This window comes from Artemia sp. Qi Xiang Cuo, chromosome 15 (genome assembly GCF_049724085.1).
Source record: "Artemia sp. Qi Xiang Cuo chromosome 15, ASM4972408v1, whole genome shotgun sequence".
Classification (NCBI taxonomy): domain Eukaryota; kingdom Metazoa; phylum Arthropoda; class Branchiopoda; order Anostraca; family Artemiidae; genus Artemia; species Artemia sp. Qi Xiang Cuo.
In genome coordinates, this window is record NC_142808.1 from 28,400,486 (window position 1) to 28,472,574 (window position 72,089).

General features: G+C 36.1%; 2 protein-coding genes across 4 annotated transcripts in view; both read left to right on the forward strand.

Annotated features, from left to right (window-relative positions):
• The first annotated feature begins 5,133 nt into the window (after nt 1-5,133).
• On the forward strand, nt 5,134-46,277 carry LOC148943517 (uncharacterized). Of its 3 annotated transcripts, none has more exons than XM_089101497.1 (8): nt 5,134-5,187; nt 8,742-8,876; nt 9,367-9,625; nt 23,478-24,173; nt 25,546-25,677; nt 29,014-29,214; nt 34,381-34,548; nt 45,858-45,995. In XM_089101497.1, exons 1-7 carry the CDS (start codon nt 5,141-5,143, stop codon nt 34,546-34,548), a joined length of 1,638 nt encoding a protein of 545 aa, XP_088957623.1. In that variant the 5' UTR covers nt 5,134-5,140; the 3' UTR covers nt 45,858-45,995. The 3 variants fall into 3 exon arrangements, with proteins under 3 accessions (XP_088957623.1, XP_088957624.1, XP_088957622.1); XM_089101498.1 differs by lacking the exon at nt 34,381-34,548 and adding an exon at nt 39,804-39,944 and having other exon boundaries at nt 45,858-45,993; XM_089101496.1 differs by lacking the exon at nt 34,381-34,548 and having other exon boundaries at nt 45,858-46,277.
• An 8,360-nt stretch (nt 46,278-54,637) lies between these two features.
• LOC148943518 (chorion peroxidase-like) overlaps nt 54,638-72,089 on the forward strand; it is a 353,933-nt gene continuing 336,481 nt past the window's right edge. Inside the window, exon 1 of the mRNA XM_089101768.1 lies at nt 54,638-54,666. Coding sequence (XP_088957894.1) covers nt 54,644-54,666 — 23 coding nt within the window. The 5' untranslated portion in view covers nt 54,638-54,643. The remainder of the gene's footprint in view (nt 54,667-72,089) is intronic.

A 72,089-nucleotide genomic window follows, 5' to 3' on the forward strand; every position in this document is an offset into this window, starting at 1 on the left:
TTTTTTCACAAACATCTTTTACTTTTAATATGACTAGGCGATTTATGAAACTTACTAAGAGGGTCTGGAGGTGGAATATATTTGAGGGGTTCTTATGAACCTCCAGTTAAGGGTTTTGGACCATAATTATTGCAATGGTACAGTTTTATGCTTCTAAACTCTTCCACTTATGAAGTGGTTCCAAAAGTGCCGTTTTTAGTGCTATATGGCAATTTTGGATGGTAAAATTGATAAAAAGCACTTAGATATGAGTAATTGGTTTAAAATGTGCCTTCCCGGTATATGCCTTAAAAAACTGAGTGCATCACGCTCACAAAAATAGTGGATTATCTGAAAAGTAATCATAAGAAGGGACAAACCATGATGGAAAAAAAAAATCCAAGCTGGAATCGAACGCATGACAATCTAATTTGAAGTCCAGCGCTGTACTGACAGAACCACGCCTCTAATAATGTAATTTGATATATTGGTGTTTATAGGACTTTAATTGTGTAACTTACTAAGGGGGACTGGATGAGGAAGTTGCAGGAGGTTTTTCTTGCGAACCTCTAGTCAAGGGTTTCGGACCAAAAATATTACAATAATACTGTTTTATACTTCCAAGATTTTCCACTGAAGACGTGGCACCAAAATTTCATGTTCAGTGCTATATATCACTTACGAATGGTATAATTGATACAAAAAACACGTAGATATGAGCAAAAGTTTTCAAATGAGCCATAAAACATCACTCTATAAAGTTCTAGCAGCCCACTCGCCCTTGAGACATGGCACCAAAAGTGCCCTTTTTCGTGCCGTATGGTGCTTACACAGGGTGAAATTTATATAAACCTCTTACATATAAGACATAGGTTTTGAATGAGCTCTTAAGTATCTCTCTATGATTTTCTTGTAACCCGCTCGGTGTGGAATAAAGAAGGAAAAACGACCGTTTTAAAAAAATTTTAACTTTTAGTTACTATGCGCTGTGGTTCGCTCTTTACTAGGTTGCAGCTAATGCTTCAACCATGACAAAGAGTTCATTGCAAATTCTCCACAGAAACTAGTTAACATTAAAATCAATGAAATATAATAAATGGTAGAATTTTAAAAAACCTAGTAATTACTAGCAGCGACTTATAATCGAGCCATTAAGCATCTATATATGATGGTGGAGTAACCTGATAGTGTTTCAGTAGCTTACTGATGAGCAGACAATTTATGAAACCTACTAAGGGGGCTGGGAGGAGAGTGTACAGGAGGGACTCTTGTGAACCTCCAGTTAAGGGTTCTGGAACATAACTATTACAATGATACCTGCTTTGTACTTCACATCTTTTCCACTTATAATGTGGCAGCATAAGTTTTGTTTTCAGTGCATTTTCGCACTTACGAATGTAAAATTGAAAAAAAAAACGTATATAATATCAATAGTTTTCAAATGAGCCATTAAACATCCCTTTTGTAAGTTCTGCTAGCCCAATTACCCCAGCTTTTCCACTTGAGACAAGACACCAAAATGCCTTTTTTAGTGCCATTTGGAACTTGATGATGGTGGAATTTCTGTGAAAGACGTAGATATGTGCTATACCTTTTATATTAGCTATACAAGATCTTTCAACGGTGCTTTTGTAGCCTGCTAGTACCACGTACCACCCCTTGAGAAATAGCACAAAAAGTGCCAATTTACTGCCATATGGCACTTGCAGATGGCGGAATGTATAAAAAGCACGTAGATATGAGAAATAGGTTTTGAATACGCCATTGAGAATCTCTCTATGATGTTCTGGTAGCCCTCTAAGCCTGTTGAAAAAAAAGAAAGAAAAAAAAAACAAGCAAAAAAACGGGAGACAGATCAGTGCTATCGACGCAAACAAGTGATTTTCCTTGTTTTTCAAGGAGGGGGGCTGTAACTTCACTGTTCAAGGTTTTCAACCATGTTGATTCCAATGGTACACTTTGCAATTTGTTCTGACGCCATTTTTGAGGGGTTTGAGGCTTTTTTTCGAAATCACCCTAATTTTTTTTTTTGCAATATACTTTTACTTTTAAGACGAACCGAAATAATAGTTAACATTCCTGAGTCAGTGTCAGATGGGATTTTTTTTTCGCCAGGCAGTTTTTTTTTCGAAGCGCGTTATATTAACTTTTGGTTACTATAGTAAGTAAGTAAGTATGACGGCACTAGACCCTTAAGGTCCAAACCGGTGGTGCTGATCTCCGTTTCGTGGCCCTTCAGCCAGGAAGTGCATTGGGGGGCTGGGGACTAGTCCTCCTGTGCTTTCGCACACCCTTCCTGCTTACCTCCCCAGATTTCTCCAGGTACCCATTTAGAGCTGGGTCGACTCTGGTTAAGCTTACAGAGTCACACCGCTGACCCGCGTCCCAAACCAAATAACTGGCCACGCCAGGGATTGAACCCGTGCCCCTTGGACTAAGAATTCCCCACCCAGCGCACGTCCACTTAGCCAGGACGGCTATTTGGTTACTATAGGCTCTGGTTCGCTCTTTTTCTAGGTTGCAACCATAATACCTTGCCGGGACATGCTTTAAAAAATAAGCCTAGAAAATGACTAAAAAAAACAATAATGGACATAGATACCGCTATTCCCAATACGATACATGCGATACCAATACACCCGATACCGATAAATGCGATATCGATACACCCAATAACAAATACAGCCCTTCCCCAGGAACTATAAAGGGCAATATCATCATCAAAACCAGATATTGGACCTTTGAACTATGTGAAACAAAATGGCTATCTCGAAATTTTGATTGGATGACTTTGGGAGGAGAGAGTCTGTAGGAAGGGGGCTAGTGGCCCCCCAATCTTTTTGGTCACTTAAAAAGGGCACTTACAAGTTTAGTTTCTTTCAAATGAGCCATTAAACATCTCTCTATGATGTTCTGACAATTCGCTAGCTTTGGTGAAAAAAAAGAAAAAAAAGGGAGACAGATCAGTGCTACCGAATCAAAAAAGCGATTTTCTTTGTTCTTGCAGGAGGGGGACTGTAATTTCCCTGTAAAAGGTTTTCGACCATGCTGATTCCAATGGTGTACTTTCCATTTCGATCTGACGCCATTTTAGAGGGGTTTCAGGCTTTTTTTCGAAATCACCATAAATTTCTTTTCGCAATAAACTTTTATTTTTAAGACGAACCGAAATAATAGTTATCATTCCTGAGTCAGTATCAGATGGAAATTTGTTTTCACTTGGCAGTTTTTTTTCAAAACGTGTTTCTTAACTTTTGGTTACTATAAGCTGCGGTTCGCTCTTTACTTGGTTGCAGCTGCCGCTGCAACCATGATACTAGGTTATCTGTAGAGATTAATATTCCACTGGTTGTTTCGGCCAAATCAATGTTTTCTTTGCCTCATAGGGGGATCAGAAGTTGGAACCGTCATGATCAAAATATAAAAAATATAGGTGATATTTCTTTGTTTAAGATAGTAATTAAAGGGATGTTTTTTAGTAATTGTGAATTTTTGTGTTTTTTTTGTGTTTTTTTTTAAAGATATTGGTAAATATTTATGGCTCCTGGGGTTGATGATTATGTTTATGAATATGATAGTAAATCTAATGGAAATGGTGCCGTTTGGGGACTGTGATATAGATAGGTTGTTTTTTTTCTGTTTTTTTTATTGTTTTGTTTTGTTAGTGTATTCTTGCCACCCTCTTCGACCCATTTTTACTTCTTGGGGTGGCCGCTAAACTGATGTTAATTTTTTCGTTTAAAATCTCTCTCTCTCTCTCTCTCTCTCTCTCTCTCTCTCTCTCTCTCTCTCTCTCTCTCTCTCTCTCTCGCTCTCAATGCACTCAAATTTACTGATTTTATGGCCGTTGAAAGACTATTGAGAAACTTACAAATTAGTCTTTTATTTGCTTCAGGGTGCTTAAAAACTTCTCTGCTCCTAATCGTGATTTGATGCACCGATTTTGTGCTTTCAGTAAAGCGCTATTTTTTATATTTCTAAAAATGTAGGGTAATATCACGAGTCAGTTTGTTTGAACCAATATTTTATGCATGTTGCATAAAATATGTTGCTTGTAATTTCTAATTAATTTATACAAGAGTCAGAGTTAATCTGATAGAAATAGAGGTTACAAAGTTGGTAATTAATTGGTCCTGTGCTTTCTTTCTTACTCGGGGTTATTTTAAATCCAGACCCTTCAAATGTGTAGAAAAATTAACTGGCTGTACAAAAATTCAAATTTAAGTAATTTGCTGAGTTCTCGGTAAAGAGAAAAAAAAAATCTTTAGCCTTTAGGGTGGTTATAGGAAGGGAGATTGAAACCTCACGTTCCAATTCCTATTCGTTTTACTTTGAATCCATTTTTTATTGTAATTTCTCGTCGTTTTAGGTTTCATTTCTTTATTCATGGTAATTTATGTTTGTTGTAAGCTTGACTTTTTATACAAGTTATTTTTTGCTCGTTAAATGAACGCATTAAACGAAATCTTCATTTTCAGTAGAAAAACTTTTTGATTAATTAACTCTAAATTAAATCATGAAAAGTACCCAATAAAAATTCCAAAGCACTGACAAAAATACAAAAAAAATCCCTAGTAGGTCTACGCATTGCTGGTTTTGTTTTCATTACACCGGCTGATCAATAAACAAAAGTATGGCAAGCACGTGCTTGTTCTTTTAGGGGGAGGGGTTCAAGTAATTTGAAAGCAGAAAGTGAAATTATATGAAAATATTAGAGCTATGACATTATGGGAGGACTGTTGCCCAATCAGCCCCAGTATAGGGGCCCAAAAATTAGAACCTTCATGTAATCTAGAACATAAATTGGAGAATTGACCCATCAAGCACACCTGTCCTTTATATATCCATACCCGTAGGCTTATTCCCATGTTTTTATATGTAATGTCATTTGGTGGGCTTTATGAACTATTTACCTATATCTTTTGTAATATTTGTCGGTTTTTGGGGCTTTGAAATGCTTCACGGACTGCTCCCCTCCTTTTACATTTCTTGCTTGTGTGCTTTTACGCATTTATGTTTCTTTGGTCATAATCCTGTCTAGGTTTGCAATGGATTGTAAACAAAGGTAATTCCACGAACTGGCTAGGAAACAAACTCAACCTACCAACGTAAGCAATTTTTGTCTTGACATAACCAGTCTCTTTATGACAAGGAACTGAAAATGAGCGAAGCAATCACAAAGCCTAGAGATACAAAAACCACACTGTCGTAAGATTTTCATTTGAATAAACATGTTTTATGTAAAATAATAAAATTTACAGTTATTAAGATGTAAGACATTTTGGTTTTTAGATCCAAAAACCGATGCTTTTATTTCAAATTTTTATGTATTTGTGACCTGTTCTTATATGGTCGCATTCGCCAGTAAAAAAAAATCCAAGGTGGGCCAAGCCAACTGATTTTTTCTTATGAGAGGACAAGCATGCAAAGTAATTTTTCAAATCTACAGACAAGGTTTGAGAAAAGTGCCAGATATTCACAAAAATTGTAGCGATCCCAAAAGTACCACAATTGAAAATTAGAAGCAAAACTTCCTATAGTTTGAAAACAGATTTTCATTGGATATTGACGAGAATCTAGCATTATTCGGTTTCATATTTATTAAATTTCAGCTCTTCACTTCTCTTTTCGCAAGATCCTATCTAGTAATCAGAAAATTGCGAAAAATTCGATTTCACAGATGCAAAAATCTCAAGTTGCTTCCCTGCCGTATGCGTTTAGGGTGCCATTAGACGATGCGCAAAACCATGTCAAGGTGATAACGCGTTTTTACCCTAGTACTAAATAATAAGCCTGTTTTTTTTTTGCTCATCAAAGTGCCAGCATCTTACATCTGGGATCTTAATTCAAAGTCAAATTGTATTGTATTGAGTGGACAGTTGAAGAGGGGCTTCCTCATATATGGAATAATTTTTGTCCATTTTGAGTTTTAATATTGCTCCTTACTTTCAGTTGAAAAAATATGGGTAAAATTCCACTTTAGCTACTTTTCGCTATCGTAGAAAGGGGTTTGGTTAGGAAAATGAAAGTTTCAGGGATGGGTCTACAGGCCAAAGTATGTCCTGGGACATGGGATGGTATTTTGAAATACCGTACCTCCACTAGAGGGTCCTTCTCCCTCTAGAGGGTCCTGACCTTTAAAAATCTGTGTGTTATAAAAGTGAAACCTTGCAAAATAGATTTTCTGCTTAAATGAAGTACAACAAAATTTTTCCCAGCTTCACAACTTGGTTCAGTCCCAATTTATAAGGTTTCAAAGATATGCAAATACATTTCTTAAATGTTGAAAAAAACATTGATAGGCTTAAATTCTACTCAAAGACCAGGAATTGTATTTTCAGCACTAAAACCAGAGACAAAGAAACTGATAACTGAAAATTAAGGTAAAATGTTGTTTTGTCAGAATTTCAATGGGTATGTTGACCTGTCATGTAGGCAAAGGCCAGGACCCTCTAGAAGAAGGAGTGGAGATAGGTACTTCAAAATACCTTCCCATGACATACTTTAGCCTGTAGACCCATTCCTGAAAGTTTCATTTTCCTAACCTAACCCCTTTCCAGCATAGCCAAAAGTAGCTAAAGTAGAATTTTACCGAAAAACTTTAATTTCTAATCCTTTTCCCGATCACTCCGGAAATCCCCCTTCCCTGGAAATTTTTCTCGGAGACCCAAATTCACTGAAAATTTTCCCTGAGAAATTCCCCCGAAACACCTCCACATGCAAAGTTGAGTTGGCAAATAGAAATTATGACAAATATGATGAATTTGGTATAGGAATTTTGTCAAATCCCGCCAGTGTAGAATTTTCCCTTTAAAGATCACCTCCGGAAATTTGCCTCCTCACCCATGGAAACCCAAACCCACGCACAAAATCCCACCCCTTGAAAAATATCTGTATACTTCCCAATAACATACTATACGCAAGCCATGGGCAAATTTCATAACTTACAGCCCTTTCTCCATGGACTGTGGGGGGGGGGAGAATTGTCCCTAAAGGCGTAATTATTGGGGTTTTTAACTATGCTGAACAAAATTGGCTATCTCAAAATTTTGATCGATGACTTTGGGGAAAAGGGGGACTTGGAAAGGGAATTAGTTACCATCTAATCTTTTTCATCACTTAAAGAGGGCACTAGAATTTTATAATTTCAGTTCGAATGCACCCTTTCCCGATGTTTTAGGACCATTAGTTCGATACAATCAACCCTAAAAAAAAAAAAACACATCAGGATCTTTCTTCTGGCAAAAAATGCAAAATTTCACATTTTTTTATATAGTACATTGAAACTTTTACAGTAGGGTTCTGTGACACGTTGAATGTGATGGTATTTGTGATGCCTGATGCGTTGTGATGCGTTGAGTGTGATGCCTGATTTTGACCGATTTAAGATTTCTTGAATTTAGGGGGTATTTCCCCTTTTTTCAAAAATCAGGCAACTTTTCTTAGGCTCGTAACTTTGGACAGGTAAGACTAAACTTGATGAGTCCTATATATTTGAAATCACCATAATCAATTCTTTTGATGTATCTATTGATATCAAAATTTTGTTTTTTAAAGTTTCGGTTTCTATTGAGCCTAGTTGCTCCGCACTTTCAGTTCGTAACCACGAACTGCTTGACACAGCTCTAAACTGTTGCTTGGTCTACCCATGTCAATAAAATATTGCAATATTTTGAAGAGCCCTCAGTAATGAGCTCGTAGGCACTGTCAGCTCAACATGTCAAATTGCACAAGAAAAAAAAGGAAAGGCGGCGGAAAAAAATGAACACATTTTAAAAATACTTCCCTAAATAGGAATGGAAATATTTCGTAGCTCATTTTTTAAAAATGAGAAGTAATTACAAATAGAAGCAACTATTAACACACTAAAAATTATTTTACTCCTTATTAGTCTAATTCATTAACCATTAAATTTTGCTTAAGCCCATCCGAATTTTTAATACAGTATTTTTTGGAAATATTTCGTAGCTCATTTATAAAATAAGAAGTAATAACAAACAGAAGCAAATATAAACACACTAAAAATTACTTTACTCCTTACTTGCCTCACACATTAACTTACTTTACTCCTTACTTGCCTCACACATTAACCATTAAATTTTGCTTAAGCCCATCCGAATTTTTAATACAGTTTTTTTTTTCTTCAGACTAAACTATTAACATGCTTTTGCTTCAGACGTCTTGCTTGTTTTTGACTCCCAAATTCTTGTCCTTAACTTAAATTTATTCTTTCTATAGGGAGCAAGCCAAGGAAGGAGAAACAAATCCTGGTATATTCACTCGTGCTCTTCATGGTATTACGAACAAACTTGGATTGTATACTCCTTATTAGTCCTTATTGGACTATTAGTCCTTAGTTATTACTCAGTCCTTATTGGATTGTATACTCCTTGGATTGTAATACTCCTTATTAGTCTAATTCATTAACCATTAAATTTTGCTTAAGCCCATCCGAATTTTTAATACAGTATTTTTTGGAAATATTTCGTAGCTCATTTATAAAATAAGAAGTAATAACAAACAGAAGCAAATATAAACACACTAAAAATTACTTTACTCCTTACTTGCCTCACACATTAAATTACTTTACTCCTTACTTGCCTCACACATTAACCATTAAATTTTGCTTAAGCCCATCCGAATTTTTAATATAGTTTTTTTTTTTCTTCAGACTAAACTATTAACATGCTTTTGCTTCAGACGTCTTGCTTGTTTTTGACTCCCAAATTCTTGTCCTTAACTTAAATTTATTCTTTCTATAGGGAGCAAGCCAAGGAAGGAGAAACAAATCCTGGTATATTCACTCGTGCTCTTCATGGTATTACGAACAAACTTGGATTAACTCATGAAGAAACTGCTACACCAGCCGCAGCCACCGAAGGGCTTTCATCCGGACCGTAAGTATTTTTCCACCTTCTTTAAAAAAAAAAGAAAATTGTGAAGGTAAAATCACGGATGGTAAGTGAAACTAAAATTAAGAAATAGGGGAAAAATTATCTCTGTAGTATTAACTTTAATCGGTGGTTTTGGTAAAATAAATGCCAATGTATTGGAAAAAGAAACTAAAAATGAACATTATGGGTGTAAAAATGGTAAATTTTTATTTTTTTCTTCCCGCTTTTGTTTGTTCGTACAAAATATTTTTTTTTACATTTGTTTTCATCTTGGTCACCATTTTTATTTTTCTTACCTTTTAATTTTTACAATCACCAATCTTGTGAGTATGCACCATTATAATTTCTGAAGGGAGAGAACCTGAGCCGAAAATGTTTCTATAAGTTGAGACTATGACTAGAAAAAAAGAATTCTCATTACATACCGTTTAATGCTTTTTTTTTTGTTTCTACCTATTTACTGTGTTTTATAGATTGTTGTTATTTTCTTTAGCGACATTGAACACGAGCAAGCCTTAATCTCCCGAAGACTGCGAGAACAAGAATTTAGAGATGTTGAACCAACCAGTGCTGAAGGAAAAATGGTAATGGCTGGAACTGCTGAAACAGAGCCTGATGTGCGGTTGGAAGGAAAACAGAGAGAACCAAGCACCGGTAAAGTGGAAATGTATGCACCTGGTCCCCTTAATAAAGTCAAGGGAGTTGCTCAAGACATAAAAGGACATTTATCGGAACACGTAGACTTTGTGAAGGTATTTAAAACAAATTATTCCAGGGTTTGACCGTAGCCAAGGTTTTGGCCTCACTTCTAGACGTACTTAAGATTTGCGTAAAGTTTGTCCTATTCCTATTTAACTGCTAAATAGAAAATGCTTCATCATACTTCCATGTCCCACCGTTTTTTGAGGCTTATGATTACGTCCAGATTGTATGGTAATTACTAATTTGAATGCAAATAGATTGATTTGATATTTCAATTTTAATATGAAAAATTACTCACTTGAGAGACGCGTTTGCATGTATTTACAATAAGCAAAAATGGCAAGTACATTGTGTTACTATTATTACTGCTACTGCTAACAACTCAGTGCAACAATAAAGCCACCAGAGTTCAACACTGCTGTACACAATCCTTCTCTATCCCAATCTATTCACACCTTCACTTTTTATCTCCTCCCATGAAGCTCTGGTTCCCTTTAACTAATTTCTTATCTCCTCATTCTATTAACTAATTCCTTGTCTTCCCGCCTCATTCTGGGCAGTTTTCGTTTGGCCACAGAAGGATGGCCAAAAAGCACAAACAATGGGAGTACGTCATCCTTCATTATTAAAACATGTCCTGACCATCTTAGTCTTTCGTACAGCTTGTTTTTTTTTATATGCGGTAAGTTTACCAGTTACCTAAAACTGCGTAGACAAATTCATCTGGAAAACATTGAACAAATCTTATCTGTATTTTGAATAGCCCAAGTTTCTCGACCCTACTTGACCACGGTCATTACTGTAGCTTCTAACATTATAGTCCCGATTCGCACTCATCTTCCTACTCTTCCAACTTTTTTTCAGCTCTGAAAAAAAACATCCTTGACCTTGGCTACTTTGATTTTTACATCTTCACTGCATCCACCATCTTTAATAATAACACTTACCAGCTACGTGAAGCTACCTACTTGATCATCCTTCCTGTTACCAAACATCACCTTTTAACCCTCAGTTATTACAAGTCTAAGCGACTGTTTTCTTAATATTAAATTCCAAACCTGTGCTTACACTCTGCACTCTTAAATCTCCAAAAATTTATTCATTTTGCTTTCATCTTCAGACAGGGCATTCAAACCATTTGCCTAATCTAAGTCTAGGGGAATTTTTCCTTCTTTTTTGATTCTATGCTCTCCCATATCCCTTCCCGTGTTCCTTAGGACGAAGCTCCCAAAAAACCAAAATTGGTCTATTACATAGCGCTAATCACTTAATACGCTTATGTGGTATACCATGCAAGGATAGGACCTTTACTAAAGCTTATCTATCGACTGAATCAAATGCCTGTTCATAATCTGTAAAAGTAAGGATTAAAGGGGTCTCATGACTCAGAAACTACAGATTATTTTTCCAAAATAAAAATGTGGTGGACGCATTCTCTTGTCTTCCAAAAACCCAACAGTTGTTCTTTTAAAATTTATCACCAGCAACTATTTGCCTAATAGGTAGGCCTATCATCATTCTAAGTAATTTGCTTCCTACATAAATCGAACATGTCTATATTTACTGAACTAATTATCTCGTTTCTTAGAAAGGGTTTAAATAACGTCTTCGTAAAATCATTAGGGGCTTCTCCGTTTCCAAAAACCAGATTCATTATCCTCAGCAATTTATCACTAGCTTCACAGCCATCTTATTTCAAGAAATCTGTTAGTACGCTACCAGCACTTTAAGATGTTATTATATTTTTAATCTTTAGCTGGGACAAGTTCAGACTGACTACTTTCCTTAAATTTCTTATAATGCTGATAAAATATCTTACTATTCTTCCGCTGGGCTGCATCTTCCACGTTCTCGTCAGTTTTATCCGTGGCCTCCATTTCCCACCTCCTAAAATCTACTCTTAATACTTTGTTTTCTTCCCTTAATTTCCTCTCATTCTATATGACGTATCAGTCAATAACTTCTTGAACGGACACCTCTTGTCTCCCAAGCTTAAAGCGTTTTAGCTAATATTCCTCGCTATTAATTTTCGCTATTAATTTAGAAAACAGATTTCTAAGCACGTGGGCGTGCAATTACCGGTGCTTTTTGATTTTAGAATGTATATTTTGTTTTCAATATGGCTTAACTAACAATCTCCCATTTCTGGTTGTTTGAGGGGGCGTAGCGACAACACTTACATGTGATCTGTTTGTCTTCTGTTTGACTTCACAATTATATGTGATTTCTGTTTACCTAAGGTTGTGTGTGTGTGTGTGTGTGTTTTTGTTTTTTTTTTATTCGGTGTTTTTTTTTTTTTTTTAATTTCTGCTCGTTTTGTTTTAAAATTGCTTAAAGCTTTTAATGGAAGAATTTTTTATAGAACAGTTTTATTTAACCTAATTTGTCTAGATCAATTGCGTGTTTCCCCCACTTCTTAAAGTGCAATTGAACTAAAATATCGTAAACTTACTGATTTCCAATGACAATACAGGAATCAGCTAAAATCAATCAAAATAAGTTGATTAGTTCCTTGATTTTAATTAATGCTATTTTACTCAACTAAATATCAATACTAACGCTTTAGTTGTAGAATACTTGTTGTAGAATGCTGTAATTATGGAAATGCCGAAGGAACAGAAAATCTTAGCGAAATAAATAAATTTTAAGAGGCTTAGAGGGCTCAGGGAACCCTTGGCAATGAATGAAAAAAAACTTTGTCGCATAAATTAGGACTTAGGATGATAAAGTGATGTAGGCCTAAGCCAACGGGAAGATCGACTGAATGGATACACGAACTTACATAGGTAGCATTTTTATTAATAAGGCTTGCACATGCAGTGGATATGCAAAGCAGGATAGTAAAAGCAAAATGTTTTTTCACAGTTGACAATAATTTGGAAGAATCTGAAGATAAATCTTGCAACTAAGATTACTACTACTAACATGTCACCGCATCACCAATCCGCCTGAGGCCAACACACCTACGCACGCTCCTCGTCCTTCCCAATCTATTCAAAGCCTCCCTTTTTACACCCGCCCACGAATTTCCCATTTCCTTTAAATCTTTCTTTATGACGTCCTCCCACTTGGCCGAAAAGAACAATCTTCGGCAATCTGTCATCCTTCATCTGCACAACGTGCCCTAGCCACCTCAACCTTTCCTTCAATAAATAAAAAAAACAAGTTTTTTAAACTGAAAGTAAGGAGCGACATTAAAACTTAAAACAGAAATTATTCCGTATATGAATGGGGCTGCCCCCTCCTCAACGCCTCGCTCTTTACGCTAATTTTTTTTATTGTTTTAAAAAATAAACTTGTGAGAAAGAGTCAAACTTTAGCGTAAAGAGCGAGGCGTTGTGGAGGGGACAGCCCCTCTCATATACGGAATAATTTCTGTTCGTTCTAAGCTTTAATGTCGCTCCTTACTTTCATTTTAAAAAACTTATTGTTTTTATTTAATTTATGAACGTTCTTCAGTTGATACAGCTTTTATTTTGTCTCACCGTGATTGAATAAGCAAAGAAAATTTGCATGAAAATTTTACTTTTGTTTTGCTAAATGACTGTCTCTAAATTTGGCTCTGACGTGATTTACAAATTAACTTACGTAACGAACTTCTATATTCGTATATTTTTCTTCTGGCAAAAAATACAAAGTTGCAGATTTTTACAGATATGAGCTTGAAACCTATGTAATAGGGTTTACTGATTCGCTGAATCTAACGGTGTGATTTTCATTAAAATTCTTTCACTTGTAGGGGATGTTTCCTCTCTCTTTAAAAAATCGGGTAAGTTTTCTGAGGTTCGTAGCCTTTGATAAATAATACTAAACTGAACAAAATTCATATACTTAGAATCAGCATTAGAAGTCTATTCTTTTGAGTCATTTATTGACATAAAAATTTTGTTTTTAAAGATTTCGATTACTATTGAGCCATATCGCTTGTTTTTTTTTATTGTTTTTTTATTTATTACGTACATGTTATTACATATATGAGGGGGTTCTTCCCTTAGTCAATACCACGCTCTTTAGGTTAAAATTAAAAAAAAAATTAATTCACAAACCCCTGAATCACAAAGGCCGTTTAATTAGAATAAATAGCTCTTTTGAAAGCACTAAAAAAACTGTAGCGTAAAGAGCGAGGTATTGACTTGGGGAAGAATCCCCTCATATACGTAATAATTTCTGTTCGTTTTAAGTTCTAATGTTACTTCTTACTTTCAGTTGAAATAACTTGTTTTTTTTTTTATTTAATTTCTGATCGTTTTTTAAATAATGCTTGGAAATCCGGCGTCCCCTTCATAGAAATTTCCCTTACCCCAAAGAAACATCCCCCACGTAATGATTCTCCCGAGTAACCCCCTCCTCCAGCCCCTCCCCCCACCAGAAAAAATTCTTCCTGAAAATGTCTGTATACTTCCCAATAACCAATACAATATGTAAGCAATGGGCAAAGTTCATAACTTGCAGCCCTTCCCCTGGGAACTGTGGGGGATTAAGTCATCTTAAAAGACATATTCAGTTAGATTTTCGACTATGTTGAACAAAATGGCTATCTCAATTTTAATTGGGTGACTTTGAGAAAAAAATGAGCGTGGGAGGGCCTAGTTACCTTCCATTTTTTTTGTCCCATAAAAAGGGCACTAGAACTTTTAATTTCCGTTCCAATGAGCCCTCCTACGATATTCTAGGACCACTGGGATCAATACGATTACCCCTGAGAAAAAAAAAACAAAAAAAAAAACAAACAAATAAACACGCATTCGTGATCTTTCTTCTGGCAGAAAATGGAAAATTCCACATTTTTGTAGATAGGAGCTTGAAACCTCTACAGTAGGGTTCTCTGATACGCTGAATATGATGGTGCGATTTTCATTAAGGTTCTATAATTTTTAGGGGGTCTTTTTTCGAAAATCAGCCAAATTTTCTCAGGCGCTTAACTTTTGATGGGTAAGAATAAACTTGATGAAACTTATATATTTGAAATCAGCAAATAAATTAAAATCTGATTCTTTTAAGGTATCTATTGGTATCAAAATTCCGTTTTTTAGAGTTTTAGTTACCATTGAGCCGCTTTACTCCTTAATTACAATTAAATAAAAAAAAACGAGTTTTTTTTAACTGAAAGTAAGGAGCGACATTAAAACTTAGAACGAACAGAAATTATTCCGTATATGAAAGGGGCTGTCCCCTCCTCAACGCCTCGCTCTTTACGCTAAAGTTTGACTCTGTCTCACAACTTTATTTTTTAAAACAATAAAAACTTTAACATAAAGAGCGAGGCGTTGAAGAGGGGACAGTCTCCTTCATATATAGAGTAATTTCTGTTCGTTTTAATTTTTAATGTCGCTCCTTACTTTCAGTTAAAAAAACTTGTTTTTTTATTTAATTTTTGAACGTTTTTGAATTAATGCAGGTTTTGATATTCGCTCACCGCACATGAATAATTCAAACAAAATTTTCACATCAATTTATTTTTATTTGGTTAAATGCCTTTCTCGAAACCTGTTACGTTTTGTTTAAAAAAGCTTTTACTAAAAATAATTAAGTGCAAGATACAAATTAGCTTGCGTAACAAAATTATAAATTAATATATTTTTAATGTGAATTTTAGGGCGACAGTCCCTTAATTGATACCTTGCTCCTTAATGGAGGGGTCAAATTTCTTTTCAAATCTTAAAAAAGGGTCGCCTAATCACAACAGCCTGTAATTAGAATGCATAGCTCTTATGAAAGTATTAAAAAATCTCTGGCTTAAAGAGTGAGGTATTGACTAGGGGGTGAACCCAATCATATATGTAATATTTTCTGTTCGTTTAAAGTTTTGATGTTGCTGCTGTTGCAGTTGAAAAACTTGTTTTTTTATATTTAATTTCTGATCTTTTTTTAAATAATGCTGGGAAGTCCGGCGTCCCCTTCATATCAATGTCCCTTCCTCCAAGAAAACTTCCTTCGTGGAAAGATCCTCCTACATAACCCCCGACCCCCTGCACGTACGCAGGAATTTGTTTCGGGGGGGGGGCAATTTGTTTCGAGGGGGGGGGCAAATCCTTCAAACCCATTATTCTGTGAGAAAATAAGAAAATTATGGGAAAATGAACAAAATCGTGAGATTTCGGGGGGGGGGGGTGGGCCCAGAGGCACCCCCTCCATGCATACCTCCCTGCCTGACCCCCCCCCCCCCTCTCTCACTACCAGGAAAAATCTCCCCTGAAAACGTCTGTACTGTATACTTCCCATAACCAATACTATATGTTAACATTGGGTAAAGTTCATAACTTTCAGCCCTCCTCCCAGGAACTTCGGGGGATTAAGTCATCCTAAAAGACATACTTATAATATTTTCGAACCTGCTGAACAAAATGGCTATCTACAAATTTTGATCAGGTGACTTTGGGAAAACAATGAGCGTGGGAGGGGGCCTAGTTGCCCTCCATTTTTTGGTTACTTAAAAAGGGCACTAGAACTTTTAATTTCCATTCCAATGAGCCCTCCCACGATATTCTAAGACCACTGGGTCGATACGATCACCCCTGGGGAAAAAAAATAAAAATAAACACGCACCCGTGATCTTTCTTCTGGCAAAAAATGCAAAATTCTACATTTTTGTAGATAGGAGCTTGAAACCTCTACAGTAGAGTTCTCTGATACGCGGAATGTAATGGTGTGATTTTCATTAAGGTTCTATAGTTTTTAGGGGGTATTTCTCTCTTTTTTCGAAAATTAGCCAAATTTTCTCAGGCGCTTAGTTTGTAATCTATAGGATTAAACTTATATATTTGAAATCAGCAATAACATCCGATTCCTTTGATGCATTTATTTGTATCATAGTACCGTTTTCTAGAGTTTCGGTTACCATTGAGCCGGGTCCCTATAACCAATACTATATGTTAACATTGGGTAAAGTTCATAACTTTCAGCCCTCCTCCTGGGGGCTTCGAGGGATTAAGTCATCCTAAAAGACATAATTATAATATTTACGACCATGCTGAACAACATGGCTATCTCAAAATTTTGATCGGGTGACTTTGGGAAAAAAATGAGCGTGGGAGGGGGCCTAGTTGCCCTCCATTTTTTTTGTTGTCTGAAAAAGGGCACTAGAACTTTTAATTTCCGTTCCAATGAGCCCTCCCACGATATTATAGGACCACTGGGTCGATAAAATCACCCCTGGAAAAAAAAACAGCAAATAAACACGCATCCGTGATCTTTCTTCTGGCAAAAAATGGAAAATTCCACATTTTTGTAGATAAGAGCTTGAAACCTCTACAGTAGGGTTCTCTGATACGCTGAATATGATGGTGTGATTTTCATTAAGGTTCTATAACTTCTAGGGGATGTTTCCCCCTTTTTTCGAAAATCAGCCAAATTTTCTCAGGCGCGTAACTTTTGATAGGTAAGATTAAACTTGATGAAACTTATATATTTGAAATCAGACTTAAAATCTTATTCTTTTGATGTATCTATTGGTATAAAAATTCCGTTTTTTAGAGTTTCGGTTACCATTGAGCCGGGTCGCTCCTTACTTACAGTTCGTTACCACGAACTGTTTGATTCGTTACCACGAACTATTTGATTATAGCCCTAGAGAGATTACAACTACAACTAAGATTGGGATGTTTGAAACCATGATAACGATAATAGTCGAGCATGACCAAAATGTGTGCTCTTTAAAAGGTTAAGGAAGACATGCTAGATGTTTTCTACGGAATTCCTTAAGGTCAGTCTCAGGAACTTATTATAACAATCATATACAGATCAAACATTAAGATCGGCGAAAAAAGTGGTTCAGCCCCTCTTTCTAAAATTATAACGAAAGAAAGATTATAATGGTTAGGTCGTTTACGAATGAATTACTTTAGGCTATTAAAAATGTGGTCGTTTTTGCCATTCAAAAAGGGGGGGCGAGAAAAAACAGGTTGTTTTCGAATGGGGTGCGAAGAGGAAGAAATAATTGAAAGAAATCAGTAATGAGCTTTGGAAAGAAATTTTGCACTGACCTTTGTATCTTTGTTTATACATTTTCTAATCATTAGGCTCATAATTGGTTACTTGTTTATTTGAGAAACACAGGCAAAGCAAAATTGTTTTACAACCATGTAATAACACAATATTCTAAGAATTATTTGGTGCAGCGTGCATTTGAAGGCATTTATTGTTTGATTTCTCAGTTTTATGCATTGCGTCAAGTTTTATATTTGCACAGATTCTCATGAGGCTGTTGCTAAACTTTTTAATAGTTTTTACTCGATCTCGGTCAGTTTGGCCTTTCTGGAAATACCTCGTGTATCCTCATTTAATAAAAAAAAAAATCTATTTTTCTCATCAACATAATCTCTCACCTCCTTTCTACTTTATATCATAATCATCCAACTTCGAATTAAGAATGTATTTTGAAAAAAAAAAAATGAATAGCTACGCAACCTATCCTAAACATATTTCAAGTGCAATAATTAGCAAGAGATTGTTCACGTAAGAAAAGTAAAGCGAAATAATTTGGCAAGTATTCAAAGAGCTACAAAAGAAAGTTTAAAGGGATTGTTGAGAAAGTGAAGAACGATTCTAAGAAGCCCAAGACAAACGGGAAGAAATTTGGCGGATTATCCGATATGTAACTAAGTCTTGCCAAGAGAAAGTTTAACCGGGTAATAGAGATTTAAATTATATCCGATGACCTTGCTAAAAAAAAAAAAAAAAAAATGTAAGCACTTTAATGAATTTGGCAAAAATCTACCTATTTCCTCCAAAAATCGAGTAATGCATTAATTTATTTCGAGTCAACAAATACTGGGGCAAAAATAAAATAATCTACCAAGCGTGAAACTACCGCAAATCAGCATCGATAAATAAATGAAACCCAAAACGAACAGAAATTACAATAAATAACTGAGTCAAACCGAGAAAGAGTAGAAATTATAAGAATTTGGACTCAAAACCCCTCTGCCTTTCCAAGGTTAGAAAAAAATTTGCACTTTACTGAAAAAAATATAAATGTTTTCACTTTTATAACTTAAATAAATCAAATAATATTAACATTTTGATTACTAAATATCAGTATATGTTTATCAAACTGACAATGCACATTCATTTGTATTTTTTCAGTACAGTGCAAATTTTGTTCTGGCCTTGGGAAGGCATAGGGGTTTTGCGCCCAACTTATGTTAATTTCTGCTCGTTTTGAGTTTGACTCGGTTATTTATTGTAATTGAATAAAAAAAAAAGTTTTTTTAACTGAAAGTAAGGAGCGACATTAAAACTTAAAACGAACAGAAATTATTCTGTATATGAAAGGTGCTGTCCCCTCCGCAACGCCTCGCGCTTTACGCTAAAGTTTTTTATTGTTAAAAAAAAAAAATAGAGCTGTGAGAAAGTCAAACTTTAGCATAAAGAGCGAGGCGCTGAGGAGGGGACAGCCCCTTTCACATACAGAATAATTTCTGTTCGTTTTAAGTTTTAATGTCGCTCCTTACTTTCAGTTAAAAAAACTTGTTTTTTTTATTTAATTTTTGATCGTTTTTGAATAAATGCAGGTTTTGATCTTGGCTCACCGTACATGAATAATTAAAACAAAATTTTCATATTAATTTACTTTTATTTAGTTAAATGACTTTCTCGAAACTTGTTTAATTTTATTTACGAACGATTTTATTAGTAATAAATATACGTAACTTACGAATTAACTTAAGTAACGAACTTCTATATTCATATATTTTTAATACGTTTATTAGGGGGTTCGCCCCCTAGTCAATACCTTGCTCTTTAAGCGAAAGTTCAAATTTTGTTCCAATTCTTTAAAAATGACCGCTTAATCACAAAGGCCGTTAATTAGAATGAATAGCTCTTATGAAAGTACTAAGACATCTTTAGCTTAAAGAGTGAGGTATTGACTAGGGGGTGAACCCAATCATAAATGTAATATTTTCTGTTCGTTCCAAGTTTTGTTGTTGTTGCTGTTGCAGTTGAAAAACTTGTTTTTTTTATATTTAATTTCTGATCTTTTTTTTAAATAATGCTGGAAAGTCCGGCATCCCCTTCATAGCAATGTCCCTTCCCCCATGAAAACTTCCTTCATGGAAAGGTCCTCCCACATAACCCCGACCCTCCCCCCCCACTACCAGAAAGAATCCCCTGAAAACGTCTGTATACTTCCCAATAACCAATACTATATGTTAACATTGGGTAAAGTTCATAAGTTTTAGCCCTCCTCCCGGGAACTTCGGGGGATTAAGTCATCTTCAAAGACATACTTATAATATTTTCGAACATGCTGGACACAATGGCCATCTCAAAATTTTGATCAGGTGACTTTGGGGAAAAATGAGCGTGGGAGGGGGCCTAGTTGCCCTCCTTTTTTTTGGTCAATTAAAAAGGGCACTAGAATTTTTAATTTCCATTCCAATAACCCCTTCCAGGATATTCTAGGACCACTGGGTCGATACGATAACCCCTGGAAAAAAAAAAAAAAAAAAAAAATAAACACGCACCCGCGATCTTTCTTCTGGCAAAATAATGCAAAATTCCACATTTTTGTAGATAGGAGCTTGAAACCTCTACATTAGGGTTCTCTGATACGCGGAATATGATGGTATGATTTTCATTAAGGTTCTATAGCTTTTAGGGGTCTTTCCCCCTTTTTTCGAAAATCAGCCAAATTTTCTCAGGCGCTTAACTTTTGATGGGTAGGATTAAACTTGATGAAACTTATATATTTGAAATCAGCATTAAAATCTGATTCTTTTGATGTATCTATTTGTATCAAAATACCGTTTTCTAGAGTTTCGGTTACCATTGAGCCGGGTCGCCCCTTACTGACAGTTCGTTACCACGAACTGTTTGATTTCTGTTCGTTTTGGGTTTCATTTATTTATCGATGCCGATTTGTGATAGTTTTTCACGCTTGGTAGATTATTTGATTTTATTTTTGCTCATTTTTTTTAATGGAGTTCTTTACTTTTCTTTGAAAAACTTATTTTGTGGAAAAAGTTTTATAATTAATTTCCGTTCGTTTTATATTTACATAGTCTTTTCAGGGAAAAAGAAAAATAATACTTTAAATCTTTTCGTTTTTTAAGACTTTATAGCTTGGCCTGCTATTTGTATGCTGGAGAAAGATTTTCAGCAATTTTTAACAACATACACCCTTTTAAAAATCTGGACACAAATAGTACTGTTTAATTTAGTTTCATACCTCCTCTAGTTGACCTGAAATATAAAACTTGATACCATTCGCAAAAAAATCTGTTTACTTTCTTTGATAGCTTGGATACACTTACGCTATTTTGATTTGGTTAAATTGTAAGAGGAGAGGTAGCCCCGAAAGTTTGAACATAATACCCTCAGTCGTTCTTGGGATACGGCTGAGATGCCTTATTGGGAATTAGCATCAACACAGTGCATTTTGATTTAATGTTAACGCAACATTTAGTTTTTAAACATAATGGGCAAATGGGAGGGTAGGCGTGGGAGGGGGGGAGTGGAAGGGGGATTAGTTGCCCTCCAATCACTTTTGACTATTAAAAAGGACATCAGCCCTTTCCATTTTTAATCGAATGAGCCCTTTTCGAAGTTCCCACAACAACCTCTTCGATACGAAGTGCCCTGCTCTAAACAACAACAACAACAAAAAGTATCACTAATCACTCGTCCATTAAAAAGTGTACTAGCCCTTTGAATTTCAAATCGAATGAGCCTTTTTTCAAGTTTCTACGACACAGATTTCAATAAAAAACCTTATATGCTCCCAGGGCATAACTTATAACCCTTGCCCTGAAGACTGTGGGGGGAGTGTCCTGCTCAAAGGTATAATCTCCTGAACTTTGAACTGCGTGGAACAAATGGCTATCTCAAAATCTTTATTGGATGTGTTTGCGAAAATGGTGGGCGTGAGAGGAGCGTTAGTCGCTCTCCAATCACTTACAGCTATTAGAAAAGGCACTAGCCCTTTCAATTTCCAATTGAATGAGCCCTTTTGAAGTTTCTACGACAACGCTTTCAATAAAAACTGTATATGCTCCCAGGGCATAAATTACAACCCTTGCACTGAGGGCTCTGAGGGGGGTTATAATCCTAAAAGAGAAAATTTCGAGACCTCTCAAGTACGCTTAATCAAATTGATATCTCAAAATTTTCACTCGATGTCTTTGGTAAATTGGTGGGCATGAGAGGGGCGTTGGTCGCTATCCAGTCACTTTCAACTATAAAAAAAGGCACTAGCCCTTTCAGTTTCCAATTGAATGAGCCCTTTTGAAGTTTTTACGACAACGCTTTCAATAAAAACCTTATATGCCCCCAGGGCATAACTTACAACCTTTGCCCTGAGGGCTATAGGGGGAGGGGTTTTCATCCTTAAAGAGCTAATTTTCAAAACTTTCAACTACGTTGAATAAAATGGCTATCTAAATTTTTGATTGGATGGATTTGGGGGAATGATGGGCGTGGGAGGAGGGGGGGGGTTAGTTGCCCTCCAATCATTTTTGACTATTAAAAAGGGCACTAGCCCTTTGAAATTCCAATCGAATGAGCCCCTTTTTAAGTTTTTACGACAACGCCTTCTATAAAAACTATATGCCCCCCGGGTATAACTTAAAACCCTTGCCCTGAGGGTTGTGGGGGAGTGTCCTCCTCGAAAATATATTTTCCATCTGGAAGTCAACTACGGTGAACAAAATGGCTATCTCAAAATTTTTATTGGATGTTTTTGGGGGGATGATGGGCGTGGGGGGGGGGCTAGTTGCCCTACAATCACTTTCGACTATTAAAAATGGCACTAGCCCTTTGAATTTTCAATCGAATGAGCCTGTTTTTAAGTTTCTGCGGCAACGCCTTCTTTAAAAAACCTTATATGTTCCCAGGGCATAACTTAAAACCCTTGCCCTGAGGGCTGTGGTGGAGTGTCCTGCTCGAAAACTTAATTTATATCTGGAAATCAACAACGCTGAACAAAATGTCTATCTAAAAATTTTGATTGGCTGCGTTGGGGGGAATGTTCGGCGTGGGGGGGGAGGCTCGGGTACCTTCAATCACTTACTTCAGTGAAAAAGGTCACTAGCCACTCCGATTTTCTATCGAATGAGCCCTTTTCAAAATTCTTACGAGGGTTCTTTTAACACGACGTGTCCGGTTATGGAGAAAGAAGAAAAAAAACACATTGTGCCCACATCGTTAGGCCACTTCTTTGGAGGAATAAATATGGAATGAAGACAATTTTGCCTAGTTTTGCAGACACACTGTTAAACTACAGCTACATCAATATAAAATAAATAAGCTTTCCTACTGTGGGCGTCTACCTTCCTTTACGAATATGGTTATTACACGTGCTTTTGAGAATAAAAGGAATAGGTTTAATAAGTTGTAGGGAAACGGGTGAAAATATTACTGAAAATTGTATTTGTTTAAATATTTTGCCGTTTCAAGAAATCTTAAGAGTTTAGAGCTTACTTATGTTTAGTTTTAAAATGGGCATCCTGTCCGAGCGTTTCTCGCTTTTGTCTTGGTAATAGTTTTCAATGGCAAGAGACAAAAAAACAAAACAAAAAAAAAACTGCAGGATGTAAAGGCAATAGGCAATTTTAGGTAACTAAGAATGAAGCTAAGAAGATTTTAGCATGAGTGACTTCGAATTGTGGATTGATGAGAAGGGTGGCTATCAAGTACTTTTAACCTCAAGTCCTTATGTATTTCAGACTTGGCCACAGTTTATTTTATGTGTTTGGTAATGCAAAAAGAGGAAAAACAAAATATATATTGTGATTTAGAAGGAAAATATATATAATGTTGTTATAAGGTTTTTTTCTTTCTTTTTTTAGCTCCCTAATAAGCTTTTGCTACGAGAGGTATTGATAAGTTAGTTATATTGTTTTATTTTGTTTTGTCTGCCTTTTTATTAATTTAAAAGAAGTCCAAATCTATATTTGTTTCTAGGAAGCAACAAAAGAAAATTATAGAGAACTGAGGGATGAAAGAGAAAGAAAGGCTGCTGGGGAATCAGATGCAAGTGTAATTGCTAAAGAACATTTGGTTGACATGCCAAAAGCAGCTGCTAAAGGCATTGGGGAAACTGTGAAGGCAGATGCAGATGTTGTAGCAGGTATAGCTAGTACAGGATATCAAAAACTGAAGAGTGCTTTTGGAATTGCATCTAATAAAACTAAAGATACAGCCGAAAATGTTGCTGAGTCAGCAAGAGCCACTAAAGATTATACAGCAGATTCAGCTAAGTCTGCCTATGACAAGACTGTTGACTCTACAAAGTCTGCCTATGATAAGACTAGTGATTCAGCCAAGTCTGTGTATGATTCTACAGCCGATACAACTAAATCTGCTTATAACAAGGTAACAGAAACATTGGGTTCAGCCATAGATAAAACTAAAGATACTGCTCAGTCAACATATGACCAGGTGACTGGGACTGCTCATTCGGCATATGACAAAACTGCTGAAGCTACCAAATCGGCTTATGATAAAACTACTGATGCTGCACATTCGGTGTATAATAAAACGGGAGATGCCGGTAAGCACGCGTATGATTCGACAAAAGAAGCGGCCAAATCAACTGGAAAATCAATATCTGATGCTGCTTATTCTGCCGAAAAGGGAGCAGAAAGACAAGGGGATCAGGTAAGAGATTCAATAGCTTTTGGTGTAGTTAAAACGGAAGATTAAAAAAAATATAGTATGAAACATGCAAAGGAAACCGCCAAGACTGTTAGAGAATAAACTAAATACTCTACTTATGCCCGTAAAATCTGTTTAAAACGTCCAAATACTGGTGCTAAGAAAGTTAAGCAATTTGACTTGCAATTTTGGAATCTTGGGTGAAAAATCAAAGTTGGGCTACCGTGTTCATAAAACCAAGACAGGTATGCAGAGTATTGAAGATGTTGCGTGAGACAGTAGAGTGCGAAAACCTAATAGTGAAGCAAGAAAATTAGCTGATATTTTTTAACAATGGAAAGTAAAAACGGGAGAAATAACTGGTTCCACTTGTGGTAAAACTACAAAGGGTATCCACAATATTAACAGAACTATCAGATACACAGAGAACTAAACCTGCTGGGGCCTCACCACGGATTAATGAACAACAAAAGAATAAAAATGGGGGAGGGACGTCAGCTCAAAGCTTATAACAGCGCGAGAGCAAAAATTGAAGAGGTGGCCGGCACCATACTCAGCAATACTAGAAAAGAATTAAATCTTTGGCTTCACCATAAAAAAAAAATAAAAAATCTTTGAACCACCACAGATGTACTCTCCAACTTACTAATGCCAATGAAAGTTACATTAAAGTGATTCATACTTAAAACGTAGTTTTAATTAGGCCATGTCTTGTCCACGAAATAGTACACAGTGCGAGTATCACCAACCGAGGTTTTTTCCACTGCTAACTAGGTTTCACTTACAAGCCTCAGTAGGCTTTTGCCAAGCCACAAATACTTCTCCTGAAAATACTTTCCAACTGAAAGTTTAAACTAGAGCAATTCATAATTAAATCGTAGTTGTAATTAAGCCATGTCTTGTTCAAAGATAGTCCGGAGGGCGAGTATCAACAGCTGAGGTTTTTTCCACTGCTAGCTGGGTTTCACTTACAATCCTCAGTAAGCTTTTGACAAGCCAAAAATACTCTTCTTGCAACTTTTGTTGGGCACAGAAGTCTAATCACTCTTTGACCACCAGGGACATAATTTCCAACTTGCTAATTTCAGTGAAAGTTTAAAGATGCACAGTGTATTAAAGCTGTATCTTTATTGACCCTTAATAATAACCTCAAAAATTAGATGAGTTTAATAAGCTAACAATTTATGCAGAGGTAGATATCACAGAAACTCCCTATCAAAAGCTGACAAGCTCTGCAGAAGATGGTTTAAGTCATCTAGACAATTCCAATTCCAGAAGCCGTAATAGATGTAATATCAATAATTCCTTTACTACCTTAGAAAATAGTAGGGATTGAAAATAATCCATTCCATACACTCATCCTAAACTATTGCAGGTTAAATCAAAGCTATCATCGTATTCGCCAAGTTCAAGTGGTGAAAAGTTAGCACAGCATCTGGTGAAGTCCGAAAAAGAGGGGAAGAAGCTAACTGAAGAAGCACTGAAAGACCGAGATTTGTCCCAAGTTGTAAGTAATAGACAATTATCATATTTGACGGGTATGTGTCAGGGCGTCAGAGAAGTCCCTTCATTGCAATGAAAAAGTAATAATAAAAAAAAAACTATTTTAGAATTACTTTTAGATGATTGTGTTCGAATCAGAGTCGCAAAAGACCTCGCTGAAAACTGCACGCAGTGTGTTGCAGGCCAGACTGACCGCCGTACAGTGTATGAAAATATTCTACTCACTTGAATACTTTTAAGCGCTTTTCTGACAAACGGATATGCTTGAAAGGTATAACTTATGTGCATTTGCTTTACATAATAAGATATACTGTAAAAAAAAAAAGAACGAACAAGAAAATAATTTCTGAGACGATACTGGCTAATAGTGACCAAACGAAACATCGCAACGAAGGAGAAATGAGGATAATCACAGCAAGTGAAAAAAAAACATGACAATGCAACTGTTTCGGTCGAGACCCAGGGTTGCCACCTCTAGCACAGAAGTGCTATTTTAGCACTATTTCATTGTGTCGCACTATAGCACGTGCTCAGGGTTGCCCTCTGTACCACGAAAGTACTATTCTAGCAGTATTGAAAATACTATTAGTCAATTTCTTGACTTTACCACCAAAAATTGCTGTGTAGTTTGCAAATTTGTGCAATTGTAGCACTTTAGGAACTGACTGTGGTGACAACCCGGTTGAGAATTCGGCTCACGGTCCTCAGTATAGAATTAAGAATAAAAAATACATATTATATTTCACAGGACTATAAAAAGACAAATCATAGAAATAGACACTAAGATGAAAAAAGCATTTTCTAAGCAACGGTGAATGAGCAACTGAAGACATGCTATTATGAGAGATACTGTTAGGTTGCAAAATATGACTGTAAAAAATATACGAGATAAGAATTAATTAGTTCGCTATAAAATGGACTTAGATAAATTTCTCCAGTAACTATTAAGGCCAGTAACTTTTTTGTATATGCCTCTTGAGTTTAAGTTTCTCCCTGAAAAATAGCATGAGACCTTTAACGGGAGCCAACAGTGGAGTATTACCAACGATAAACTGGTATTGTTAATTATAGACGTGCTGAGCCAACGCATAATCAAAATTATTTGCCCTTTAACAAAAATTCGTGACTTTGTAGGTTGAAGATTTGTGTTACAATAACCTCTCTCCTAATGGTTAGTGGGTCCTTTGAGTGTAGTAGCAACCTCAAGAAAATGAAATTCTTTTAGCCCTACATGCCTTCTTCATGCCAAATTTTGTTACTGTGTTCAACCAGTGCCTGTTTTTCTGTTTTCCATGTGATTGGGAAAGTATCAAAATTAAGTGTTTATTTTTTGTAGTGCCACTAAGAACATTTTTGTAGTGTTGTTCATTTTTGTGCTACGGTAGCTATTTAACGAAACGACTACCCAGAATGGAGCTGGTTTTATTTTTGCCTTTACCTCCGTGATTTTATTATTATTATTCTTAATACTGCACAAAGGACGGTTGAGTGAAGATATCGAACAAAATATTTGCATTTTATTCTTCTTTTTTTTAATACTGGCTTTCATTATTCTCGTTTTTTCTTCGCTGCGATTCTCCGTTTTGTAACGAAAACGAAAAAGAATAGACAGGGATGGTAAGTTTTATCAATATGAATAATTGTAGTTTCAACTACTCTTACCAAAATCATTTGTTTTCCAATACCTTCAAGTTAAACAGCAAAGTTGGATTTCCTGTATGGTTATGTTTTTTCTTTTGTTGCTGGAATATTTCTTTTGTTGAAAATATATGGGCTGAGTTTTGTTTCCTTCGCTGCGATTCTCCGTTTTGTAACGAAAACAAAAAAAGAATAGACAGGGGGTGGTAATTTTTATCAATATGAATAATTGTAGTTTCAGCTACTCTTACCAAAATCATTTGTTTTCCAATAACTTCAAGTTAAACAGCAAAGTTGGATTTCCTGTATGGTTATGTTTTTTCTTTTGTTGTTGGCATTTTTCTTTTGTTGAAAATATATGGGTTGGGTTTTGTTTCCTTCGCTGCGATTCTCCGTTTTGTAACGAAAACGAAAAAGAATAGACAGGGATGGTAAGTTTTATCAATATGAATAATTGTAGTTTCAACTACTCTTACCAAAATCATTTGTTTTCCAATACCTTCAAGTTAAACAGCAAAGTTGGATTTCCTGTATGGTTATGTTTTTTCGTTTGTTGTCGGAATTTTTCTTTTGTTGAAAATATATGGGTTGGGTTTTGTTTATAGTTGTTTGAATTTTGATTTAATTAAAATTCAATTAAGCAGAAGGGTGGTAGCATTTGCTTCCATTACCTCCATTCGAACAAAAAATGTTTTGTTTTTAATTTAATTTCCGTCCATTTCTACGGACCCTCCTCAAAAATAGGTGTGAAAGTGTATAGTACCTTATAAATGTTAGTGATTATGTATTTTGCAAGGCTACGTATTTAGCTTTCGATGGTTCCAAACCGATTGGTTGTCTCGGAATTTTGGCTGGATAGCATCTGGGTTATAACCGGGCTAAAGTTTTGTTTCTTAGCACACAATAACAAAAATAGATAATTCCTCTAGCAACGTCTCCTTGAAAGTTCAAACCTGATTGGCAATCTCAGAGTATCTTAGCTCTTTTCAATTTCTACAATTTCGTGGGACGAAATTGCAGAAATTGACATTCTCTGGCTCTACTTAAAAAGACACTAGGCCTTTATTTATGTGTTCAAATAGTTTTATGAAAAAATTCAAAAACAAACGAATAATTAATAATATGCAAAATATTGTTTTTGCATAAAGGAATTTGAAATATCTGGTATATTCTTAGTCATGGCAAATTTGCTGTACCAATTTTCATCAAAATTGCTTCTCGCTTTGAAGGTGTTTTCCCCCTATTGCTGATGCTAGCTTCCCTGTTCTGTCTTTTCATGGGTGACTTTAAACTTTCCGAGTTTTATATATTTGAAATCGCTATGGTAAATAGATTCTTTTGTAGAATATTTAATTGTAAAATTCTTAAATTCCGAATTTCAAAATCTCTTTTATATGTCTCTTCAATGTCTCTTTTGAAAAGGGTCACTTTTGTTTACTTACCAAGTTCTGTTTAACCTCTCATTGGTGATTCCCTTCGTAAGACCAGACAAAAATAAGTAAGAAACAACTCCAGAGCCTACCATTAGGGCAAAGGGCAAAAATAGGACAAATTAATCGTTGTGTGTACCCAAGATATCACTGTGACCTTCTAATCTGAGGACTGCCCTTAGTTTGACCTTTATATTTTTGTTTTCCGAATATTTAGACTTATTTCAGCTTAAATTTGAGATTATAATTCTTTTTATATTTTGGATTTCCAGCCAGGATTCCGAAGTGTAAAGAAAGCGCACGAGCCAGACGCCAAAGGGGGTGTCAGTACAGTAGATTTAGCATCAGAATCTCCTTCTCAGAGAAAAGTTGCAGATACAGAGGGTGTCTGGTCATCCCCTGTAGATAGAGAGGAAAGTGGATTTTTCGGTGATCTAGCAGGAAAAATCGGGGATATGCTTGGAGGAGGAAAGGTGAGCGAACTATTTTTGTTTTGTATTTTCTGTCATTACTGAAGACCCGTAAGCCTAAAGAAGAAGGGTTGGAAATTAGTCTCTAGCTATCTTATTAATTGACTCTCAGCTGAACTTGGTTGAAGATCAAGTTCGCATGAGCTAAGGGAAAGTTTGTAAAGCGTTATTGTGTTGTGGAGTGGCATCTTACTTTCTTAGTCTTGTTTCGTTTAGTTCTGTTTGCAAATATTAAGAGATAAAGATTGAACTTATTTCTTATTACTGAGATCGTTAAAAAGAAAAAAAAACAGTAATCTAATAATTTTCAAGAATACGAAATCAATTTTTTCTAGCATGCTAAACAATCATGAAAAAAAAAGCAAAATAAAAGCTCCCAACTCCAAAAGTAAACTGCTTAGGAATCATGCACTGGCTTAATAGTGAAGAATACGAAATAATCACTTCATCTTCATGGGATTTAAATTATGTACCCATTATATATCCTGGAAATGATTCTTGAAAAAATTATTTTGAAATCCCAAAACCCAATTTCTTTTCTCCTGATTTTTGTCAAATTTCTACTTTGATATCTGAAACTTTGCATGCACATAAACCTTGGGCCAAGCACTTGACTAAGCAAGTTTTATTGTGATTTGTCTTATAGTTGGGGGAGGGAGTAGGGGAGGATCCAGGATTTTTTTCGGGGGGAGGGGGCGCAAAATAGGGTGATCCGATAAAATTGCGTTAGGAGCAAGTTTAATAAATTAAGTCTTGCGTTAATTAAGTAAATTACACTACTTTAGACTATGCTAGGGGTGCACGTGCCCCCCTCGCCCCTTCCTGGATTCGCCACTGTTTCAAAATCGACAAAGCCGCAGCTGCACTAGACAAATAATGCTAATATTAAAAGCAAGTTTTGGGCCAAGAACTTAACTAAGCAAGTTTTATTGTGATTTGTATTATAGTTGGGGGAGGGAGCAGGGGAGGAGGATCCAGAATTTTTTTAGGGGGGGGGGGAATAGGGTGATCCGATAAACTTGCGTAAGGAGCAAGTTCAATCTACGCAATCTTGCGTTAATTAAGTAAATTACACTACTTTAGACTACTTTAGGCGGCGCACGCCCCTCTCGCCCCCCTCCTGGAACCGCCACTGGAAGAGAGGGTTTAAAATTGCCATCAGAACATCTGCCAGGAGGCGTTGTGTTTCTAAATCAACCTGGAAAGCAAGTGAGAGCCAATATCCTAATTGTGCTTTTTTAGCGTCTATGAAAGACTTACTAATTTGGAGGGAAGGGATCCTTAAATTCATCCCATCATATCCATTATTTGTAGGAAAGTAAGAGCTTGTGTCTTAGTTATACCCTTTGGGAGGTCAAGGCCTGGTACTACCTATCTGAGGGAGGAATTAGCACTCTATCTGGATATATCTACCGCATTAATTCAAAACTTAGAGGAAGGCAGCCCTTGATTTTTTTTTTCATCAGAAAATTTTGGCTTTGGAGTTGAAAGATCATTATTGTTGTAAAACCTGAATTTTCTAGGAAAATGGAAATGCTAATTAATTTGCTTCTGAGTATCAACCGCTAGCTGTTAAGCATCGTATGCCTTAAGTGGGTTTGTAGGCATTCAAAATCTCGGCTAAATGATTTTAATATAAAAAACTACGTTTCCCATCTATTTTTATGACGAATAAAAGATAAATAAGATACGCCAACACAAACTTTATGATATCTTCAGAACCAAATAAACTAGGGGAAAACGGATTAAGGTCAACGATAAAAGTTGCTTAGTTTGATGAAGTGGACTGTAAATCTTCTATACAACTACTCAAATCTTACATAAAATTTCAAACAGTATTTTATGATTTAACACAGCCGATATACCAAAAGCGGTTGTCGGATCTTGACAAGACCTGGTTTGAAGAAGAATAATTACCTGCATATGTACGTTTTTGGGTGACTACTGACGGTCAACTTCTGTTGGCAGAGCGGCCCATAAATTTTTGTCATAAAAATATCTACAAGACCATAATGTCTCCCAACCTAAGTGAGAGTAAGGTGGCTTCCATCATCAGTATATATACTGGAAGGGTCCATGGAATCCTAACCACACTGTGTGAGATGTAGAAACTACATTCATAGTCATGATTGTCTAGAGTCTGCACCTGGTCCCACTTATATGGGTGGGGGGGGTCAGAATTTCTTGCATTCAGACTAACTATAAAGCGGGATGGTGAATAAAAGGACTACAGTTAGACAAAAGACTATATAATGGTGTTATGAATTTTAGCGCTTAATGTGACCCTCTGTGAGGGAAAGACTTCACTCATGTCTATTTGAAGGGCTTATAGATATGGTATTTAAGTGTTCCGGCACATAGCAGCAAAGATTCTATCTTATCTCCTGAGGGGCTCGATTCTGATTTGAAAACTTAAGAGAATTTGCTTCTAGACACAATTGCCATATGAGCTTTTGTATTTTGAACTGTAACTCTGTTAAAGTATTTTAAATTTGTAAGCCAATCATATGATAGGGGGCCCATAACCAGAGGTAATCATCCAGGGCTGTCACACAGGCGATTAGAACATAAGTTTCTGAATGCCTTTCAAAATAATTGCACACAAAAAATATTTTTGGAGAGGCGTTCGGAGGGATACAATTTTTTGCTTCCTTAATTAAGTTTAATAGCTTTTAAGTGTCGTCTTCAAAATTAGCCTACAATTTAGGCTCTAATATACCCCACATGTGTTTCCATTATATAACTGAAATGTCATAACTGAAATATAACTGATAAAAGTGATACTTTTTTAATATCCATTTTATAAGTTACTGTGCCAAATTGTGATAATACAAAAAAATCTTTTAAGCTAGTTCTAGTTTTTGCGTAGGCTCCCCCGTGTCTTTTGGTACTCTTGACCGGGTAGAGGTTAAAAATTGGGTAGTTTAAGTTTGATTGTTAATCCATGGTATTTAGTTCTAGTTAAAAAATCCTCTTGCTTGCTCTTAAGACCTGTTTTTTTTATGTACTATAGATATGTAAAATAAATATACACTCATGTCCTCCTTGTCTGGTTCCTGATTCCTATACTCCCTCTTATCTCCTTCTGCTAGTCGAAGCCTTGAAGCTAAGACACAGCTAATTGTACTAAACAAAGGAAAAAAATTGAAAGAATCTAGTAATGGAGTTTGTCTATGAAATTCTTACCATAAGTCTTAGATCACAATACTCACGAGAACAACTTTTTTTTCAAGTGTAGTGCTTTTAAAAGAAGAGTATATATTACGAAAAATTTTTAAATTGATATTTTGCAAGTTTTTTGTTTTTTCTTCTGTGTTTTTCACGCAATTATTTTTGCTTTTTGGTCATTCGAGAGTCAACTTCATGTGACCAAATTGGGTATTCGGTGCACCTTAATATGATTAATATTTCATGCAGGATAAAGATTTGCACCCATTTTATCAATTTAGTCAAACAGTTCGTTGTAACAAACTGTAACGAGCGACCCGGTTCAATAGTAACCGAAACTCTAAAAATGGAATTTTAAAGCTAATAAACATCAAAAGAATTGGCTTTATATGCTGATTGAAAATATATAAATTTTATTAAGTTAAATGTTACGCACCAAAGGTTATGAACCTGGGAAAATGTTCCTAATTTTCAAGAAAAGGAGAAAATACCCTCTAAGAGACAAGTGATCTAAATGAAAATCACATCATCAGATTCAGCGTATAAGGAACCCTACTGTATAGGTTTGAAGCTCCTATCTGCAAAAGTGTGGAATTTTTTATTTTTTACCAGAAGAAAGATCACGTATGCGTGTTTATTTTTTTTTTTTTTTTTTTGTATTTTTTTTTCTCAGGGGTGATCGTATCGACCCAGTGGTCCTAGAATATCGAGAGCTCATTCTAACGGGAATTGAAAGTTCTAGTTCACTTTTTGAAAAAATCTTTGTCTTGCTTTCTCTTTTCCGTCTCAATTTTACGCACGGAGGGGTTAAGAGTAAATTGTTCGGGGTAAATTTTCACCGGGATTGAATTCTCTAGAGGATATTTCAGTGGGGAGGGGGTTTCTCCGTGGAGGTGGGGCCAGATTTTGAGGCATTTTTTTACAAATCGATGAGAAATTTAATAAAAACTAGATTTTTCAACTGAAAGTAAGAAGCAAGATTAAAACTTAAAACGAAAAGAAATTATTACGTATATAAAGGGGATTGCTCCCTCCTCACCCCTCGATCTTTACACTAAAGTTTGAATTTTATCCCAATTCTCTAATAATGACTCCTGAAACACAAGGGTCGTTTAATTAGAACAATAAGACGTTTTCTTTAAGTACGGAAAAACTTTTGCGTAAAGAACGAGGTGTTGAGGGTGCAACCATCTCTATATAAGTAATAATTTCTGTTCATTTCAAGTTTTATTGTTGCTCCTTATTTTCAGTTGAAAAAACTTGTTTTTTTATTTAATAGCAACAAAATTTCTCATAACTATCAATGGATAAATAAGATTTATATCTCGTTTTTGAACACACGGGAGTAATAATAAATGAAGACAAAAAAGGAAAAAAGAAAATATAATGAAACGCAAAATAATACATAAACAACAAGAAAAAAGGAAATATACATCAATACTTCTAAAGCAAAAAGGTCTAAGCAAGCAGACTACATTTAAGGAAAATGACACGAAAAAGTCATGGTTAGGATCAAGTGAACTTTAATATTTATCTTGCCTTTCAATGACGGTGGTACGAGGATCAGTTTTTTTGCTGCTACTCTAGAATTTCTGGCCCAGGGTGGTGCATTAAGAAGGTACTTAGATTACTCAGAATAATAAGAACGGAGAGCCCTTTCATCGCCGTCCAATGGGATGGAACAATTTACCACCAATAGCTACGGCGTGAATTTTTTGCAAAATGCTTAAACAGTCTAAAACCTGAATTTCATGATTTGCATGGAATTATGCAAATACTAGAAATATTCGTACTACGCAGGGCTAAAACTGCCAAAATCAAGATTTTAGTCTGAAATAAGGTTAACTTATTATACTTCACAAAGTTGTATTCCACAGCCAATCATCTCTTCCTATAGTACTTGAATATCGGAAAATAGTTGTAACAGTTTCTCGAAAGTGGAATTTCGTTTAAACGAGCAACTGAACAGGATAAGCTGTTAAAAAGTTAAAATGATTTCAGATTAACGCTGTTCAGACTCCTGAAGAAATGGACCATGAAAGGTTAATCCACAAGAGTTCACAGTCTCAAGTTGCTGGGAACGTGCCAGGTCGCGCTAAAACTGCTTGGACTCCAGAAGATAGAATAATACTTCATCGAGAACGGTTTCCAAAAGAAAACCCTGAATAGGTACACAATTAAAACATTTTTAAAACTGCAGATAATAGTTTGACCTAATTATATCGACCGAACGTATGCCTTAGTATTTATTAAATAAAAAAAAAAGCTTTTTTTATCTGAAAGTAAGGAGTGACATTAAAACTTAAAATGAACAGAAATTATTCCGTACATGAAAGGGACTGTCTCCTCAACGCCTTGATCTTTACGCTAGAGTTTTTCATTGTTTTAAAAAATAGAGTTGTGAGAAAGTGTCTTACTTTAGCGTAAAGAGTGAGGCGTTCAGGAGGATACATCCCCTTTTATATACGGAATACTTTCTGTTTGTTTTAAGTTTTAATGTCACTCCTTACTTTCAGTTAAGAAAACTTCTTTTTATTTAATTTCTGAATTTTTTTGAATTAATGAGGGTTTTGATTTTGGATCACTGTAAAAGAATAATTAAAATGAAATGTGTATATTAATTTTACTTTTTTTTTGTTTGAATGGCTTTCGCAAAAGATGTTTAATTTTAATTATGAGCGTTTTTATTAGTAATAAATATACGTAAATTACTAATTAACTTACGTAACGAACTTCTATATTCATATATTTTTAATACGTATATCAGAGGGTTCGCCCCCTAGTCAATACCACACTTTTTACGCTAAAGTTCGAATTTTGTTGCTCATATGACAATAATAAAAATCTTTAGCGCAAAGAGCGAGGTATTGAGCAGGGGGCGAACCCAATCATATTGGTAATAATTTGTTCGTTTTAAGTTTTGATGTTGCTCCTTACTTTCAGTTAAAAATACTTGTTTTTTTTTATTTAATTTTTGATCGTTTTTTAAAATAATGCTGGGGAATCCGGCGTCCCCTTCATAGCAATATCCCTTCCTCCATGAAAATTTTCTCCATGGAAAGATTCTCCCACGTAATCTCTGACCCCCCTCCCTACTACCAGAAAAAATCCCCCCTGAAAACGTCTGTATACTTCCCAATAACCAATACTATATGTAAACATTGGGTAAAGTTCAAAACTTGCAGCCCTTTCCCCGGGGACTGGGGGATTAAGTCATCTTCAAAGACATACTTACTATATTTTAGACCATGCTGAACAAAATGGCTAAGTCAAAAGTTTGATCGGGTGACTTTGGAAAAAGAATGAGCGTGGGAGGGGGCGAGTTGCCCTCTATTTGATTTTACTTCTGGCAAAAAAAAATCAAAAAAAATCTATATTTTTGCAGATAGGAGCTCGAAACCTCTATAATAGAGTTCTGTGATACGCTGAATCTGATGGTGTGATTTTCAATAAGGTTATATAATTTTTAGGGGGTGTTTTCCCTGTTTTCAAAAAATCAGGCAAATTTTCTAGCGTAACTTTTGATGGGTGGAACCAACCTTGATGAAACTTATATATTTGAAATCAGCATAAGAATCTGATTCTTTTGATGTAACTATTGGTACCAAAATTCCGTTTTTTAGAATTTCGGTTACTATTGAGCCGGTCGCTCCTTACTTACAGTTCATTACCACGAACTGTTTGAAACTTCCCATTTTTATGCCCGCCTTCCTTTCAAATGTATCTATGAACCTCGCTGTCCAAATAGGGTATTATTTTCAAACACACTCTCCAAGAGCGGGAAGCATAAATTGTTGACAAAACTACATTTCCATAATAACTGTGTACAGTCTGACTAAAAATCTCCTAAGTAAAGCCACCATCCGATGTAGATTTAGTTCCGATTAGAAGTCACCGCCAGCACGTGCTCATAAATTCCAAAAACAGAATACAAGCCTCAGTAAGCTTTTGCCCAGCCACAAATACTTCTCTTGCAACTTTTCTTGGGCACAAAAATCTATGGTTTCACCATCAAAATTAAATTTCACCTTTGGACCACCACGCACGTACTTTCCAACTTCTGATAACTATAACCCTGAATTTGCACAGCACCCATTCGCTATACACAGCTACAAAAATTAAAATAGCCTAAAATACATATATAGGGTAAATAATTTGTTACAAGTAATATCTTAAGCACAAGAGGCCAAAGATGGTAAAGCCATCTTTTACGGCATTCTGGGATGGTGCAACGCCCAGTTTAGAAACCATTGTTCTAGATCCTATGAATTCTTTTTTAGACATGGCCTTCTAGTTTTAACTTTTGAATTATATATTCTTTTTTTTGCTAAGATTCACTTATTTCAAAATGGTGGTATTAAATCAGGATTTTACTGCTTTAGAAGAAAAGAAGTTTTAACTCCTGAATTGTACATATTTTTCTCAGAATAACTTCCGATGTTTTTGCTGACAACATCTTTTGGCATGTCGTGTGGCAATCTGAATCACTCATTTTAATGCCAATGGTAAACTGAGCTATACATTTAATAATGATTAACGTACTAAAATAACTGATTCCAATATAAGACATGATTCTTCTTGTTTATATTCAGGGTTCTTGTGCTATTTAAAACAGTGGCGGATCTAGGTTTTTTTTTAGGGGGGAGGGGGCAAAATAGGTTGATCCGACAAACTTGCGTTAGGAGCAAGTTTAATTGACGCAATTCTAGGGGGCACGTGCGTCCCTCGCCCCTCCCCTGGATCCGCCACTGTTTGAAACCTGGCAAAGCCACATCTGCAATAGACAAATAAGGCTAATATTAAAAGCATATTGAAATTGCCAATAGTACCGACACAACACATATTTTTGTCAGTATTTTAGTCTACATTTGGTCTCTGAATCATATCATAGTATCTAAAATCTACTTGTCAATTTTATATATTTAAAATATTACTCGCCTGTGTACAAGATAAGTTAATTGTAATTGCCACAGTTACAATCAAACAATTTGTGGTAAGGAACTGTAAGTAAGGAGCGACCCGGCTCAATAGTAACCGAAACTTTAAAAAACTGGAATTTTGATACCAATAGATACATCAAAAGAGTTGGATATTTATGTTGATTTCAAATACGTATATAACTTTCATTAAGTTTAGTCTTATCCATCAAAGGTTACGAACGCAAGAAAATTTGCCTGATTTTCGAAAAAAGGGGAAACACCCCCTAATAGTCATAGAATCCTAATGAAAATTACACAATTAAATTCAACATGTCAGAACTCCACTGTATAGGTTTCAAGTTCCTATCTGCAAAAATGCGGAATTTTGTATTTTTTGCCATTATAAAGATCACGGATGCGTGTTTATTTGTTTTTTTTTTGTTTTTGCTTTTCCCATGGGGGATCGCATCGACCCAGTGGTCCTAGAATATTGCGAGAGGGCTCAGTCAAACGAAAATTAAAAGTTCTAGTGCCCTTTTTAAGTGACAAAAAAAACTGGAGGGCAACTAGGCCCCCTCCCACGGCCCTTTTTATCTTAAAATAGTCTGATCAAAATTTTGAGATAGCCATTTTGTTCAGCATAGTTGAAAGGCCGAATAAATATACCTTTGGAGATTTTATAACCCCCACAGCCCCGGGGACAGGTCTTTAAGTTACATAATTTGCCCATTGTTTACGTGTAGTATTTGCTATTAGGAAGTATGCATACATCTTTCTTGTGCGGGAGGGGGGGTGAATTTTGTACAGGGGCGATTTCCCACGAGGACAATTTGTCGTGGGGAGAGAAGTTTTCAGGGGTTGAATTTTTCAGGGGTTGAATTTTTCAGGGAGTGAATTTTTCAGGGGAAATTTTACACTGGTGAAATTTGCCAGAATTCCTATACGAGATTCTTCTCGTCTTGCCTTTCTTGGTCGATTCAATTTTACCCGTGGAGATGTTAATGGTAAGTGTCCGGGGTAAATTTTCACCAGGATTAAATTGTCTAGAGCAGTGGTTCACAAACTTATTTAGGCACTGTACCCCTTTTTACCCATAAAACATTTTAGGTACCCCTTCTCATTTGCCGATAGGCATACTAAGTAAACTAGAGTCAAAATATAAATAAATTACCAGTCCTAGAGTTAAAGGACTGAGAACCACTGGTCTAGAAAATAAATCGGTCAGGAGGAGGGATTTTTCCGTGGATGTGTAGCCAGATTTCTTGGCATTATTCACAAAACGATCAGAACCTAAATAAAAAAAGCAAGTTTTTTCAACTGAAAGTAAGGAGCAACATTACAACTTAAAGACAAAGACGAACAGAAATTATTACGTATATGAGGGGTTGCTCCTCCTCAACACCTCGCTATTTACGCTAATGTCTGAATTCTGTCACAATTGTTTCAGACTGACTCCTGAAATACTATTTTAATTAGAACAATAAGAAGATTTTTTAAAAGTGCTAAAAACCTTAGCGTAAAAAGCGAGGTGTTGAGCAGGATCAATCCCCGTCATATACGTAATAATTTCTTTTCTTCTTAGGTTTTAATGTTTCTCCTTACTGTCAGTTGAAAAAACTTTTTTTTCATTTAATTACATATAGACACGCCAAAGTATCAAACTGTCCTTCACTTTAACAATACTTCAGCTAAATCATTTTAACCTTAGCAATGATAAACCCCAAAGGGAAAAGTATTATGATGGTTTATTTTAACTGGCTGTAGGCGTTAGCCCCCCCCCCCGATTACCCCCCCCACCCCCCATAAAATACCCCCCGCGGAAAATAACACCCCGGAAAACACCCTCCGAAAAATACCCCCCCCCACCCCGCGGAATATACCAACCCGGTCAATACCCCCTGGAAAATCCCCCCCCGCGCGTGGAAAATAACCCTCCCGGAACCCCCCCCCCCCCTGCGGAAAATTCCTTCCCCTTATGGAAATTAAAAAACTAAAATAAAATTCTTAAATTTGGAAAGCCTTATTTTCCACGGAGGTATTTCCCGGGGGGGGGGTATTTACCGGGGGGATATTTTCCGGGAGGTATTTTCCGCTGGGGTATTTTCCGCGGGGGCATTTTCCTGGGGGGGGGGTATTTTCCGTGGGGTAATTGCCGGGGCGAGGGGGGGGGGTAAAAGCCGACCACCATTTTAACTTTATAAGCTTATTCGTCGTATTAATAGTGAAATGAATTGTTTTGAATATTATTGGTAGTTTAGGAGTTGATTAAAACTGAACTGATCAAAAATCTGAACCTACTGGCCTATTATTCGCAAATAAAAATGCTGGAAGAATAGTTTAATCCTTTGGGCTAATCTACGATACATTAAATAGTTCTAGGTTAATAATACTTAGTGCGTTATTTACTTTCTTTGCAAGCTCTTCTTGGAGGATTATTATTTAAATTGTGGTTTATGTTTCAATTGGTTGTTGAATTTATATCGTCTATTAAAGACATATATTTAGGAATGTGCGATAGCCAGTGCAGATGCCGCAACGTCTAAGCATTTAGGTGGAAAACCACCAATTGTTGAAGGCGCAGATGAACCGTACACAACCGTTCTTTCAGATCCCTGCTATCCAGAGTTGAAATTTAAAAGGGACTAGGTAAGCTAAAGACGGGTTTTAACAATCCAACAACTGCCGTTATCAGTTTCGTCGAACAAACCTCTTTCTTTTTGGTACCGAAAAGCCAATGATAAATTGTTTATGAAAATTGTTACAAATACAGTAAACAAATTTGTAAATAATGCTTAGTAAATGCTGCTGTTGAATTTTCAGTAAAGGTTTTGACCTTTTGGCTTGCAGTTGGGTGGGTCAATTTTCTAGAATAAATATTTTGGCAGCAAATTTATTTGATAGCAATCAACGTGCTAGTGATAAAAAAAAAGTGCCACCAATAGCCTTTAGCAACAAATAGGACCACCGGTCCAAGTAGTCAAGTGGTCCATAGCCTAAAATATATATATAAGGTAAATAATTTGTTACAAGTAAGCACAAGAGGCCAAAGATGGCAAAGCCATCTCTTTTGTGGTATTCTGGGTTGGTGCAACACCCAGTTTAGAAACCATTATTCTAGGCCACCGGTAACAAGTGGTCATTGTTATATAGGGCCCAGTAGGAGTTTTAACTGATTTGATTTCAAAAACGAATATTTATTACTGGCTAGTAGTTTTCCACTTGTCATTATTGTTTTTTGTCTGTCTTGTATCGTGAATTCTAATAAATGGTAGATTGACTGGAAAATCAGAGTGCTTTAAAACTACTAGCTTCGAATGCTGCTAAAAACAATCACATCTTGTGAATGAATAAATAAAAACGAAAAGAGAGCAGATAGTTTTCAAATAAAACGATAATGACTATTCTCCAATTTAGCAAATTTAGCAATTAGGTATTATTTATTAGGTATTATTATTAGGTATTATTAGAGCAATATTCTCCAAATTTAGCAATTAGGTATTAAAGTAACTTAAATCTAAGCATGAGTACTATCTCATGGTAAAAAAAATTAACTAATGCACAACACTAAGCTGAATGGATTGTTGACTCATCATCTTATTATAAATCGCGTTAATTAAAATTATCATGTTTTCCTTATTATAAGTTACAGTGTAGAATTCCAGGTCTGTACTAATATCCCCTATAGATGAGTCAAGGTGGGATGCGCTCCCCTAGAAAACTAAACTCCCTGTAGAAAAATCCTCAAAAGCGAGTGTAAGCCTGTGAAATTTTAGACTAGTACAAGTTCATCCCCCCATGCAATGATTCTGTGATATAGGAACCATAATATTGGGGGGGGGGGGTATTGTAGCAGGCTATTTGTCGTATTTATGCATTAATTAATGCCTAGGTAGTGGGCCAAAACGGACGGTGATTTCTCGATATCCAAGTAAGTGTCGTGGAATTATGTTGGTTATATTGTGGTTTAGTCATCAAAGGGTCCCCCTATATTTTCCCCCTATCCCTAGATTCTGAAATTTTCTATTATTTTTAATTGAAAGATAAAAAGCTCAATTGAAAAGAATTTTCTAAAAAAGAAAAAACCTTACAGTAGCCTTACGAAGAAGAGATAACCCGATTAGCTTATGGTATTTCTCAGTATTTGATTTATCCTTCTACCGTTAGTTCCTTGCTCTAAAAAATTCTGGCTAAATTGAGTTCTTTTAAGAGGTCTTATGACAAAAGCCACTTAAAAGTAGTCCCCGAAGCCGCGCCACACCGACATGACGGCGGCGAATGTGTGATTTAGTATCGGCGTGTGATTTTTTGCACTTTACTGAAAAAATATATAAATGTTTTTACTTTTATAACTTTAATAAATCAAATAATAATAACATTTTGATTACTAAATATCAGTTTTTGTATATTAAACTGACAATGCATATTCATTTGTATTTTTTTTAGTAAAGTGCAAATTATGTTCTGGCCTTGGGAAGGCATAGGTGTTTTGAGCCCAACTCATGTTAATTTTTGCTCGTTTTGAGTTTGAATCGGTTATTTATTGTAATTTATTGTCGTTTGGGTTTCGTTTATTTATCGATGCTGATTTGTGGTAGTTTCACGCTTGTTAAATTATTTTATTTTATTTTTGCTCATTTTTTTTTAATGGAGTTATTTACTTTTCTTTGAAAAACTTATTTTGTGGAAAAAGTTTTTTTAATTAATTTCTGTTCGCTTTATATTGACATAGTTTTTTCAGGGAAAAAGAAAATAATACTTTAAATCTTTTCGTTTTTTTTAAGAATTTATATTTTGGCCTGCTTTTTTTCATTTAAAAAAGCAGGCCTGCATTTAAATTTTTTTTCAGCAAAATTTAACAACATAGACCCTTTTGAAAATCTGGACACAAATAGTAGTGTTTAATTTAGTTTCATACCTCCTCTAGTTGACCTGAAATGGAAAACTTGATAACATTCGCAAAAGAATTTGTTTACTTTCTTTGATAGCTTGGATACACTTATGCTATTTTGATTTGGTCAAATTTTAAATGCAGAAGAAGCCCCGAAAGTTTGAACATAATAGCCTCAGTCGTTCTTGGGATACTGCTGAGATGCCTTATTGGGAATTAGCATTAACACAGTGCATTTTGATTTAATCTTAAGGCAACATGTACTTTTTAAACATAAAGGCAAATGGGAGGATGGGCGTGGGAGGGGGATTAGTTTTCCTCCAGTCACTTTCGACTATTAAAAATGACAGCAGCCCTTTTTATTTTCAATCGAATGAGCCCTTTTCGAAGTTCCTACGACAACTCCTTCGATACGAAGTTCCCTGGTATAAACAACAACAAAAAAAAAAAAAAAAAAAAAAATGTCAAGCCTTCCAATCACTTTCGATTATTAAAAAAGGGCACTAGGCTTTTCGATTTCCAATCGAATGATCCGTTTTTGAGTTTCTACGACAACGCTTTCTATAAACACCGTATATGCCCCCAGGGCATAAATTACAACCCTTACCCTAAGGGCTGTGAGGGTGGTTGTCATCCTCTAAGACCTAATTTCCAGAACTTTCAAATACGTTAAACAAAATGGCTATCTCAAAATTTTGATTGGACGTGTTTCGGGAAATGGTGGAAGTGGAAGGGGTGTTAGTTGCCTTCCAATCATTTTTGACTATTAAAAAAGGCACAAGCCACTCAAATCTCTAATTCAATGATCCATTTTCGAAATTTCTACGACAACTTCTTCGATATGAAGTGCCCTGGTCTAAAGGAAAAAATAATAAATAATACATTGTGCCAACATCGTTCTTACATACCCCCAGGGCATAACTACAAAACCCTTGCCCTAAGGGTTGTGGGGGAGTAACCTCCTCGAAAAACATATTTTCTCTCTGGAAATCAGTTACTCTGAACAAAATGGCTATCTTAAAATTTTGATTGGATGTGTTTGGGGAAATGGTGGGCGTGGAAGGGATGTTAGCTGCCTTCCAATCACTTTCGACTATTAAAAATGGCACTAGCTATTCCAATTTCCAATCGAATGAGCCCTTTCCGAAGTTTCTACGACAACTCCTTCGAGTCGAATTGCCCTGGTACGGAAAAATAAAATAAAATAAATAATACATTGTGCCAACATTGTTCTTTACTTAGGCAGCTCGATTGCGCTGCCTATGATAACATCCTGAATTGCCTAATGCTCTTTTACCTACCTCTTTTCATCCGAAAAATCAAAAAGAAAAATGAACAGAATTTTAAAGTGAAGGTAGAATTTTTGTTTCAAGAAAAATTTCTTCTTCTCCTTCCTACAAACCGATATTCATGGCGAGCCCAAGATGACAGTATTTATCTTTAAGAAACAGATTAGCCGGGATGACGGTTGAAGCCCGGAGGTCGATTTCGATAACCAAAAAGAGAGAGAAAAAAAAAAAAAAAAAACGGCGGCGTAAGCGCGCCACCGTTTTTTTTCGGCGGCACGCCGCCGACTTTTCGGCGCGGCTTCGGGTTCTACTTAAAAGTATTTATTAATCTGGGGCAAAATTTTGATATAAAGAAGTCCAGCCAGTGTTGAGTGACAGCTTTTGAATTTGGATGCATAGTTCGGCTTTTCGTCTATAGCGATGTGCTAGTCTTGAATTTGGATAGTATTTTTTATGGTAAATTACTTGTCCCCTTTTTGATAAGGTTTAGCACGGAAATCGAATCATTAACAAGATGTCAAAAGTGAAAGAAAACACTTGTGAATTCAAATTGGTTATTTGTCAAGTGTTTTATTTGCTATTGCTTGCTTGGAAACTTAGGGACATTTTATTGATACTGGTTTTTTGAAATTTTTGTTGGTAAGGGTCTAGTATTGGACCTCTTAAGAAGGAGAAATTCTAGAACAAAGAGACACATATTTAGATTGCTAATTTTGTGATTATTTCATAGTAAGAGAACTAACCAAAAAAAACAATAAAATTCTTGCTTTATAATATGCAGCAAGTATGAATGAATAATGTTTCCCCATTTTTTATGTTTTTTTTTAATATTTTCCCCATTTTAATCTGTTTTTGAATCAGTTTTCGGAAATTATTATGTTACTTTTTTCTACACACCCTAAGGCTATATAAGCATGAGAGGGGGCTGGGAATGAATCATCTAAAATGCAAACCAAGCTATGAAAATAAGCATAAAATTGGCAATCCAAAAATTTGAGTTTCCAACGTATTTATTATTTATGTAATATCATGTCTGTTGGAAAGCATAAAAGACGAAAATTTGCACCATGAATTTCGACAACACCTTTACGGATAGCTATAGCAAAGGCCATTGCTAAATTGTTTGAAGTAATCAAAATCCATAAACGTGTAACAAAATGAAAATGATGAGCAGGCACGGGCGGCTAGAATATATGCCAAAACGCATATCTTATGTGTCTTTGCTCTCAAATGATGAGAGCAAAGACACAGGCTTTTAGAACACATGTGACACCGAGCTTGTGCGGAATTCAAAATGAAAATAAAGAGCAAAGACACAGGAGGTTAGAAAACATGCCACACCGAGCATGTGAGCGAGTCAATGAAAATCAACCTGGACAGCAAGAATCAAAATGTGTCAAAATTGAGAACATGCGATGATGATTGAGTTTAAGATTTTGACATGCATAAGGGCATCAATGCCTACCATACTTTTGAAAATAAAAAACCTGGACTAGATAAATCGCTGGAAGAGAAAGATGTTTATGTCCCAGTACCTGAACAATTAAAAGAAACAAAGGTTCGGCGATACCTTTCATAATGACAAAAGACAAACCGTGGCAAAAGAAGGTTTTGCCCCACCACCTAAACAATTAAAAGAATCAAAGATAGTCATCAATGCCTACCATACTTCTGAAAATCAAAACCCTGGACTAGATAAATCCTTGGAAGAAAAAGTTTTTGTCCAACCACCTGAACTGAGAACCCCTCATACAGCGAGTAATTTCTGTCCGATTTAAGTTTTAACATTGCTCTTAAGTTTCATAAAAAAGAACTAGTTGAAACAAAAAATGGAATTTCTGTGATTTTCCATGCTATATTCAGGGTAACCCAAAAGTGTTTTTTGGGTTCTTATGTCTATTAATCAATTAGGGGGGGGGGGTGAGCTTTGAAAACATACTGCACTCGGGCGATGCCTTCCATCTTATCCGTCTTTGTGCTGTTAAGCAAAAGATTCGATCTTTTATTTCAAACTTAAAAATATTCTTGCTTGCTTACTTCAATATTTTGGCCATAGTCGGGTCAAAACCTTGTTTTGCAGCGCAAATTCTGACTAAACTTCTAGAAATATATTAAATCTCATGTTTTTGTATATAGGATCCTGAAACTTCCAGTATAGGGCTCTTAGACATTCTAAATTTGATTATCATTTTCAACAAGATTTCCCCTTTTTGGGCTTTTTGTTTGTTCTGCCCCCCTCCTTTCTTGCAAAATTAAGTTTGTTTCTTAATGTAATAGCTCTTGATTGATAATTTAAGACTTTAAGAATTTCACATATCTTTGACTAAACACCTTTTCTAGCTGTTACAATTCCTCAGAAAAAACTTATTTTCTTTCTTTCAGGATTCATTAAAAAATCTAGCCTTAGAAAATGTAGAATGCTGGGCCTCACTTTCTGCAGCACGAAAAAGATCAAAAGCCATTGAGGAAGGGAAATGTAGCATGGTATTGCTGTCTGATGGTGGAACTTTAATGTTTAATCCCGATAACCCCGAGGATAAAGTTGTAATATATGAGCGCATGCCTCATGAACCACTGGTTGATGCACCAATTCAATCCGTGTTAAAAACAGACAAGTTTCAATCTCACTTAACCGAGTTCGATCCTACAGATAAGTCAAACGTAAATATTTCCCGAGAACCTTCATATCATGTCAAAGAAATGGCAAAACGTGGAGAGTGATATTTCAATTTATAGTGCTAAAATTTTGTAACGTAGTGAACATTCGTAATGTACATAAATAAACTGTATTTAGCCGCTAAAGTGTCAGTTAGGTCAAGTATTAAATAAATGTAAATAAAATTAACTGTTTTTATTTTCTTCACGTAGCTACAAAGCCATTCAAATCAAAACAAGTCTTTTCGGTTTGAGTGAACTGTGCTATGTATTACTATTGATATTTGGCATTGACTGTTGATTGACAGAAATACAATGTTGGCATTTTGTATATAAAATCTCACCGGCGATGAATTGTCTCTGGTAGATCACGGAATCAAACAAGGTGAAACTGCTAGGCTTAGACTAAACAGATATTTTAAGTGACCGAAAAATCTTATCGAAATGAATGAATTTTTGGAGGTTTTAAAAGTGTATGTACTAGAATATGTCCGAAAATTAATGCTAAGAAGATGAGGTATTTTGACTACGAATAAATGAGGGCAGAGATATACTATTAGATACCGATAAGACTGATCAAGTGGAAAAATTCACTTGTCTGGGTAATATTATCAGTAAAGATTTAGAGGCAATGAAGCCGTAAAAAGTAGAATTGCTAGGACACAGGGTCTTGTTTTCATAGTTGAAAAATTTAGGAAGAAAATGGTGATCAGTTCTTGTATCTAGAAACAGAAAAAAGGAAGCAGTGGTAATGACAGTGATCATGTTTGGTGCGGAAACGTGGGGTTTCCTAGAAACTGAGGAATGTTTTTCAGAAGAATAGTTTTATGACAGTTTTAGGAGCTCGTTTGACTGATCATATATCAAACAGATGTATGAACTTTGTGTTTCTATCCTATTTTCCAGGGATATAACATGTTTTAAGATGTCTGGGCGACGTTTTCTGGATGAAGAAAAATTGCTAAAGATTGTTCATTTTGAAACTGGAGCTATATAGGTGAAGATACTAAGTAAAGCTTGAATAACCTGGGCTGGAGAATGAGCGGGTGCAGCTGTATTGGCCATAGGTGGCTTGGTGCTGTAATGAGATGTTAGTAGTAGTAATGCCAGTCTAAACATTATTTCACGCAAAGAAACAACCCATAAACGTCTTGATTATCATGAATCTGATCCATTTAGAATAAAAACTTGTTTATTAATGTTTCATTACGTTTAAACATTTGGTTCTGCGACAATAGGAAAATTGTCGAACACTAGTTATTGCACTAAAAAATTTCATTCTAGAGCTTATATTTTGAAGTGTGCTAGGAAAGGCTTTGATCATTTGTATGATTTTTCACCGGTGTGTAAATAGTACTGTAAATATTTTATAGAACTTAAAGAAGCTGTTTTATATTTGTTCACAGGGAAGAGAAGAGGCGGGCATTGGAAGTCTTTCTAAGGGGGTCCTGTTATTATTCTTTTTGGGGAGGGGGAGGGAGGGGAGGTGGATTCATCTCAATAAAAAATGAACATTAATGTACATATGAAAGGTTGAGACGGCTAGGGCCCCGTTTGTGAATGAAAAATGACAGATTGCTTAAGATTGTCCTTTTTGGGCATTCATCTATAGCCAAGTAAAAAGCCAGTCGAATCTGGAGGGGGTGGGAGGATACCGTAAATAAGGATTTAAGGGTAAATACTTCCTAACACCACACTGGCTATACATGACGTATGAAAACAAGAGAAGAAAGGATATAATAAATGAAAAATCAAATCAAATAGGTGAGAAAACGAGGATTTTGTCACCCAGTGGCAAAATATGAAGACGAAGAACAAGCAAATGTTTCCACAAGGACCTCCGCCACATATTTTGCCACTAGCTGACAAAATGCTCGTTTTCTCACCTATTTGATTTGATTTTTCATTTGTTATATCCTTTGCTCTCTTGGTTTCATATGTCAAGGATTGAACTTCTTGACCTTCTTGAACTATTGAAATATTGAACTTCTTGACCTTTTTGAACTGTTGAACTAAAACTTCTTGAACTATTGGAACTTCTTGACCCGCTTCTTGACGTCATGGATGATTTAGTCTGCACTGGGATGACTAAGACATTCCAAAACAACTATCTTGTTCTGGCTTGAACAAAATATCAGATTCCTGGGCGTTCCGAATAAAGAGTGTTGGCACATTTGCAGAAGAATCAAAACTTAGATGGACTGGAGACAAGGAAGGTCTATCCCACCCATCCATAAATCAAATTCGAAGTTAGCTTGCCTCCCAGCATCCTTTGGAAGTTTTAACTCTATTCCCAAGCAGTTCCTGAGATCTCGCAGATGTACTATTTGAAAATATTGGAATAGTTAGTATCTTTCAATTTATAGAGAGAGAGAGAGATTTATTCTAAACAAAGAAACAATTTAAAATAAGTTTAGCGGCCACCCCAAGAAGTAAAAACTTGTCGAAGGGGGTGGCTAAAATACACTAACATAACAAAACAATAAAAAAAAAAACTAACAACAAAAACAACCTATCTATATCACAGTCTCCAAACAGCACCACAAACCTTACACCTTAACATTTTCATTAAATTTACTATCATATTCATAATCATCACCCCCCGGAGCCATAAAAATTTAACAATATAATTATTAAAAAAAAAAAAAAAAAAACTAAAATTCATACTCACTAAAAAGTATCCCTTTAGTTACTATCTTAAACGAAGAAATATCGCCTATATTTTTTATCTTTTAATAAAGATGGTTCCAACTTCTGATCCCCCTGTGAAGCAAAGAAAACATCGATCGGGCCGAAACTACCAGTGGAATATTAATCTCTGTAGATGACCTAGTATCATAATCATGGACAGAAGATCTTAGGTTAGCCAAGCTATCAAAACACGGGAGGTTTATACCCCTCTGAATCCTAAAAATGAATAGAAGTGTATACAACTTCCGTAATCCGGAAGCTGGCAGTATCTTTACACGCTCATACACGTTTCGTACCGAATCCCGGGGTTGTAGGCCATCTAACAGCCAAACAGCGTTTTTTAGTAGAACTCGTATTGGCCGAGCAATAGAAGGAAATGTTCCAAGCCAAACGCTACTACAAAACAATATATATGGATGGATAAGGGAATAATAAAGAAGGCGCATAACAAAAGGAGGAAAAAAATGCTTAAGTTTTCTCATTATACCCAGGTTACGAGACACGGTTTTACAAACATAATGTACATGGCGCTTGAATGATAAAACATCATCAATATAAACCCTCAGGTACTTATAAGAACACACCCGCTTTAAAGCTCCATACTGTGTTGCAATATCCTGAAACCATGGATAAAAATCTGGTGAACGGGAAAAAATAACAAAATTAGTCTTACCCAGATTAATCTTTAATCTATTTACCCTCAACCAGGAATATAACCTTTCAATAACATCTTTCATCGATGTCTGAAGTAATTCTTCTGTCTTCGCGGTACTAACAGCAACTGTGTCATCAGCAAATAATGACACCGTCTCATTCCTGGGATTTTTGACCATATCACTAACATTAAAACAACAACTTGGGATACAATCAGGCATATCATTAATATACAATAAAAAAAGAATCGGACCAAGAACTGACCCCTGCGGGACACCATTAGTCACTGGGCGGGCGCCTGATTGTATACAAGTCATATTTACAAACTGGTACCGGTTACTAAGGAAACTCCGTATAAAGTCAAGAGCTTTACCTCGGATCACATAGACCTCGCATTTTTCCAGGAGTAGGCCATGGTCAACTGTATCAAAAGTCTTCTGTAGGTCTAGAAACACTTCACCAACCTTAAATCATTCATCTAAAGCTATGTTAATCATACTAGTAAAAAAAATTAATGCATCCTCTGTCTTCCTATCTTTTCTGAAACAAAACTGATTATTATTCAAAAATTTAAACTTCTCTAAACAATAGGTCAACCGATTACTAAAACATTTTTCAATAAGACGAGAAATAACTGGCAAGACTGATATTGGGTGATAATTACCCAAATCATTGCTATCACCACCTTTATAAACCGGTGTCACTCTTACATTTTTTAAAAAATCTGGAAACCTTCCTTGACGGAAGCAATCATTAATCAGTGATGTCAAAACAGCAGATATACAAGGGAAAATGCATTTTAGAATTTTTAGGGTCACTACTGGACGAACTATTTTTAATACTATAGATAATATCCCTTAACTAATCTAATGTAATCATCTTTAGATTTAGCGATACATTTGCAGGAGATGGTAGAGTAGATCCAAAGGGTGGGTCATCTGGAGACGAGGAAATCATCTCGGCTCTTTGTAGGCCTACTGAACAAAAATGATTTAAAAACTCATTACATATCCCAGTACCATCTGCAATTATAACCTCATTAACAGTCACTTCTGTTGGTAGAATATTAGACCGCTGACCTATAACATTATGGATTATTTGCCAAGTTTTCAACGGGTTACTTTTAACATCATTAAACTTCATACTAAAATATTTTTGTTTAGCCTCACGGAGGAGATTATTCAAACAATTACGAAAAGCATGGTATCGCTCTTTATTTTCATCCGTCGGTATTAAAGCTTGTGACTTAAACAGTCTATCTCTTACATTTATTTTTCGAATAAGGTCATGCGTCATCCACGGCTTCCTTCTGTGATGTTTTCGACCTTTCGAATTCTTCACTGCTCCCACTTCCTTAACCGTTTCTAAAAGCTTACTACAAAAGAGTGAAAATTTACTATTTACATTACTCTCATTTCCAAACAGAGATACCCAATCAATGTGAACCATATTACGTTTTAGTTTCAATAGGGCACTACGATCAAAAACTACAACTGTTTTAGTCTTTTCAGGAGTTTCTTGCTTAGGGATGATACCTCAAAATCTGCAAAAACATCAAAGTGGTCAAATTCCACACTTACAAGAACTCCTGGCGATATAAAACTTGCATTGGAAAAAATATTCTCCAAAAGTTTTGCAGATGTCCTAGAAACTCTAGTTGGAATGTTAATCGTTGGAAACAGCCCATAAGACATACAAAAATTTAATAACTGAGAAGTCACAAAAGATTCCATATCCAGCGTGTTAATATTAAAGTCACCTAGAACAAAACAAGGGTTATTAATGATTTGTACTTTTGCCAGCTGTTCATGAAGATTCTCAAAAATTCTTGAATAGAACCAGAAGGAGGTCTATATACAATTACTAAATATGTATCAACATTATTCAATTTAGCCTGTAATACTAGTGTTTCACACACCATTTCCTTATATTCACTTAGATCATCTCGGACTCTAACATGGAGATCTTCACGAACATAAGCCACAAGGCCCCCGTGTTGACGTAACTCCCGGTTCAGAATAAACAAAGTATATCCAGGTATATCTAAAAGAGCAGAATTGTGGTCCCTCAACCAGGTCTCCGTCAAAGCAAACACATGGAAAAGATTACGTTAACCTAGATTCGCTAAAAAATCAAATGTCGTATTTAGGCCCTGACAATTCAAATGAAAAATCCCAAAATCTTCCGATCCACCATGCCGATACTCAACATCATGAAAATCATAACTAAAAACAAATTTAGAATCCTCAGCGGGGTTAAAAGCTGGAACCACAAAGTCCAAATTTCTATTAATATATTCATTAAAATAATTATAAAAAATTACCTTCTTATTTTCCAAATCAATTATACTACGAGCCCCCAGGGGTAGAACAAGGATCTCTAACCACTATCTATTAAAGATCCAAATGGCCTGTGGTGACGAATAGGGCATGTACCAATCACAATTAAAGATACTCTCTCAATACTCACAACAAAAAATGAAACAAAAATAATGAAAAGATAAAACACCAAAAGAAATAAGGTATAAATTCTAAATAAAGGCAAGCGAAGAAAACAATCATTATTAATCACCAAAGAGCACAATATAATCACACAGAGGGTATCCAATCTAAACTCTAACAGCCAATTAAATTACTTAACTTTACATCACAGACTTTAAAAACAAATATAATTTTCCTTGATTAACAACAAACAAGCAAAACATTCACTTCTGATTTCCGAATCGACCTTTTTCACTACGCCCTCCATAGTCATGGCTAATAACCGGTCTAGCAAGTTCAGTAATTACATAATTCTGAAAATACTTGGCGATTGATCCATCTGGGCGTTTAAATTGAACACAAAGTGGGAAAGATTTAGAAACCCATGCATCAAAACGTGCATAACACAACTGGGTTCGCTCATTAAATAAAATTTTTCCATCCCAACGTAACTCAGGGATAGCATCATCACTAAGAAACGACTCCTTGAATGGGCCAATATTCTTATTCTTTAGTTTTTTTGCACTGCGTAATAGACCAATTTTGTTTCCTTGTCACTTAGTTCAACTTTAAAAAATTTGGTATCCTTCTTACACTGAATAACTTTGAATGGTGGTACTGTAGGCTGTTCTAAACCCACTTTAACAATATCCTGGAACAAAGCAACAGCAACATTTTCACTTTCGCAACCTGCATTCCAAACAATTCTGTTTTTACCCCTCTGTTCAATTTCCAGTTTAACAAGCCTATCCGACATTTCCAAAACTGCATTTCCCCGGGCCTTAGCCTCATCAACAAGAACTGATAATTGTGATTTCAAGGATGAGTTCTCATTTGTTAGAACTTCAATTCTACTATCATGAATAACAACTTGAGAACACTGGGCAGACTGGGTCACCTCTAATTTGGAAACACCATCGTCTAGTGTTTTTAACTTATCGTTCACCATGTCTAGTTTTCTACCATTTTCTTGGACAGCTTCAAGTACTTTATTAAAATTCTGTGATAAAGTTTCCACGGTAATTTGGGTGATAGAACTTCCGGTACTAGTAGATGTAGAATTCAACGGGTTTTCTGAGTCCTCAGCAGGACGATTACGTTTGCGATTACGTCCCATACCAATTCAACTTCGCCCACTTCAAATAGAGAAATTATTTGTTTACTCACTCTAATCTTAACGTACTGTTGGCTTTGGCCGTTAATTACTAGCATGGCTAAAAATATAACCAGGACAGGTACGCCTCAATAATGGCTAAATATCAAACTTGGGTGATAGAAACGGCAACAGGGGAATATGGGCTTCGAAAATCCGTGAAGTAATCCAAATCTGCCACTGAACACTGATAACAAGCACTCTCGTGTGAACTACGCTGTTACTCGGGCAAGATCATAATGATAATTCAAAACATAATACGAGACTTACTCACAAGGGGGGAGTTTGACTACCCCCCAAAAATCCAAAAAACGTGTTGTTTATAATCCTTTATATTCCAAGTTTTATAATCCAAACGTTGCGCAACTATAATCCTTTTTCACTCAAATGTAATTACTATAGCTATTTACTGCATATATTGATCTTCACAGTACCACAGTAAATTAGATTGCAAAACTTACTAATCTAATGGTGCTCGTAAAACGTTCCAATTTCGTTATGAATTTCGTTATATTACTATAATTCAGCGGATATAGACTAGTCCCACAGTGGTTTACGGTGCCAAAACTTGAATGCCATCTGTAAGTGCACACGGCACCAAAAACGGCACTTTGGTGCTATTTCCTGATTAGAATGGCTAGTAAGCATGGATTACCCCCTATCAAAGGAAAAGAGTATCACCCCTATGGCCGTGGTTTGCTCTTTACCAAGTTGCATCTGCCGCTACAACCATGACCATTGTAACATGTCCATTTTACTACTAAGACGTATGTGAAGCACCACTTTCTTCATAGAATCATTTAAATAATTTAGATCTACATGGATCTTTTTGGCTTCAGAGGCAGAATCTTTTGAACGTTTTGACCATCTTGTTAAAAATGAGTATTCAATTACTTTGGTCCGATGATACAGAAATTAGTTGATTGCCCTCTTATCGGTTCAGCCCTCAAAAATGGGTCTATGACTTAAGCCAAGATCGAATGACCTTTCGATCTATCCAATTTCATTTAGTTTTTATGACTATCCAATTTCAATTATTTGATTAGATCGGGAGAAAAAAACAAAACAAATCTGAAAAACATCACTTTAAGTAAACATTTTGAAGCCGACTATACAACACAAACCGTTATTGTCCAGACGACATACCTAAATTCAATCTGGATTTACTCAAAATATGCTTGTATTTAATGGGTTTGGATTGTGGACGAGAGATTCATATAGGGCTTACTGGTATGTATACGCTAGCTTTCAAAGCTTATGCAGTTTCAATGATTTACTCATCTGGGTTTTTCTTTTCAAATTTGCAACAGCCACTCTGTTAGATTGGCATTGCTTTTTGACCTTTACGGTTCAACATGGATAACTTCAAAAGCCACAGTATTGTTTTACACTTTTTAAACAAAAGAAAGAAAACAATACCAAGAATGAATTGGCTGGCGTTGCATAACAATTTACACCCACCAGGGTCAGGTTTCACTTTCTTGTATTCAGTTGGTTCTTAGAAAAAAGCGACAGTCAAAAAAGTTTGATTGAATATGGATTATTTACCTGTGAAAAGGTTTAAACTCTTACTTTCTTTACCCTTGCTTGATAGTTTTCTTACGTCTTGTAAACATTACAGATGTTTCTTTAGTAAATTAAATTAAAAAAAACAAGTTTTTCAACTGAAACTAAGGAACAACATTAAAACTTAAAACCTCGCTCTTTACGCTAAAGTTCAAATTTTTGTTCGAATCACAAATTCCTGAATCACAAAGGCCGTTTAATTAGAATAGATAGCTCTTTTGAAAGTACTAAGAAAAATTTAATCGTAAAGAGCGAGGTATTGACTACGGGGCAAACCCCCTCATATACGAACATGGGCGCCTAAATGGGGGGCTTCCCCCCTGACTGAATGATGCTGCCTTATTTTTTTTTATTTTTGTTCTGAGATTTCTATTATATAGCATTAAAAGTGCCGATTGGATGAGGTTTGCCCCCCCCTGGAATTCAGCTTATGGGCGCCCATGAATACGAAATAGTTTCTGTTCGTTTTAAGTTTTGATGTTGCTCCTTATTGTCAGCTATAAAACATGTTTAAAAAAAAAATTAATTTCTGTTCGTTTTTAAACAATGCTGGGAAATCCGGCGCCCCCTTCATAGAAATGTCCCTTCCCCCATCGAAAAATCCTCTATGGAAAGATCCTCCCACGTAACCCCCTCCTCCGACCCCCCCCAGGATAAAACCCTCCTGAAAACGTCTGTATACTTCTCAATAACCAATACTATATGTAAACAATGTGCAAAGTTCAGAACTTGCAGCCCTTCCCCCGAGAACTGTGGGGAACTAAGTCATCCTCAAGGACATATTTATTAGATTTTGACCATGCTGAACAAAATGGCTATCTCAAAATTTTGATTGGGTGACTTGGAAAAAAACGAGCGTGGGAGGAGACCAAGTTGCCCTCCAATTTTTTGGTCACTTAAAAAGGGCACTAGAACTTTTAATTTCCGTTCGAATGAGTCCTCTCACGATACTACTGGATCGATACGATCACCCCTGGAAAAAAAATTAAACATGTATCCGTGATCTTTCTTCTGGCAAAAAATACAACATTCCACATTTTTGCAGATAGGAGCTTAAAACATTTACAGTAGGGTTTTCTGTTACGCTGAATCTGATAGTTTGATTTTCATTAAGATTATATGACTTTTAGGGGTCGTTCCCCCTTTTTTCGAAAACAAGGCAGGTTTTTTCAGGCTCGTAACTTTTGATGGGTCCCTTCCCCTAAGGAAACATCCTCCGTGGAAAGATCCTCCCACGTAACCCCCTCCTCCAACCCCCACCAAGAAAAAATCCCTCCTGGAAACGTCTGTATACTTCCCAGTAACCAATACAGTATGTAAACAATGGGCAAAGTTCATAACTTGCAGCCCTTCCCCCGTGAACTTTGGGGGACTAAGTCATCCTCAAAGACATACTTATTAGATTTTCGACTATACTGAATAAAATGGCTATCTCAAAATTTTGATTAGGTGACTTCGGGAAAAATGAGCGTGGGAGGGGGCCAAGTTGCCATCTAATTTGCTTGGTCACTTAAAAAGGGCACTAGAACTTTTAATTTCCTTTCGAATGAGCCCTCTCACGATACTTTAGGACTACTGGATCGATTCAGTGACCCCTGGGAAAAAAGAAGAAAAAAACCATCCGTGATCTTTCTTCTGGCAAAAAATACAAAAGTAGGGTTTTCTGTTACGCTGAATCTGATGGTTTGATTTCCTTAAGATTCTATCACTTTTATATATAAAAAAATACGTTTTTTAGAGTTTCGGTTACTATTGGGCCGGGTCGCTCCTTACTTACACTTCGTTAGCATGAACTGTTTGATGTGCAGACAGGGAATAACATTGTTTCTCGTATCCACACTTAGCGGGAAAATAAGGATAATGGCGGATGCAGGAAGGGTTCATGGGGCGACTACAACCCTGTTATCGGTAATAGATGAAGTCACCAATGGCTGAACTGGTGTAGGGATATATGAGTGAAACGGAAAATCAGGGGACTCTGTTTCGAATCAACACGTTAGTGCAGAATTAAGGAGCCACTTCTTGCTATTTATAAAAAAAAACAACTACTTATTCCATCAAACAGTTTATGGTAACAAACTGTAAATAAGGAGCGACGCGGGCAAATAGCAGTCAAAATATCAGAAAAGGAATTTTAGTAACAATTAATATATCAAAAGAATTGGTTCTTTATACCAATTTTAAATGTATAATATTCACCAAGTTTTTCAAGCAATAGAGGTTTCAAGGTCTTATCTACAGAAACATGGGATTTTGCTCTTTTTTTTTCTCAGAATTAAGACAACGGACAACTAAAGTACCTAAGAGATTGAGAGATGGCTCATTCGAATTGAAATTAACATTTCCAGGACCAGTTTAAAGTGGCTAAAAATATTGTGACACGGGAATGTGTTTTTTTTTGCCATTTTGTAGCACCAAACTACGATTTTGCCCTAAAAAGGATCAAATTACTATCGAACACAAATTCTGAAATAGCAAATTGATTTAAAGGCTTAGAAAATACATATAGAGAATCCCGGCTGCAGAGAAAGTAATGCTACACGGTGGCGGCGTCTATTCCTGAAAAGTCCCATAGTCCATACAGGATAATTTCTTAATATGGTTATTTATCTTAACACTTGATTTAGCTAAGTTGAATCACTTTATTTTTCATGGAACAGGTAGTAAATTACTTAGTAATATGATACTTTTTAGACTGATAGATGCCGTAGACCAAGTTTTAAGAGAAGAACAGTGCAGTTTTAGAAAAGGTAGAGGATGTGTCGACCAAATTTTCACTCTTAGGTTAATAATTGAGAAGTACCTGAGTATTCAAACACCATTGGTCCTCAGTTTTATAGATTATGAGTAAGCGTTCGATTCTGTTGATAGGAGAGCTGTGGCAAAGTCTTTGTCATTGTATGGTATACCAGACAAATACATTAAAGTAATTAGTGCTATGTATGAGAATAACACTGCAACGGTTAAGGTAGGAAATGAGGTTAGCAGGTGGATTTGTATTAAATCAGTAGTTAAGCAGCGTTGTGTTCTATTTCTCTTTGCATAAATCATTTTAATGGATTTTTTATTAAGGAGCACAGAAAAAACAATGGGAGAACACGGAATCAAATGGAGAAGAAAAACTTTCCTGGAATTGGGTTGTGCTGACGATTTTATTATCATAGATGAAAGTGTGAGCAAAATGAATGAGGTTTTAGAGGTTTGCGAGTTCAGGGCGCTAGAATAGGTTTGAAAATTAATGTTAAGAAGACTAAGTCACTAAGGCTAGGAATAGGAATTTGGCCATGGCATACGTTTCACGAACTTCAGCAAGTTGTCAGTGACCGAATAGAGTATATTATGTTTAATAAGAAATGAGACAAGCCTTGCTTCAATAGTGGTCTCCATTTCGTTTTTGGAAAAAGTGATGAACAAGTGACAGAGTCGTAGAAGACGAAGCAATCCATGTATTTTCATTAACCCCTGACAATAAAGGTTACAGATGGGCTGCCCAATGGAACCATAAAACAGCCTAGGCTACAAGAAGGAATAAGCGGTTTATAACCTGCTTCCTCTGGACAGCAACTCTGTAACTTTGCATTCACATTTGATTTCAATGAATGATATGCAATACAAAATCAGGTAAAAATTAAAAAATAGATAATTTTCTAAATTTTGGAGTGCATGTTCTACAGGAAATGAATGTTAGCCTATATTTGAATACAGTATTAAGTTCTAAATGAAATAACATTTGTATTTTTTAACCATTGTTCTGCATTCTGAATTTCACAAATATTTATAAGAACTTCTTTTACTATATACTGTTCAGTCTATTGGCCTGTAAAAGTGGAAAGGTAATGCCCAAAATCTTTACCATATTAATGGTGGAAAATTACTTTCATTTAGGCACTTGACTGATATGTAAAATATTTGCTCTTGGAAGCACGTTAATTACTAGTTTGAATTCTCGCGAGTTCCGCAGTAACCTATCCAGCCATATGTCATTAGAAGTAGAGAGCAAACATTTGTCCCTTTTCCTGTACGGTGTAATTACTTAAGATAAATTCAGTAATAAAAGTTATTTCGCGGTATAAATACGCTGATCAAAGTCAATTCGCGGTATAATTGCGGTATGCGTCATAATCAGAAAAAAGTGCGGCATTTCTCCGCAAATTGCGGTATTATACCGCAAAATGCGTTACAAGTGGCAACACAGAATCCGCCTTTCCATCATAAATTTATTACGAAAACGAAGTAGCATACTAACATAATTAAGTGAAACTAATTTATTAGGTACCAATACAACATAGGACAAGTTCGTAAACGAATAAATCAATGCATACGCGTACTAACGAACGTATTTTGGAGGGAATATAACCTCTTGGAGGCATATGGACATATAAACACTAAAAATTAAGATAATTTGTGTGGAAATACAAGAAAAGCAAGAATACGGAAAAGTTCGCGATTTCACAGCAAGAGTCTAAGGACCCATGTCTATCGTAGATACCCCCATTAAAATGCAAAAACGAAAGCAAACGACCTATAATCTCTTGTTTATGATTTTTTCATTTGAAAAACGACCTTCACAAGAACAAGTAAACAGAGCCGGATAAAGGGCTATTGCAACAACTGGGCCCGATCACGCCCCATGTTCTAATGGGCCCCACCCTGCCATTAAAATGGACAGAATATTCTTTTTCGAAATTGTGAAATATTCTTTACAATTCATGTAACCGTTGCCCCTAGAGAGGATCATTTTCCAGGCTAAAACTAATAAAAAGCTATCTAATCAAATAGTTCGTGATAACGAACTATAAGTAAGGAGCGACGCGGCTCAATAGTAATCGAAACTATAGAAAACGGAATTTTGATACCAATAGATATATTAAAAGAATCGGCTTATTATGTTGATTACAAATATAAAGTTTTATTAAGTTTTGTGTTGCTTACCAAAGGCTACATGCCCGAGAAAAATTGCCTGATTTTCGAAAAAGAGAGAAAATACCCCCTAAAAGTCAAAGAATCGTATTGAAAATCACACCATCAGATTCACCGTATTAGAGGATCCTACTGTAAAGGTTTCAAGCAGGATGCTACCATTTCGAATAATCGTCAAAAGCACCAAAAGTCATAACATCCAAAAGGAAAATCCGTCAGAACCACCAACCGTCACAACATCCAAAAAATTTTTTTAAATTTATATAATAGTAAAAAGTATATAAAAACAAATTTCGGCTATATATTTGCACATCAGGGGGTGGGGGTAAAGCATAGCATATATTAAATGCATAACCTAACCTAACCTAGGTACCTTAACCCCTAAACCCCCCAAAATTAAAGTTTTAAAATTGTGGATGCTGTGACGGTTGGTGGTTCTGACGGATTATTTTGTCGATGTTATGATGGATTTTGTGGATGTTATGACCTTGGATGTCCTGACGGTTGGATGTTATGACGCCTATCCGTTTTAAGCTCCTGTCTGAAAAAATATGGAATTTCGTATTTTTTACTAGAAGAATGATCACAGATGCGTGTTTTTTTTCCCCAGGGATGATCGTATCGACCCAGTAGTCCTAGAATTTCGGGAGAGACCTCATTCGATCGGAAATTAAAAGTTCTAATACCCTTTTTATGTTACCAAGAAGATTGCAGAGCAACTAGGCCCCTCCCACGCCCCTTTTTTTCTAAAACCGGCGATTCAATATTTGAGAATGTCATTTTGTTCAGCATAGTTGAAAGGCCCAATAAATATCCTTTACAGTTAACATGACCCCCCGCAGCCCCTGGGGAAAGGTCTAAGTTATAAATTTTGCCCATTGTTTACATGTAGTATTTGTTACTGGGAAGTATGTATACATTTTTGTGGTAGGGGGGGGGAGAATTTTCTGCTTGGATGATGTTCCAAAGGGAGAATTTTCCATGTGGAAGGAAGTTTGGGGGGGGGGGTGAAATTAATAGGGGACATTTTATCATGGGGGACTTTCCCATAGTTCCTGTACGAAATTATTTTTATATGTCTTGCTTTATCTTTGCCGACTCAATTTTATGCACGGAGATGTTGAGGGTAATTGTCCTGGGTAAATTTTCACCGGGATTTAATTGTCTATAGGATATTTCCGTGGGGAGGGGATTTTTCCGTGTATATTTAGCCAGATTTTCTGGCATTATTTGAAAAACGATCAAAAATTAAGTAAAAAAATAAATATTCATTTATTTATTTGTTTATGCGTGTATGTAAATTTTTCCTCCACAACGGCTTCATATTTTTCTTTTAAAATTGGCGCCCTGGGATATTTCGCCTGAAAAAAAAAACAACATCTAAATGGTCACAAGTTTGATAAATTTTTTAAGAGCCCTAATTTATAAAAAGAATTAATGTGAGTAACGTCCTATTTATGAACATATTTCAAAAGCACAAATACGTCATTTCCGCGTCAGGAGCTGTTCTTTCAGTTTTAGTATCTATGGCGCATGTAAAAATACACAAAAACATGGCTAAGTATAAAATATCAAATGTAATGTTTGTATTTACAAAACATATTTCCAGCAGTTTGATAATATCTCGAGGACATAAACATAAATTAACTATTGCTCAAAATGAACAAACTAGAGCATCAAATTAGACAAGATCAAGAGGACGACCTTAAAAAACGTAAATTCGCAATCGGTGAAAATGAACATTCTGGACCATCAAATGTGACAAGATTAATCCAAGCAGCTAAGGCAAAGGGTATTGAAAAAAAGAATATCTGATGTATTGATAAACGAAATTGAAGAAAAAAAATATATGGTTAGAATTCTGGCGAAAAAGACAATTATGAGTCGAAAACGAAAGCGAAGAACAAAGTCAAGAACATGCTTTAATAGTTAAGCGGCAGCGAAAATTACAACGAATCAAAAACGAAACTGAAATATAAATAAATGCGTGGTTAAAATATAAGCGACAGTGGAAATTGCAACGAGTCAAAAACGAAAGTAAAGAACAGATTATATGCGGTCACTGAAAAAAATCTGAAGTAATGATGAACGAAATTGAAGGACAAAGACATCTGTGGTTGAAAGATAAGCGGCAGCGAGACTTTCAGCGAGGAAAAAAAAGTGAAGTATAAAAAATGCGGTTACAAGACACACGACAATGGAAATCAGGACGAATCAAACATTAAAGTGAAGAACAAAGAAATATGTGGCTAAAGGATATGTGACAGCAGAGATATTGGAAGAAATATTGCGAGACACAAAAAACTATGCCAAAGGTTACATGAAAATGTCGAGGATAATGTAAATCAGCCTGCTGCTTCACTGGAGCAACAGCCTTGGATACGAGACAAGTGACAATGAAAATCGATATATATATAAAAGCCTGCCAATCACATCACAAATAAATAATTGTGAGACACATGCAAAAAGTCAAGGATGATGTAAATCAACCTGCTGCTTCACTGGAGCAACAGCATCTGATATGAGACAAGTGACTATGTGACTATGGTGTGACTATACAAGTAACTATGAAAAGGTGTTGTCGTAGAAACTTCAAAAAAGGCTCATTCAATTGGAAATTCAAAGGGCTAGGGCGATTTTAAACAGTCGAAAAGGATTAGAGGGCAACTAACCCCCCTCTCACACCAAGCTTTACCTAAAAAACATACCCTCCAAATTATTAGATAACCACATTATTCAACGTAGTTTTAAGTTCTGTAAATTAGGTCTTTAAGGATGACAACCCCCTCACAGCCCTCAGGACAAGGGTTTTAAGTTATGCCCTGGGGGCATATAAAGTCTTTATAGAACGCGTTGTCGTAGAAGCTTCAAAAAGGGTTCATTCGATTAGAAATTCAAATGGCTAGTGCCCTATTTAATAGTCGAAAGTAATTGGAAGGCAACTAAAACCTCTTCCACTCCCACCATTTCCCCAAACACATCCAATCAAAATTTTGAGAAAACCATTTTGTTCCACGCAATTAAAGTTCAGTAAATTATATTTTTGAGCAGGACACTCCCCCCACAGTCTTCAGGGTCAGGGTTATAACTTATGCCCTGAGGGGATATAAGTTTTATTGAAATCTTTGTCGTAGAAACTTGAAAAAGGGCTCATTCGATTTGAAATTCAAAGGTCTAGTGCCCTTTTTAATAGTCGAAAGTGAGTTGAAAGCAACTATCCCCCCTCTCTCGCCCACCTTTTCCCCAAACACATTCAATCAAAATTTTGAGATAGCCATTTTGCTCAGCGTAGGGGATTTTAAAATAGAAATAATGTTTTTTAGGGGGGCACTCCCCCACAGCGCTCAGGGCGAGTGTGGTAAGTTATGCCCTTGGGGCATACACGATTTTTATAGAACGCGTCGTCGTAGAACCTTCAAAAAGAGCTCATTCGATGTTTAAAAGGGTGTATGTTGTTAAAAATTGCTGAAAAGTTTTCTCCAGCATACAAATAGCAGGCCAAACTATAAAGTCTTAACAAAAACGAAAAGATTTAAAGTATTATTTTCTTTTTCCCTGAAAAGACTATGTCAATATAAAACGAACAGACATTAATTAAACAAACTTTTCCCACAGAATAAGTTTTTCAAATAAAAGTAAAGAACTCCGTTCAACAAAAAATGAGCAAAAGTAAAATCAAATAATCTACCAAGCGTGAAACTACCAAAAATCAGCATCAATAAATAAATGAAACCCAAAACGAACAGAAATTACAATAAATAACCGATTCAAACTCAAAACGAGCAAAAAATAAGATAAATCGGGGTCAAAACCCCTATGTCTTCCCAAGGCCAGAACATAATTTGCACTTTACTAAAAAAATACAAATGAATGTGCATTGTCAGTTTAATATACATATACTGATATTCAGTAATCAAAATGTTAATATTATTTGATTTATTAAAGTTATAAAAGTAAAAATATTTATATTTTTTTCAGTAAATTGTAAATTATGTTCTGGCCTTGGGGTTTTGTTGTCCACGTCAACTAGACTTGACCTTATTTTCTTCCCTCCTTTTGTTTCTTGAGACGAGCTTGGCTCTCTGATGTTCATGTTCTCTGAGACCATAGGCTCTCTGAATTCCATATTCCTTACCAACCTCAAGTCTAAAATTTCAGGTAGTAAGGATTCATTCCAGAAAGCTTCAAAATTTGGAAATATTTTTGCCCAGTATTCTTTTGACTGGTGAACTGGAATTATTTCCCAGTCATCAATGGAGTTAAAGCCTATTAAGTGGCATATCTTTCTATCTAGTATCTCGAGTTGGCCTTCTATCTGGAAAAAATACCTATGATTTTTTTTAACTGAAGACCTTCACTAGATAATTCGACAAAACATCCTTTGACTAGATTTTTGGACTGAGCAGCATCAAAAATGGTTTTGAATTCTGGTATATTAGGCCTATGCACAGTTTTTATCTCTATAGGTATTTTATCATTAAGGAATTCACCAATCTTAGGGCAACCAGAATCGCATTTTGTGTGGTTTCCAAAAACATGGTACGGACCTCTTTTTAACAGGTTCTTCAATTCTTCCGCTCTTTCATTATTTTCGGAATTTATTTTGTACGAACCCCTTAATTTTTTGGTCAATTGCTGGATAATTCCTCGGGGAAGAAGTTTGGTGTACAAACCTTTCTTATTTTTGCAAAAGTTATATGGATGCGTTGTATAGTTCTTTGTGACGTGATTGGCACATTCATCTTTCCGCATGTTTGAACAACAGTTTATATAATTATCCAGTATGATCATTCCCTATCTCACCCATTATAAAAAATCCGGACCGGGGTGCGAGTGCTCCGGAGAACGTTTTTGCAGGTAGAAACATAAGCGGCATCAGATCTTTTCACGGGTAGACAAGTCAGACGCGAAACAATCGGAAACAAGTGGAAACCCGCTATTACGAATAATGCACTTTGTAACCATTTCTCATTGATAGACGCAAACACACTGATCCATAAGTGAAGAAATAAGTGGGAGGAGCTTTTTGTTCGCACCGAGAACGAAGACCAGAAATGATCTGCGATAAGCTTAGTGGATAATTATTTAAACTGTGGTTTGAACCGTAAGAGACACACTGTTTTAGCTTATAAAAACACTTGAATCACCGTCACCAATAAACTTTAAAAACTGTAATCCATGCATCTCTTCACTGGAACGAAAGCCTTCAACTAGAATGTCTGTTTCCATGCTCTTCGAATTTCCGTTATAGTCCAGAAAGCAGAAATGGTCTTTAGGACTTATTTTAGAGTTTGCAGAAGAAAAACATATATAACACTATTTATTTTTTATGCCAACATATAACAGTTTTTTCGTAAATGCATCTATGATAATTGCAACACATCCTTTGGCTGAATAATCATGCCCTTTGCTACGCTTATTCCAGCCTCTGTCACATATCACTTTTGTCCAGTATGAGTCCTCTTTATACCTATCTTCATGAATGGCTAATTGTAAGGCCTCTCGTCCATTTTCTCACAAAATTTCCGAAAAACTATTCATCCAAGCACTGCCCAGCTGTCTTTCAACACGGGAATAAACTATTTGCGACATTGGCTTCACTCCAAGCACTCCGAAGAGTTCACACAGTGTAGAATATCAACCTCCAGGGCCCATGCCTCCCCAAAGGGCCTTCAAATTCAAGCAACCTTTTAAAATTGAGTCTTTTGCTGAGAAAGTAACCTGTTTACTTTTTGTAGTAAAGCTTGAAAGATATTCTTTTGCACCACATTCTGGTTCATTTTTAATCCTCTTTTCCCAGTTACACTTTTTACATTTAACTTTCAGTTCAATTTGCAGGTCTTTCTTTTCTAATTGTTTTATTATCGCATTTTCATATGATAGTCTGCAACTGATCTTGTGTGTGAATACAGAAGCTCCTTCACTGAGGAAATGTCTTAGATTTACAATGCAGTTTCCATCTGGAATTCCAGATAAGTCAATATCGGTAAATGTTGCCGACCTATCGATACCAGAAGAACCACCACTGCTTCCCAAATTCTGTGCTTCGTTTATTTTAGAATTTACTGAAAGTTCTTCTGTAATTTCAGATGAGGTTGAAAAATCATCTTTTTGTTCTCCAAGCTGCAGCTTCCTAAAAAATAAAAAAATGAAACATAGTAAGGAATGCTGGTTGATAAACCTATCATTCACAACATATATACACATAAGGGAAGTAATTATTGATGTATTGGGAACACTACTACTAATAACAACTCACCGCAGCACCAAGTCACCTGAGGCCAACAGAGCTACACACGCTCCCAATCCATCTTATTCTATTCAAAGCCCCTCTTTACACCCTCCTTGGAAGTTCCCATTTCCCTTAAATCTTTCTCTATGACATCATTCCACTCCAACCACGGACGACCTGCTTTCCGTTTAGCCCTAGGTGGTTGGCCGAAAACAAAAATCTTCAGCAGTCTGTCATCTCTCATCGGCAGAACGTGCCCTAGCCATCTCAACCTTTTTCTCATTATAGTCCTAGAAAGTGGGATTGGACCACACTGGGACAAATCTGGATTGACTACTCCCTATTAATTTATTAACATGTCAATACAACATTTTATTATCATGCCGTCTAGCTGCATCTTCGAGATCCTCGGCAATTTTATCCAAGGTCTCCACTTCACACCTCCTTAGTTCATATTTTATGCTTTCTCCACTTTCATTACATTTCTTTTATTTTCATATGATCTATTGGAAGTGCTCTGTTTTATACAGCTCATAAGGATAGACATAACTTTACAAATCTCAGGAATAGCTCGGGGATAGATTTTTTTTTGTTCCGTATAGAAACTACCATAAAAAAAAGCCGAAGTAAAGCTTATTGCATATCATTCTATACGCAGGACTCCAGTGTCAAGGCCCTGAGATGTCTTCTTCATAGCTTTACAGGTCTGTTAGCTGGAAACCAGGCGCTAGAAAGGCCCCTCTACCCCCTCCCCTCTCCTCGCCCAAAAAACAAAGCTAAAAACTTCCAAGCAAGTTCGCTTTCTTTATTGGATATCCTGGAGGCAAGTATTTAATCTTCCTCCCAATCATAAAACATCCTTTCACCTGAAACAGAAATTTTTATTGTTTGTGTAGAGCTGGTAAGATTTTTGTGCATCATCCTCCACAAAATTACATTGTACGTGCCTGGGAAGCCTAATGTGAATTTGTCTCCTAACCATGTACATATATATAAAAAAATATTTTTTCCCATAAATTTTAGATTGAAGGGGATGTAAAACCAGAACCCATCGGAAGCAATTTTAAAAGCTTCTGGACTGGATGGAATGAATATAGTATATGTAATATTTACTTACCGGTATTTCAGATTCAGCCACCTTCTGTGTATATTTTTCTCCACGGCAACAGGATTCTCTGATATGCTGGGTTTGGTGGTTTATTCTCACCAAGATCACTCATCTGTTGAGAGTGTTTCCCCCTTCCTCAAAATTCGGCAAATTTTCTCAGGCTTATTATTATTAATGTTCAACTCGAAATATATTGAATTTTAAATATTTAGAATCAAACAGTTTGTGATAACCAACTGTAAGTAAGGAGCAACTCGGCCCGTTAGCATCCTCAACTATAAAAATGGAATTTTGATAACAATGGATGAATCAATAGAATTGGCTTTTGTTTTGATTTCATATATATATAAAATTCATTAAGTTTACTGTCATGCATCAGAAGCTACGAGCCTGAAAAAATTTGTCTGATTTGCAACAAGAAGAAGAAATACCTCCAAAAATCAAACGATCTTAATGTAAATGACACCATCAGATTCAGAATATCAGAGAACCGTACTGTACAGGCTTCAAGCTACTATCGACAAAAATGTGGAATTGTTGTATTTTTGCCGGAAGGCATATCAAACCTTACTTGCCTTAGACCTTATTTCCTACAAGGCCAGGTGTGGCACATAGGACATCAACAAAGCTTCACCAGACGTCTTGGAGCGGAGTAGTGGCCATGAGGTCCTCTCACGGTGGTCGTAACGACAGCACAGCACTCCACAGGTCTCGGTCACACTATCGTCGGAGGTTGTGTTTCGGTTGCCCTCTTTTTCGCCGATACGCGGGTTGCCACTTGTAGACAACATTCGGATGATGGTCTCCTAGTGTTCGGAATACATGAAGAAAATAGGTCCGTATTCTCTGCTTCAGGAGATCAGGGACTGGCGGTTGACCTGTTCGTCTGAGGACCACTACGCTCGTGACCCTGTCCCATTACATAATGTTAAGAATTTTCCTGAGGCAGACATTTTCAAATGCTAAGACCCGTTTTTCCAGCTGGACAATCAGCTTCCAGCATTCACTTACATAGAGTAGAATGGACATGACGTTGCTATTCAACACACAGACCTTTGAACGAAAAGAGTATTTTTTGCTTCGCCATACTGGGTTGAGATTGTGGAATTCCGATTTTGCTTGTCCAATTTTCGTTGACTATTCCGTCATTATATTCCATCCAGTTTCCAAAATATTTGATTTCATGGACCTGTTCGATTGTTTTTCTGTTTTATTTAAGGATTAAAGGCGAGTTGGATATAGCCATGCTCTACGATTTACCAACGTTTACTATAAGTCCCACTTTCTCAGCCTTTTACGCTATGGTGTCAAGTAGTAGCTGCAAACATTGCTTCACCTCTTCTAGAAGTACTATGTCATCTGTGAAGGCTAAGTCTGGGAGCTGCTGGCCACTGACTTTTACACCAAAGCCTGATACATGCCATAGGGTATAATCCATTACTAGGACGAATAGGAACGGGTATAACACACATCCTTGTTTCAACCCAGAAAGAATCTTGAAGAATCGTGTCTCCCCATTTTCCGTTCGAAAATAACATTCGCTTTCTTCGCAGAGGGTTATTATTATTGAGACTAGTTTATTAAGTACTCCATAAAATTTCAAAATCTTCCATAAAATATCGTGATCGATGGAGTCGAACGCTTTTCCAGAATAAATGAAGAGTAGATGCAGCTTTTTATTCCGTTCAATTGACTTTTCCACCATAAGACTGAGGATAAAATTAAGGTCAGAGCAGGCTCTACCAGGCCGGAACACATGTTGTTCTTCCCTCAGATGCGAGTCAAGAGCTGCTCACAAACGCTGCAATATAATCGAGGCCAAGAGTTAACTTGGCACGGAAATCAGGTTGATCCTTCTCCAGTTATCACAGTTACGAGCATCTTCCTTCTTAAGCAGTTTGACTAGAATACATCTAGTCCAATGACGTGGGACCTTTTCCATGCTCCAATCTGCTATTAGGAGAGCAGTCCATATTTTTAAGCAGGCTCTAAGGTTTGTCTTAGGATCTTTGCCGTTATCCCATTGACTCCCGATGTACGGCCTTTTTTAAGCTTTTTGACAGCTGCTGCTACCTCTACAGTGTCAGGAGGATCAGCACTTACGTCAATTTATAAAAAAACAGGATATCAGGTACAGTTTCTCGGTCATGGGACTGGAAACGATAAAGTATATTTTAAAAATGGGACGTCCCATCTTTCGTCTACTTTCTTGAGATCTGAAATTACGTCCCCCGTTTTGATCTTTAACAAGTGATGATCGGTTCACTTTGTTTCCAAATATCTCATGGGTTAGTCGGTAAACTATCCTGGAGTTGCCTTTCTTCGCAGCTTCTTCGGCAAGTGCCACTTTCTCTTCTATCTGGCTTCGTTTATCTCTTCTTGCAGTATTTTTGACAGCTTTATTCTCTTCTTTATAGCGAAGCTGCAGACGATCTTCATCTTCAGGCCTTGAGGGACTCAGGATATCTCTCTTCGTTTCCTTGCGCTGTTCAATGAATTTACAGGTTTCGTCCGATATCCGTTCCTCCTTCTTCCTTTTCTTATATCCAAGACTTGCCTCGGAGGCAAGGCCTTAGATTCAAGGCCTAAAATCTGTTTCAGAGAAATATAGAAATCCTTTCGTAAGTCTCGGTTTTTCAGTTTGTCGGTGTCAAACTGCCTATAGGTGCTGGTCACTTTCTTCTTTTGATCTTTCAAATTAATTCGAATTTCAGCCATCATCAATATATTGTCTGAATTAACGTCAGCTCCTCGAAAACCACATACGTCAAATATGCTACTTCTCCAACGTCTTGAAATTAGAAAGTGGTCAATTTGGTATTTGGTCCGACCATCTGGGGACACCCAGGAGTATTTGTGGAACGATTTATGCTCGAAAATTGTACCACCTACGATCAACTCGTTGCTCAGTCTACAAGAAGCGCTCCGTTTTCGTTGATAACTCCTATATCGTGTGGGCCCATGGCTTCTGGGCAATACTGGCGCTCTGCTCCAACTTTGGAATTGAGGTCGCCCACAACGCAGAGAATATCATGTCTGGGTACATATTTGGTAACCGCTTGTAACATTTCATAGAAATATCAAAGCTGCTTGTTTATTTTTTTCCACAAGGGTAATCATATCGAACCAATTGTCCTAGAAGATTGCAAGAGGGCTCATTTGAACGAAAATTAAAATTTCCAATGCCTGTTTTGAGTGACAAAAAGATTGGAAGGCAACTAACACGGTCAAAAACTAAATGAGAAACAAGTGTTTTTCAACTGAAATTAAGGAGGAACATTAGAACTTAAAACGAACGGAAATTAGCCTGTATATGAGGCGGGCTGCCCTTCCTCAACCCTCGCTCTCTGTACCAAAGATTGATTTTTTGTTTCAATTCTACAAGAAAGACTGCTCAAAAACAAGGGGCCTTGCATTTGAATGAGAAGTATTTTTAAAGGGCTTTATGACTTTAGCGTGAACAGTGAGGGTTAAGGAAGGGGAAACCCTTCTCATATGCGGAATGATTTCTGTTCGTTCTAACTTTGAATGTTGCTCCGTACTTTAAGTTAAAAAAACATGAATTTTTACTTAATCATCATATAAAACGAACACTGTTGATATAGATGATATACATGAAATGACATCATTTTATACAATCCTAAAAAGGGTTTATGCCAGATATGCCATCTCACTCACTCGGACTATCTCTCTTGGCTTTTTCTGCAATTAGCATGTGGCTTGGTGTCAGCAACTACTTGATTTTAATGTAAAAGCAACGGACTCGATGTTCGTGATTCAAAATATTATTTTTGAAACTTCTTTTTTAAGAGTTTCGGTTAATATTAGCACGAGTTTCTCCGTACTTGCTGTTCATTATCACGAACTGTTTGACTCCAAAAATTAGTTGTTATCCTTATGGTCAGGTACTTGTTTTTAACTTTGGTACATATTTTAATAATGTTAACCTTAAATGGAGTGCAATTGTACTTATGGAACCTCACCCCCTTCCAATAAAGAAAAGATAATGGCTTAGATTAATGGCTTAAATAATGGAAAAATTTCTGCATAAATAATGGCTTAATTAGTCACTTGGTCAATATTCCACCTGGGGGAGTTAGTAATAAAGCGAATACTTTTTTTCTGTCAGATAAGTTTATTTAGACTTTTTTCTGCCTGAGTCTCTCAGGAGTGTGGAAAACTTTCAAAATATAGCTCAGCGTCTTTTAAGGTTTAAACTGCTGGGTTAAAGGGTTTAAAAGCAATGACTGTTCTCAAAAGTCGTAACTGTTGCATCTTAAAGAGCTCATTTTATCAGAGTTATCAAACACTTCGTGGTAACGAACTATAAGTAAGGAGCGACGCGGCTCAACAGTAACCGAAACTCCAAAAACGGAATTTTGATATCAATAGATATATCAAGAGAATTGGCTTATTATGTTGTTTCCAAATATATAAGATTCATTAAGTTTACTGGTACCCATCAAAGGCTATGAGCCTGAGAAAATTTGCCTGATTTTCGAAAAAGGGGGAATACCCCCTAAAAGTAAAAGAATCTTAATAAAAAATCACAACATGTCTAGCTATTAACTCCAAAAATGTGAAATTTTGTATTTTTTGTTAGAAAAAAGATCACGGATGCCTGTTTATTTGTGTTTTTGTTTGTTTTTTCCTTATGAGTAATCAATATCGAGCCAATGGTCCTAGAATATCGGCAGAGGGCTTATTCGAACGGAAATTAAAAGTTCTGGTGCTCTTTTTAATTGACCTAAAAGATTGGAAGGGAACTAGCCCTCCTCTCACGCCCTTTTTTACCAAATTCATCCAATCAAAATTTTGAGGTAGTCGTTTTGTTCAGCATAGTTAAAAGACCCAATTGCTTTGCCTTTGGAGATAACATGGCCCCCCACAGCCCCTAGGGAAATGTCTTTAAGTTGTAAAATTTGCCCATTGTGTCCGTATAGTGTTTGCTATTGGGTAGTATGCATTCTTTTTTTGGGTGAGCGGGGGGGGGAGAATTTCTGCTGGGGTGATTTTCCACAGAGAGAATTTTCCATGGACAGGGAAGTTTCCGGGAGTGAATTTTTCAGGGAGAATTTGTCAGAATTCCTATGCGAAATTCTTTTCATTTGTCTTACTTTCTCTTTGTCGACTCAATTTTATGTATGGAGATGCC

What these genes read in the sequence shown, in the direction of transcription:
- LOC148943517 (XM_089101496.1), top strand. Translation starts at nt 5,141, where the DNA reads ATGAGCGAAGCAATCACAAAGCCTAGAGATACAAAAACCACACTGTC. An exon ending in AACACGTAGACTTTGTGAAG is followed by an intron (nt 9,626 to 23,477) that starts GTATTTAAAACA and finishes ATTTGTTTCTAG; the next exon opens with GAAGCAACAAAAGAAAATTA. An exon ending in ATATGCTTGGAGGAGGAAAG is followed by an intron (nt 29,215 to 45,857) that starts GTGAGCGAACTA and finishes TCTTTCTTTCAG; the next exon opens with GATTCATTAAAAAATCTAGC.